At 46.8% G+C, this 63,038-nt stretch overlaps 3 protein-coding genes and 5 pseudogenes across 4 annotated transcripts; all 8 read left to right on the forward strand.

Moving 5' to 3' along the window:
• Positions 1 to 792: 792 nt before the first annotated feature.
• On the forward strand, positions 793 to 1,420 carry LOC130542669 (carbonyl reductase [NADPH] 1-like). The gene has a single exon (XM_057306838.1). It carries the CDS (start codon positions 838 to 840, stop codon positions 1,249 to 1,251), a length of 414 nt encoding a protein of 137 aa, XP_057162821.1. The 5' UTR covers positions 793 to 837; the 3' UTR covers positions 1,252 to 1,420.
• Positions 1,421 to 2,368: 948 nt separating this feature from the next.
• Positions 2,369 to 7,992, forward strand: LOC130542673 (carbonyl reductase [NADPH] 1-like; annotated as a pseudogene).
• Positions 7,993 to 10,485: 2,493 nt separating this feature from the next.
• On the forward strand, positions 10,486 to 14,644 carry LOC130542628 (carbonyl reductase [NADPH] 1-like; annotated as a pseudogene).
• Positions 14,645 to 16,263: 1,619 nt separating this feature from the next.
• On the forward strand, positions 16,264 to 21,140 carry LOC130542666 (carbonyl reductase [NADPH] 1-like). The gene is made up of 3 exons (XM_057306834.1): positions 16,264 to 16,711; positions 17,265 to 17,372; positions 20,557 to 21,140. The coding sequence occupies exons 1-3, from the start codon at positions 16,423 to 16,425 to the stop codon at positions 21,051 to 21,053; spliced, it is 894 nt and encodes a 297-aa protein (XP_057162817.1). The 5' UTR covers positions 16,264 to 16,422; the 3' UTR covers positions 21,054 to 21,140.
• A 1,002-nt stretch (positions 21,141 to 22,142) lies between these two features.
• LOC130542672 (carbonyl reductase [NADPH] 1-like) lies at positions 22,143 to 31,117 on the forward strand (annotated as a pseudogene).
• Positions 31,118 to 41,414: 10,297 nt separating this feature from the next.
• Positions 41,415 to 42,913, forward strand: LOC125281497 (carbonyl reductase [NADPH] 1-like; annotated as a pseudogene).
• Positions 42,914 to 43,528: 615 nt separating this feature from the next.
• LOC130542667 (carbonyl reductase [NADPH] 1-like) lies at positions 43,529 to 49,674 on the forward strand. Of its 2 annotated transcripts, XM_057306835.1 has the most exons (3): positions 43,529 to 44,000; positions 44,552 to 44,659; positions 48,726 to 49,674. In XM_057306835.1, exons 1-3 carry the CDS (start codon positions 43,712 to 43,714, stop codon positions 49,220 to 49,222), a joined length of 894 nt encoding a protein of 297 aa, XP_057162818.1. In that variant the 5' UTR covers positions 43,529 to 43,711; the 3' UTR covers positions 49,223 to 49,674. The 2 variants fall into 2 exon arrangements, with proteins under 2 accessions (XP_057162818.1, XP_057162819.1); XM_057306836.1 differs by lacking the exon at positions 44,552 to 44,659 and having other exon boundaries at positions 43,554 to 44,000.
• Positions 49,675 to 51,280: 1,606 nt separating this feature from the next.
• On the forward strand, positions 51,281 to 55,982 carry LOC125281474 (carbonyl reductase [NADPH] 1-like; annotated as a pseudogene).
• The last annotated feature ends 7,056 nt before the right edge of the window (positions 55,983 to 63,038 follow it).

The raw sequence follows: 63,038 nt of genomic DNA on the forward strand, positions 1-63,038 counted from the left end.
CTCTGCATGCATTGCTCCAGCTCTCCCATTTCCACTCCTCTCACGGACTAGATGGCCACTTCATACAGGCACAACAGGATATCCACTTGCTGGTTCCACTCCCATTCCAGTCTTGTGAAGGGTTCTTCCGAGGGGCACTGACATGTCCAGCTTTAATCTGCCCCCTGAATTGCCCCACTGACTTCCATAAGCCCATGCCCCTACACAGATCTCTTTCAGTCCCCTGGTTTTCCACTGCCTCTCTCCATGACTGTATTCTCAGGCCATAACACACTCCCAAGTTCATAAAATCCCCATCATAGACTCATCACCATGCAAGTCAGACCAGGCTAATAATCTGTCCTTACCATCCTCAAACAGAATAGCAGCCTTCCAAACCAGATGGAACGGCCCTCCTTACACCATTCAGCTCTTTACTGGTCTGTACAGACCTGATTGTAGACGCCTCCCCACTGACCATAAGATCCTCAGGTGGTCCCAAAGGTGGCCTGAGGTAGAAAGAGGTCATCCACTCCTGAAAGCAGTGAATGTCTTCTTACATGCTCCTTAGCAGGTTCTTTACAGCGTTTCCATTTTCCCGCAGAACACCTGCTCAGTTCCTCCCCCTTAGAGTATTTCTCAGGCATCATCAGAGACTGTGGGTATGACAAGTTTCAAGACCGTATCATAGTCGTCACTCACACAGACAGTCCTCGTTAACGCTCATAGCAAATTAATGAAGTCTCAAGTGGAAATTTTCTCCAACAACATCTTAGCAAAATTGCTATTCGTCATTCCTGTGTCTTTCTACATGACATTTTGTGTTGTATTTTAGGCAGAGTGGTGAACGTGTCTAGCATGGTGAGTCTGAGAGCCCTTAAAAACTGCAGCCCAGAACTACAGCAGAAGTTTAGAAGCGAGACCATCACCGAGGAGGAGCTGGTGGGGCTCATGAACAAGTTCGTGGAAGACACAAAGAAAGGCGTGCACAGGAAAGAGGGCTGGCCTGACACCGCCTATGGAGTGACAAAAATCGGTGTCACTGTGCTGTCCAGAATCCATGCCAGGAACCTGAGTGAGCAGAGGAGAGGGGACAAGATCCTACTGAACGCCTGCTGCCCTGGGTGGGTGAGAACAGACATGGCAGGACCTAGAGCCACTAAAAGCCCAGAGGAAGGAGCGGAGACCCCTGTCTACTTGGCCCTTTTGCCCTCAGATGCTGAGGGGCCTCATGGGGAGTTTGTTATGGAGAAGAAAGTGGAAAAATGGTGAGCTTCATTCACGGATCCGTCCATGGATCCCTTATGATAGTCCCCTCCTTTGACCAAAAGGACTCTTCTACTGTCGATAATTTCCCTATCCTCAGAAAAAATATATATATATAAAATATCCCTGCTGAGTATTCAATTTGAGGAGCCTACTAACTCAGGGAAGATTTTTTTTTTTTTTTTCCGCTGTGATCAGGGACAAAATAAATAAAATCAGTGAAATAATGAACCCCGGGGATGAATAAATGTTCTCTATCCATGCCTATTTGTGCAGACTCTTTCTATGCTGAGCCAGCTGAGAAGTGCACTACACCTAATAAGACCAGGAGCAGTCGGAGTTTCACTCAAGGGTAAGCACACGTTACACAAGAGGCAGAGAGTAATATGTTTGGCTTCTCAGGCCACACGCTCCTGTCGATCTCCCCAGGTCTGCTGTTGTAGCACGAAAGTAACCACAGACAGTATACAAACCAAGAGCAAGGTTGGACGTGGCATGCAGCCCATTGTACAGGCCTCGAGTAGAGCATGGACGACACCATGAAGGGAAGACACCCCTGTGGTCTCTGATTATCAAACGCACTGGGAAGAAAAACAATTACCAAGTGTGAAATGGCAGAGGGAACATAGACACATCCACAGGGCCCTCTGAGACAACGGAGAAAACTGAGTATGGATTGTGTGTGGTGATGAGTGCCCGGGAGTGAGGCCCAAGACCCCAGTGTGACGAGAAGATTCTTACCGCCCCATCCATGCCAGGCTCCCGGTGGGCCTGACTGAACGTCCACCGCATGCCTCCCTTCACAGGAATATGCATGTTGGAAAGGTGCCTCTTCTATACTGATTATTTTTCACTCTACGCCAGGGGTTTTCAGCCTCACCCAAATGAAAGGTGAGAGACCCTGGAAGCAAGGGTAGGGTCCTTATTTTTCAAGTTTTTCATGTCAAAAACGCTGAAAACTTCCTCCCTGTTATTTTGCATTTAATTTTTCTCTTCTTTTCCTATTTGCGTTTCTAAACTGACAAATGAGGATTATTGATGTCAACAAGAACACACAGGATCTCCACTGCAAATTTGCAAAAATACTCTGAGGTCACATAGGTCTTTTTGCCTTGATATTTTAAAAAATAACACCTCAATATATAAAATACTTCTGAACTGTGAACCTCAACTAACCCATAAAGTAGGCACCTTAGACCAATGGGATTATGTAATCATTAAATCCAACATTCCTTTTTTTTTTAAAGATTTTATTTACTGATTGATTGACAGACAGACAGACAGCCAGAGAGGGAATACAGGAGGGGGAGTGGGAGAGGAAGAAGCAGGCTCCCAGCAGAGGACCCTGACGTGGGGCTTGATCCCATAACACAAGGATCACGCCTGGAGCCAAAGCTAGATGCTTAACGACTGAGCCTCCCAGGTGCCCCTAAATCCAACATTCCAATCAATACCTTGGCCCCCAGCGGCTTCATAAACATCCCCTCCCACCTGGAGATCCTCAGAATCACACAGAGGGAGAGCCCAGCCCACAGCCAAGTCTCAGCACAGGACTGATTCTCTATTTCTCCTCCTTGAGTTTCTCCTACGAAAGGAAGGGGACCTCTACCCTCAGAAGCACTTTCCCCACGCCAGAAATTTCAATGCACCTCGGAAAAACCCAAGCATTCCCATTCCGCAGAGAAAGGACACATTCCCGAGACAATGTCTCCACTCCTTTTTCCCTTTTGTGGTTTTCCCAAAATTATTTTAGGTCAACTACTGTGAATCCCTAGCCCCCTTATCCCATCACCAACCACCTTTCGCGAGCATTTCAGTCCAACCTGAGCCATTGTTTGCCTCAAAAGAGGGAACTTGAGAGGGTAGAATCTCGGCCGGGTTCAAGGTGCAGCTGATGGAGGGACACAACTGGAACATTTGGCCCCTCCTACAATGGAGGGACTGAGGCGGGGCCTTGGGCACTGGGAGCCACAGTGCTGGATCCTAGAGCACAGGTGCACTGGCATCTCTGTCCTTGTCAGCCTCTGCACCGCCAGCCCTCCGTGGGGCCCACAGCACCATCTGCTCAGCACACAGGGCAGTGCTTGCGCTGCACACCGCCATGGCGTCAGCCCCCCGAGTGGCGCTGGTGACCGGGGCCAACAAGGGCATCGGCTTCGCCATCGTGCAGCAGCTGTGCCGGCAGTTCACGGGGGACGTGGTGCTCACGGCGCGGGACGAGGCGCGGGGCCGGGCAGCTGTGCAGCAGCTCCAGGCCGAGGGCCTGAGTCCCCGCTTCCACCAGCTGGACATCGACGACCTGCAGAGCATCCGGGTCCTGCGCGACTTCCTGCGCAAGAGTTCGGGGGCCTGGATGTGCTGGTCAACAACGCGGGCATCGTATTCAAGAGTAAGGACCCGGGAAGACTTAGGGCTGGAGACTTCTCTCAGGGCACTTCCCGTGGGGGTTGGGCGTGGTCCCTGAATGCTGCTGGAGGGTCAGAGCTCCTATGGGGTCGAGAAGGGCCTCCCTAGGGAGAGAGGCTAGACTGCAGGCACAGGGAGAGAAGAAGCCTCTGGCGGTGGCAAGGTTTTAAGCCCAGAGCTCCGTGGCATTGCCGTGGATTAATCTCAGGGACCTGACGGAGATTTTTGCAAGTTTAATTCAGTTTGGATCAGAGCATTTCAGTGAATGTTTAAATTATTTTGTGATAAACGCGAACCGCCAACAGAGAGACACAGAAATCCCAACAGCACTTTCCGCTTAACTTCCTGGAATGATGCCAACTTGCCAAGCTACACGGCATTAAACCACACACGTCACATTGGGAAATTACAGCTCACTAGCCCAGAGATTAATGACAATGCACCAGGTTGCACGTCCAAGAACATGTAACTGTCACTCCTGGAATCCTCTCCCATGGCCTCTATTCATTAATCTATTCTCCCCTCACCTAACAGCTGCTGATCCCACACCCCTTCACATTCCAGCAGAAGTGACTATGAAAACAAACTTCTTTGGTACCCGAGCTGTGTGCACAGAACTGCTGCCTCTAATGAAAGCCCAAGGTGAGCCTCATCAGGGGCCCAAGCTGTGGTGTTTCTGGTATGATCTGCCCCTGCCTCTCTGTTCCGAATACAGACCCAGGCCCCTCTCCCTGCTCAGCCACACCAGCCTGACTGCTGTGTCTCCACCTAGACAGGTGCCATCTGCCTCAGGACTCTTACACACTCGTCCTGCAGTCACCAGCGCCCTCTGAACCCCTGATCCTCACAACTGGCTCTGTCCTTTCCTCAAGTCCTCATTGAAATCTCTCCTCAGAGAGGCTTTTTTTGACTCCATGCCACTCACAGGGGAAATTCCCTGAGGATTCTTTCTCGACCCATTCTCCTCCCTCTGCCTGTCTCCCAGAAATTTTATTCAGACTAGTGGACTCCTCCCTCTCCAAACTCCTCAGGCCCCCCTAACATCGGTCACCGGCGTAGAACATTCTCAGAGCTCCAGACACACATCGTTCTCTTCCTGCTTCTCCTTCTCCTCAGGGTGCCCTCTACCCCCTCCCCAAATCCCACCCTTCCAGCCCCCAACCTACACCCCCATGTAAACATCTACACTACCTAATGACACTCACCATTACCCAAAACCACCCTCATCACAGACCCCACCATCCCACTCACCACGAATAATGAGGTCACCATGTCCAGCACTTGATTAGGGACCAGGTCCTAGGAGATGCCCTATGGCCTTTATCCCCACGCCTCTCCTCCATCCCAGCTCTACAACACACACTCGCCTTTCATTTCTGTATCCTTGCCACCCTCCTAGACACGTGGCTTCTTCAGTCTCTTCCTCTCGGGGCATTCTCTCTGCTCTCTGAGGGCTTGCTTACTCCCAAAAGTCCTTCCGGGTCAAAGCCCAAGCCCTGGGCATCACCTGTAGGCATCTCTGTCATCAGACCTGCCAAACTCCAGGCCCATCCGCTCCCTTCCCCTTCTATACTCTGCACAAAACAAACTCCTGAATTCCTTGCTTGTCAACTACTGTAATACTTCCCCACGAGAACGTGATGCAGGGAACCACCACCCTTTTACTACACTCATTAAGACAAGCTGATGATTTTAGAAAGATTAAGATCTCTAGCATGAACCGACGACATGCAGGTACACTTGACTCTGTTCTGCCCCTGATTCCTCTTCTGTCCTGGAAATTTCTACAACTTCTTTGAACACTGGCTTCACTGGTATCCAAAGGACAGCTCTCTCAGATATCACCGACTCCTTCACTCATCACAACACTTGAGTGGGATGGAGTTCCTTGTGCCACCACCACACATCCTACAGGTATTCCCTTAGGAGGCAAAAATGACTTCTGGCCGAGAAATTTTCCTCACTGACTGAACAGTGTTGGTCCATGCTGTGTGTTGGCCTTGGACCAGAAAGAGGAGTGAGTGCTCCCCTGCATTTGCTAAGGCAGGTTCTCATCAAACAATTCATCTTGCCTCAGGGAAACTAGACTTTATGGACATGGAAATGCAGGCTGTCTTCTCAGTGGAAAAGCAGGGTTTTCTTGCCTTTTGACATAGGAGAGTTCTTCCATTACTTGAGGGGATGGCAGCCACTGCGGCCATGTTACCAGGACTTTCCCTTTAGGGAGACTATCTGGGAGAAATCATAACTAGCACAACAAAAGCCAATACCGTCCCTCCTCTCCCATACTTCACAACCTAAGACAGAAAGAAAATCCTGAATGACTTCGTCAGTTCTCTGTGGGGGCAGAACACATTCCAAGGCCCGTGTTTGCTCTGGTTTTTGGCATGGAAGGAGAAAACAAGACAACTGTGAGCCTAAGGACAATGAGGGATAGCAGATGTTGATTCTTCATTAAATCGTTTCTTCATAATAGAGTTTTACTGAATTAATGAGCCACAAAAAAAAAAAAAAAAAAAAGCAAGAATCTACAACCACCAGGTGCCCCCATTGTCTTCACCAGGCAGTCAGTATCTCGGCCATGTATGTCCTTTCCCACATTCCATGGCATTCCCCCCATCCCCCTAAATTCATATTCTCGAATTAAAGGATACACTCTCTAAAGTGATAAACACTTCTCCTTCTCTTTCTCTTTAATTACACTATGCATTTATTTTGAAAAAGATATTAAGAAAATACTCATTTCAATATAAAAACTGTAAACAATTACTCATGTCAATATAAGTACAGTGTTATAAATAAGAACTATACTTTCAAAAACGACTTATTGGGAACTCTGTAATGTTTACACTTTTAACAGCTTTATTGAGATACAGTTCACATATCGGACGCTTCCCCCATCAGATATCCAACTCCGCGGAGTTTAGTAATGGACAGAGTTATGCAACCACCACTGCTTCTAGATTAGCACACTGTCCAGAGCCCAGGGAGATCCGGTGCCCTTAGCTACCAGCCCTCTGTTCCCCCATCCCCCCTGCCCCAAGCAACCACCAATCTACACTCTCTCCCTCCATTTCCTTTTCCGGACATCCCATGTATGGAGCATCACACCATGAGCGGTCTTTTGTGACTGGCTTTTTAATTTTGAATAACGCTCTTAGGGGTCATCCATGTTTTAGCACCAACATCATTTCTCTTAAAAGCATCCATTTAACAGATTCGTTTTCCACAGCTCCTTTCCATGACCATACTGCCAGGACATTAGTCACTCCTTCTGAGCCAATAACAACCCCAAAAGGAGAAAACCCTTGCAGTTCAGCCCACTGAGGAGACTTGTTTTTCCTACCGAGAGCACGGTGACAATCTACCAGACCCGATGCAGTCTGCTCACCTTCAAGAGGCCCTCAGTTAAGTGATCAGCTCTTTGTGGTTCCGTAGACACCTATTTATACAACACTGCCCGAGTGGCCACAAGATCTCCATGTGGTCCCAAAGGGGGCTTATGAGGAAAAGCGGCTCTCTACTCATGACGTCAGGGAGTGCCTCCTATCACTCTGCTTAGCACGTTCCTGTATAAGGCACGATCTTCTCTTTATGGGACAGCTGGTCACTGCCCAGACCGATTGAGATCATTTGTCTCACATCCTCTGAGACATTATGGGTAAGACAAGGTTCAAGACTGTATCATGTCCGTCACTTACAGAGGCAGTGTTCACTAACACTCAGCCAACTGGGAATTTGTCCCAAATGGACAAATGCTAGCAGTTTCGGTATTCATCATCCTCGTGCATACCATGCTACATGACTCTCTCTGTTGTATTTTAGGCAGAGTAGTGAATGTGTCTAGCGTAATAAGCTTCGCAGCCCTTAAATCATGCAGCCCAGAACTGCAGCAGAAATTTATGAATGAGACCATCACAGAGGAGGAGCTGGTGGGGCTCATGATCCAGTTTGTGGAAGACACAAAGAAAGGAGTACAGCAGAAGGAGGGCTGGCCTGATATACAACTAGTCCCATAGGCAGTGTCCAAGATGGGTGTCACGGTCCTGTCCAGAATCCATGCCAGGAACCTGAGTGAGCAGAGGAGAGGGGACAAGATCCTCCTGAATGCCTGCTGTCCTGGGTGGGTAAGAACAGCCCTGGGTGGACCAACAGTCATCAAAAGCCCAGAAGAAGGAGCAGAGACCCCTGTCTACTTGGCCCTTTTGCCCTCGGATGCTGAGAGGCCACATGCGGAGTTTGTTATGGAGAAGAAAGTGGAACGATGGGCACTCCTCTGTCAGTTACCTTCCTGGCTCCCACCTCTACTCTACCCATGACTGACCAAAACAATGTTATACTGTCAACAATATCCTTATCAAAAAAAAAAAAAAAAAATATATATATATATATATAAAGAATCACTATCCCTACCGAGTACCCACATTGAATTAGCTACTAATTCTATAAGGTTTCTTGTGATTTCCTCTGTGATATAAGAGGAGAAAAATTGGCATCAATGATAATAATGAATGGAAGAAAGAGAAGAAATAAAAAATTCTAAGTAAATATCCATGTGTGCAGACTGTTTCATGGCAACGAATCCAAGTATCACCATCATTTAGTACACTAAGTACTAAGGACCACCCTAAGGAAGGTCAAGAAAAGGGACAGATTAAATGAGCGCTTGGTAAACATTAGTGAAAGGTCCAGAGAGTAAGTATTTTGGCCTTTAAAGGCCAATCGTCTCTGTTGGACCTACTCAAATCTCCTGTTTTAGTTTGAAAGTCACCACAGGCCATATAGTAACCATGAATGGGGCTGGATTTCACTGGCGAGCATACCCGCTGAGCCTCTACTATGACATGGGAAACCCCACGAGAGATAGACATCCTCTGTGGTCTCGTTAAATATCAAATTCACTGGGGGAGAAACAACTGCGAGGTGTGAAACGGGAGTGGGCGCTTCAGATACATCTCTAGGACCAGCTGAGACGAGGGGAAAGTGAATGTGGATGGGTATCAATGGATATGAAAGAATGATTGTCAAATCTCCCCAAGGTGAATGTGTTATTCACGTAGGGATAAAGGGTCACCGGGTTTGTAACATTAACGCGGGTCAGCAAAATACCAACAGAAGGGGAACACGTAACGACAGTGAAACATTCGTCATTGTTGCGGCTAGTCTGGTGAAGACATGGCTGTCCACAATACTATTCTTTCCACTGTCCTCTTTGAAAGCTCTCAACACAAACAGCAGGACACTAAAAGGTCCTGGCTCTGCCACCTAACCAGGTGACCTTAAGCAAAATCCTGCATGTTGCTCTTTGTCAGTGTCCTCAGGTGAACAAGGGGGCGTACGTCATAGCACTGCTGTGAAGAGGAAGTGAACTGATACAGGTGGACAGGCTGAAAACAATGGCCAGGCAAAGTGTCCTCCATCATGAGCCCCTGTAGTGGGGCCTGACACATCCATGACCCTGAGCGGAAGTTCCTACTGCCCCACATCCAGCCTGGCTCCCCGTGGGCTCCGTGAATGCCCACCACGTCCCTCCCCTCACAGAAGTATCCATGTGCTACAGACCCGTCTCCTCTCATGATTACTTTTCACTCTTCACCGGGGATTTTCAGGCTAACAGAAAAGAAAACCGAAGGCCCATGCAAGCAAGCTTAAGTCTTTTATTTTGAAAGTGAGGTTTCCTTTGGGGCCCCTGGCTGGCTCAAATGGTTTAGCTCGGCACTCTTCATCTTAAAGTTGTAAGTTTGAGCGAACCCAAGTTGGGTGCAGAGATTACTTAAACATAAAATCTTTTAAAAAATAAAATAAAATAAAAAATAAGTACCCTGTTTCCTTTAGTTTTCCCTTCAGCAAGGCTGTTGATTTCCTTCCTGTTAGCTTGTATTTCTTTTCTTTTTTTTTATAATAATATTTTTTTATGTTATTCACCATACAGTACTGTATGGTAGCTTCTATTTCTAAACTGACCCATGAGGAAAATCAAAGTCTAGGTCAAGACAATAGAATCTCTACTGCTAGTTTGGAAATGTAACCTGGTATCACAAAGACCTTTTCTCCTCGATACTTTAAAAATAATCCAAACTATCTACACTGCTTATTAAGTGTGAGGTTGGACTACAAGCAGGCATTGTAACAATCATATGCACATGTACCCATGGAATAAAACATTCCAATCACTGGCCTGTCTCACACTAATTTTCAAAAACATCCCCTCGCGCTGGGGCCCCCTGGAATCACACAGAGGAAGGAGCCCTGCCCACAGCCAAGTCTCAGCACAGGACTGATTTCTCCCTCTTGATTTTCCCTTAAGAAAGCAAGGGGATCTGTATCCTGAGAAGCAGTTTCCCTGGACAGACAACTTCACTGTATTTTAGAGGAAAGCAACCATTCCCATTTTGCGGAGGAAGGACACATTCCCAAGACAATTACTCTGCTCTCTTCTTTTCCCTCTGAGGTCTCCCAAAATAGTTCACTTGAATGCTATCAATCTCTAGTGCTCTATTAACCCGTCACCCACCACCTTTGTTGTGGGGAGCACACCAGTACTCCCTGAACCACTGCTTGGCTCAGAGTTGAGATCCTAAGAGGAAGGAGTCCTCATTGGGCTCAGAGTGCAACCCTGGAAGGGATGGATCTGGTATAGGCTCACTAGGGAACCTTCTGGAACATTTGGTCTCTCCTTTGATGGCGAGACTGAGGAAGGGCCTTGTGCTGAAGGAGGCACAGCACTGGAATCTACAACACACTTCCATTGGTATCTCTGACTGTCTACACCACGAGCCCTCAGTATGGCCTACAACACAATCCACTCACCACACAGGGCCTTGCTTGACCTTGATGACCCTGTCATCAACCGCTCCCCTGCTGCTGGTGACTGGAGCCAACAAGGGCCTCAGCTTCGTGCTCCACCTGTGCCAGCAGTTCTCGGGGGACATGCTGCTCACGGTGAGGGACGAGGTGCAGGCTGTGTGGCCACTTCCACCTGCTAGACATCAACGCACAGCAGCTGCGCCATATCCGACTCTCTGAGCAAGGAGTACGGGGGCCTGGACGTGCTGGTCAACAACGCAGGCATCGCCTTCAAGAGCAAGAACATGGGAACACTTAGGGTAGGTCCCCTCCCTTAGGGGACCCACCCAGGGTGGGTTGGGGATGATGCCTAAACCGCTACTGTGGGACCCAAGCTCCTATGGGATCTAGAAGGGCCTTCCTAGGGAAGGAGGTCAGACTGGAGGCACAAGGAGAGCAGAAGCCTCCGGGACTTGCACGCCTTTCCAGCCAGAGCCTCTTGGCATTGCCATGGATCAGATCATCGGGTAACTCACCAGATTTTGCAAGTTTCTCTCTGATTGGATGTGAGCCATTTGGTGAATGTTTAACTTATTTTGTAATAAACAACAAATTACAAACACAGATACCCAGAGATCCCATTGTGCTCCCTTCCCTTGCCCTCACCCGATGGCGTCAACCAACAAAGCCACGCAGCGGCAATGCACCAGATAGATCACACTGGGACAATACCGTTCACTAACACAGACATTCCCGAGAATTCACCAGATGGTACATGCAAAACTATGTTGTTGTCACGACATGGAATCTTCCCTGATGGATACTGCTTATTAATCTATCCTCCTTCTCAAAATAAAATAAGACGAAATCAGAGAGGGAGAGAAGCCATAAGAGACTCTTAATTATAGATAACAAACTGAGGGTTGCTGGAGAGGAGGTGTGCGGGGGGATGGGGTAACTGGGTGAGGGGCATTAAGGAGGGCACTTGATGTGATGACGACTGGGTGTTATATGCGACTGATGATGAATCACGAACTCCACTTTGAAATTAATAACACACTACACGTAAATTAATTGAGTGTAACTAAAATACAATTTTAAAAAAATCTATTCTCCACCTCTAACAGCTGCTGATCCCACACCCCTTCACATTCCAGCAGAAGTGACCATGAAAACAAACTTCTTTGGTACCCGAGCTGTGTGCACAGAACTGCTGCCTCTAATGAAAGCCCAAGGTGAGCCTCATCAGGGGCCTAAGCTGTGGTGTTTCTGGCATGATCTGCCCCTGCCTTTCTGGCCTCATCTACAGACCCCTGGCCCCTCTCCCTGCTCAGCCACACCGGCCTGATTCCTGTGTCTCCACCTGGACAGGTGCCCCGCTGCCTCAGGACACTTACACTCGTCCTACAGTCAGCAGCGCCCTTTTTCCCACTGGTCCTTCACTACTGCCTCTGCCTGACCCGTCAAGTCATCATTCACATCTCTCCTCACAGAGGCCTTTTACTCACTCCATGCTACTCACAGGTGCAGAACCCTGATCATTCCTTCCTGGACCCTTTCTGTTCCCTCACTCTCTCTCCCACGGATTTTACTCACACTAGGTCACCTGCCTAGAACATTCCCAGACCTCCAGACACACATCCTTCTCTTCCTGCCACTCACGCTCCTCAGGATGTCTTCCCAGACCTGTCCAGCCTGGGGGAAGACCCCTCCTCATGGTCGCCAGGAGGCCTGCACACTCACATGTGGCCCGAGTTGCTGACAGCCTCACACCAGTGGTACATTTCCACATGGATGGGGCACCTGTACTGCCCCCCACCCCGGGCTGTAATATTGGATGTCTCTTGTTGCATAACCCCCTGTTCATGCATTATCCTCATTCCTCCTCCTCCCACCTCCCTCTTCCACCTGACATCCCCATTCACCTTTCAAAGGGACATCAAGTTCAGCCTCTGTGCTGGTCCTGATTACCTGCAATGATACTAGTCGAAGGAGTGCCTTCCCTCCAGTCCACTCCCATTACTATAGGAAAAGGCTGCATAAGTCTAGAATGAGTGGATTGTTTTAACCACAGCTATGTTCACTGTCATCCAGGTTTCCCAGGTGGGGGAAGAGACAATTCGCTCCATTATTCCCTTAGGAATTCCCACATAAAGACTTAAAGCTATAGTTATACAGTTTCTTCTTTCAAAATTATCCCTGCTTCCCATTTCCACAATTGCAGCCCTGGTCCTGGGACCACGGTAAGAGTGGGAAGAAAAGGAAGTTGAGATAATGTAGGGAAGAACTATAAGGTCAAGTTAGCATCTTCCCCCACACCCTCTCCCCAGAGTCCCCAGCGAAGCAGAGGAATCTGTCCAGTGGGATGGTCCCTTGGCACCCACCCCACTCATGCTGAGTGTGAATACGTGCAGTGAATGTGTCTAAGCCCCACGTACCTTTATCTCGTGTTTGAGACAACCGGGGATCCAGAGGCCTGTTCCACTTCTCTGTGGAAACACTTGTCTGCAGAAGAGAACGTGTTGCTTGGCCTGCAGAAATGTAACACCTTAGTCCAAAAAGTTGCAGCATCTTCTGTTCTCATCCCGCTATACTGCTTGAACACTGGCATCTTCTTCTGGGTTTAACCAAAGCTTGGTCCATAATAGTGCCTTGACTCGTCCGGACCCATCTGGAGCCTCTCAAGCTACTACCTTCCACCCAACTTGCCAGCTCTGTGCAGGACCTTCCCCTTGGGCCATCTCTCCCATAACCATCTCCAGGCTTTGTCTCTTTTGCTGAGAAACACAAGAGTCATTAGCATTTTTTGCCTCACAGGGTGCACGAGTCCATGTCAACAATTACCCCAGCTCTGCATGCATTGCTCCAGCTCTCCCATTTCCACTCCTCTCACGGACTAGATGGCCACTTCATACAGGCACAACAGGATATCCACTTGCTGGTTCCACTCCCATTCCAGTCTTGTGAAGGGTTCTTCCGAGGGGCACTGACATGTCCAGCTTTAATCTGCCCCCTGAATTGCCCCACTGACTTCCATAAGCCCATGCCCCTACACAGATCTCTTTCAGTCCCCTGGTTTTCCACTGCCTCTCTCCATGACTGTATTCTCAGGCCATAACACACTCCCAAGTTCATAAAATCCCCATCATAGACTCATCACCATGCAAGTCAGACCAGGCTAATAATCTGTCCTTACCATCCTCAAACAGAATAGCAGCCTTCCAAACCAGATGGAACGGCCCTCCTTACACCATTCAGCTCTTTACTGGTCTGTACAGACCTGATTGTAGATGCCTCCCCACTGACCATAAGATCCTCAGGTGGTCCCAAAGGTGGCCTGAGGTAGAAAGAGGTCATCCACTCCTGAAAGCAGTGAATGTCTTCTTACATGCTCCTTAGCAGGTTCTTCACAGCGTTTCCATTTTCCCGCAGAACACCTGCTCAGTGCCTCCTCCTTAGAGTATTTCTCAGGCATCATCAGAGACTTTGTGGGTATGACAAGTTTCAAGACCATATCATTGTCGTCACTCACACAGACAGTCCTCGTTAACGCTCATAGCAAATTAATGAAGTCTCAAGTGGAAATTTTCTCCAACAACATCTTAGCAAAATTGCTATTCGTCATTCCTGTGTCTTTCTACATGACACTTTGTGTTGTATTTTAGGCAGACTGGTGAACGTGTCTAGCATGGTGAGTCTGAGAGCCCTTAAAAACTGCAGCCCAGAACTACAGCAGAAGTTTAGAAGCGAGACCATCACCGAGGAGGAGCTGGTGGGGCTCATGAACAAGTTCGTGGAAGACACAAAGAAAGGCGTGCACAGGAAAGAGGGCTGGCCTGACACCGCCTATGGAGTGACAAAAATTGGTGTCACCATCCTGTCCAGAATCCATACCAGGAACCTAGTGAGCAGAGGAGAGGGGACAAGATCCTTCTGAACGCCTGCTGCTCTGGGTGGGTGAGAACAGACATGGCAGGACCTAGAGCCACTAAAAGCCCAGAGGAAGGAGCGGAGACCCCTGTCTACTTGGCCCTTTTGCCCTCAGATGCTGAGGGGCCTCATGGGGAGTTTGTTATGGAGAAGAAAGTGGAAAAATGGTGAGCTTCATTCACGGATCCGTCCATGGATCCCTTATGATAGTCCCCTCCTTTGACCAAAAGGACTCTTCTACTGTCGATAATTTCCCTATCCTCAGAAAAAATATATATATATATATATAAAATATCCCTGCTGAGTATTCAATGTGAGGAGCCTACTAACTCAGGGAAGATTTTTTTTTTTTTTCCGCTGTGATCAGGGACAAAATAAATAAAATCAGTGAAATAATGAACCCCGGAGATGAATAAATGTTCTCTATCCATGCCTATTTGTGCAGACTCTTTCTATGCTGAGCCAGCTGAGAAGTGCACTACACCTAATAAGACCAGGAGCAGTCGGAGTTTCACTCAAGGGTAAGCACACGTTACACAAGAGGCAGAGAGTAATATGTTTGGCTTCTCAGGCCACACGCTCCTGTCGATCTCCCCAGGTCTGCTGTTGTAGCACGAAAGTAACCACAGACAGTATACAAACCAAGAGCAAGGTTGGACATGGCATGCAGCCCATTGTACAGGCCTCGAGTAGAGCATGGACGACACCATGAAGGGAAGACACCCCTGTGGTCTCTGATTATCAAACACACTGGGAAGAAAAACAATTACCAAGTGTGAAATGGCAGAGGGAACATAGACACATCCACAGGGCCCTCTGAGACAACGGAGAAAACTGAGGATGGTCTGCGTGTGGTGATGAGTGCCCGGGAGTGAGGCTCAAGACCCCAGTGTGACGAGAAGATTCTTACTGCCCCATCCACGCCAGGCTCCCGGTGGGCCTGACTGAACGTCCACCGCATGCCTCCCTTCACAGGAATATGCATGTTGGAAAGGTGCCTCTTCTATACTGATTATTTTTCACTCTATGCCAGGGGTTTTCAGACTCACCCAAATGAAAGGTGAGAGACCCTGGAAGCAAGGGTAGAGTCCTTATTTTTCAAGTTTTTCATGTGAAAAAGGCTGAAAATTTCCTCCCTATATTTTGCATTTAATCTTTTCTCTTTTTTTTTTTCTTACTTACATTTCTAAACTGACAAATGAGGACTATCGATGTCTACAAGAACACACAGGATCTCCACTGCAAATTTGCAAAAACACTCTGAGGTCACATAGGTCTTTTTGCCTTATTTTAAAACAACATCTCAATATATAAAATACTTCTGAACTGTGACCTTCAACTAACCCATAAAGTAGGCACTTTAGGCCAATGGGATTATGTAATCATGAAATCCAACATTCCAATCAATACCTTGGCCCCCAGCGGCTTCATAAACATCCCCTCCCACCTGGAGATCCTCAGAATCACACAGAGCGAGAGCCCAGCCCACAGCCAAGTCTCAGCACAGGACTGATTCTCTGTTTCTCCTTGAGTTTCTCCTACGAAAGGAAGGGGACCTGTATCCTCAGAAGCACTTTTCCCACGCCAGAAATTTCACTGCACCTCAGAAGAACCCAATTCCCAGTCTGCACAGAAAGGACCATTCCCGAGACAATGTCTCCACTCCTTTTTCCCTTTTGTGGTTTTCCCAAAATTATTTTAGGTCAACTACCGTCAATCCCTAGCCCCCTTATCCCATCACCAACCACCTATCATTTCGCGAGCATTTCAATCCAACCTGAGCCATTGTTTGCCTCAAAAGAGGGACCTTAAGAGGGTAGAGTCTCGGCCGGGTTCAAGGTGCAGCTGCTGGAGGGACAGAACTGGAACATTTGGTCCCTCCTACAATGGAGGGACTGAGGCGGGGCCTTGGGCACTGGGAGCCACAGTGCTGGATCCTAGAGCACAGGTGCACTGGCATCTCTGTCCTTGTCAGCCTCTGCACCGCCAGCCCTCCGTGGGGCCCACAGCACCATCTGCTCAGCACACAGGGCAGTGCTTGCGCTGTACACCGCCATGGCGTCAGCCCCCCAAGTGGCGCTGGTGACCGGGGCCAACAAGGGCATCGGTTTCGCCATCGTGCAGCAGCTGTGCCGGCAGTTCCCGGGGGACGTGGTGCTCACAGCGCGGGACGAGGCGCGGGGCCGGGCAGCTGTGCAGCAGCTCCAGGCCGAGGGCCTGAGTCCCCGCTTCCACCAGCTGGACATCGACGACCTGCAGAGCATCCGGGTCCTGCGCGACTTCCTGCGCAAGGAGTACGGGGGTCTGGACGTGCTGGTCAACAACGCGGCCATCGTATTCAAGAGTAAGGACCCGGGAAGCCTTAGGGCTGGAGACCTCTCTCAGGGCACTTCCCGTGGGGGTTGGGCGTGGTCCCTGAATGCTGCTGGAGGGTCAGAGCTCCTAATGGGTCAAGAAGGGCCTCCCTAGGGACAGATGCTAGACTGCAGGCACAGGGAGAGAAGAAGCCTCTGGCGGTAGCAACCCTTTAAGCCCAGAGCTCCGTGGCATTGCCGTGGATTAATCTCAGGGACCTGACGGAGATTTTTGCAAGATTAATTTGGTTTGGATCAGAGCATTTCAGTGAATGTTTAACCTATTTTGTAATAAACACAACTACAAACAGAGAGATACAGAAATCCCAACGGCACAGTCCGGTTAACCTCCTGAAATGATGCCAACTTGCCAAGCTACCTGGCATTAACAAACCACACACATCACATTGGGAAATTACAGGTCACTAGCCCAGAGATTAATGACAATGCACCAGGTTGCACATCCAAGAACATGTAACTGTCACTCCTGGAATCCTCTCCCATGGCTACTATTCATTAATCTATTCTCCCCTCACCTAACAGCTGCTGATCCCACACCCCTTCATATTCAAGCAGAAGTGACCATGAAAACAAACTTCTTTGGTACCCGAGCTGTGTGCACAGAACTGCTGCCTCTAATGAAAGCCCAAGGTGAGCCTCATCAGGGGCCCAAGCTGTGGTGTTTCTGGCATGATCTGCCCCTGCCTCTCTGTCCCATCTACAGACTCCGACCCCTCTCCCTGCTCAGCCTCACCAGCCTGACTGCTGTGTCTCCACCTGGACAGGTGCCTCTCTGCCTCAGGACTCTTACACACTCGTCCTGAAGGCACCAGCGCCCTCTGAACCCCTGATCCCTCACAACTGGCTCTGTCCTTTCCTGTAGTCTTCATTTAAATCTCTCCTCAGAGAGGCCTTTACTGACTGCATGCCACTCACAGGGGAAATTCCCTGAGGATTCTTTGTCGACCCATTCTCCTCTCTCTGCCTGTCTCCCAGGAATTTTATTCAGACTAGTGGACTCCTCCCTCTCCAAACTTCTCAGGCCCCCCTAACATCGGTCACCTGCCTAAAACATTCCCAGAGTTCCAGACACACATCGTTCTCTTCCTGCTTCTCCTTCTCCTCAGGGTGCCCTCTACCCCCTCCCCAAATCACACCCCTCCAGCCCCAACTTACACCGCCATCTAAACATCTACACTACCTAATGACACTCACCATTACCCAAAATCACCCTCATCACAGACCCCACCATCCCACTAACCATGAATAATAAGGTCACCATGCCCAGCACTTGATTAGGGACCAGGTCCTACGAGTTGTCCTATGGGCTTTGTCCCCACGCCTCTCCTCCATCCCAGCTCTACAACACACACTCGCCTTTCATTTCTGTATCCTTGCCACCCTCCTAAGACACGTGGCTTCTTCAGTCCCTTCCTCTCGGGGCATTCTCTCTGCTTTCTGAGAGCTCACTTACTCTCAAAAGTCCTTCAGGAGCAAAGCCCAAGCCCTGGGCATCACCTGTAGGCATCTCTGTCATCAGAACTGCCAAACTCCAGGCCCATCCGCTCCCTTCCCCTTCTATGCTCTGCACAAAACACACTCCCAAATTCCTTGCTTGTCAACTACTATAATACTTCCCCACGAGAACGTGATGCGGGGAATCACCACCCTTTTACTACACTCATTAAGACAAGCTGATGATTTTAGAAAGATTAAGATCTCTAGCATGAACCGACGACATGCAGGGACTTGACTCTCTGTCCTGCCCCGGATTCCTCTACTGTCCTTGAAATTTCTATGACTTCTTCGAACACTGGCTTCACTGGCATCCAAAGGACAGCTCTCAGATGTCACCGACTCCTTCACTCACCACAACACTTGAGTGGGATGGATTCCTTGTGCCACCACCACACATCCTACAGGTATTCCCTTAGGAGGCAAAAATGACTTCTGGCCGAGAAATTTTCCTCACTGACTGAACAGTGTTGGTCCATGCTGTGTGTTGGCCTTGGACCAGAAAGAGGAGTGAGTGGTCTCCTGCATTTGCTAAGGCAGGTTCTCATCAAACAATTCATCTTGCCTCAGGGAAACTAGACTTCCTGGATATGGAAATGCAGGCTGTCTTCTCAGTGGGAAAGCAGGGTTTTCTTGCCTTTTGACATAGGAGAGTTCTTCCATTACTTGAGGGGATGGCAGCCACTGCGGCCATGTTACCAGGACTTTCCCTCTTTGGGGAGACTATCTGGGAGAAATCATAACTAGCACAACAAAAACCAATACCGTCCCTCCTCTCCCATACTTCACAACCTAAGACACAAAGACTGTCCTGAATGACTTCGCCAGTTCTCTGTGGGGGCAGAACACATTCCAAGGCCCGTGTTTGCTCTGGTTTTTGGCATGGAAAGAGAAAACAAGACAACTGTGAGCCTAAGGACAATGAGGGATAGCAGATGTTGATTCTTCATTAAATCGTTCTTCAAAATAGAGTTTTACTGAATTAATTGAGCCACAAAAAAAAAAAAAGGCAAGAATCTACAACCACCAGGTGCCCCCCACCGTCTTCACCAGGCAGTCAGTATCTCGGCCATGTATGTCCTTTCCCACATTCCATGGCATTCCCCCCATCCCCCTAAATTCATATTCTCGAATTAAAGGATACACTCTCTAAAGTGATAAACACTTGTCCTTCTATTTCTCTTTAAATTAAAGTTTGCATTTCTTTTGAAAAAGATATTAAGAAAATAGAAACTCATTTCAATATAAAAACTGTAAACAATTACTCATTTCAATATAAATACATTGTTATAAATAAGAACTATACTTTCAAAAAGACTTAGTGAGAACTCTGTCAATGTTTACACTTTTAACAGCTTTATTGAGATACAGTTCACATATCGGAAGCTTCCCCCATCAGGTATCCAACTCCGCGGAGTTTAGTAATGGACAGAGTTATGCAACCACCACTGCTTCTAGATTAGCACACTGTCCAGTGCCCAGGGAGATCCGGTGCCCTTAGCTACCAGCCCTCTGTTCCCCCATCCCCCCTGCCCCAAGCAACCACCAATCTACACTCTCTCCCTCCATTTCCTTTTCCGGACATCCCATGTATGGAGCATCACACCATGAGCAGTCTTTTGTGACTGGCTTTTTAATTTTGAATAACGCTCTTAGGGGTCATCCATGTTTTAGCACCAACATCATTTCTCTTAATAGCATCCATTTAACAGATTCGTTTTCCAAAGCTCCTTTCCATGACCATACTGCCAGGACATTACTCACTCCTTCTGAGCCAATAACAACCCCAAAAGGAGAAAACCCTTGCAGTTCAGCCCACTGAGGAGACTTGTTTTTCCTACTGAGAGCACGGTGACAGTCTACCAGACCCGATGCAGTCTGCTCACCTTCAAGAGGCCCTCAGTTAAGTGATCAGCTCTTTGTGGTTCCGTAGACACCTATTTATACAACACTGCCCGAGTGGCCACAAGATCTCCATGTGGTCCCAAAGGGGGCTTATGAGGAAAAGCGGCTCTCTACTCATGACGTCAGGGAGTGCCTCCTATCACTCTGCTTAGCACGTTCCTGTATAAGGCACGATCTTCTCTTTATGGAACAGCTGGTCACTGCCCAGACCGATTGAGATCATTTGTCTCACATCCTCTGAGACATTATGGGTAAGACAAGGTTCAAGACTGTATCATGTCCGTCACTTACAGAGGAGGTCTTCACTAACACTCAGCCAACTGGGAATTTGTCCCAAATGGACAAATACTAGCAGTTTTGGTATTCATCATCCTAGTGCATGCCATGCTACATGACTCTCTCTGTTGCATTTTAGGCAGAGTGGTGAATATGTCTAGCATAATAACCCTCATAGCCCTTAAGAAGTGCAGCCCAGACCTGCAGCAGAAGTTTATAAGCAAGACCATCACAGAGGAGGAGCTGGTGGGGCTCATGAACAAGTTTGTGGAAGACACAAAGAAAGGAGTACAGCAGAAGGAGGGCTGGCCTGATATACAACTAGTCCCATATGCAGTGTCCAAGATGGGTGTCACGGTCCTGTCCAGAATCCATGCCAGGAACCTGAGTGAGCAGAGGAGAGGGGACAAGATCCTCCTGAATGCCTGCTGCCCTGGGTGGGTGAGAACAGACATGGGTGGACCAACAGCCATCAAAAGCCCAGAAGGAGGAGCAGAGACCCCTGTCTACTTGGCTCTTTTGCCCTCGGATGCTGAGAGGCCTCATGGAGACTTTCTTATGGAGAAGAAAGTTGAACAATGGGGACCCTTCTGTCAGTTACCTTCCTGGGCCCATTTTGATCCCATCATCATCTGACCAAAACAACTCTTATTATCAATAATATCCTTACATAAAGAATGAAAGAAAGAAAGAAAGAAAGAAAGAAAGAAAGAAAGAAAGAAAGAAGGGGAGGGGAGGGGAGGGGGGAAGAGGGGAGGAAGGAAGGAAGGAAGGAAGGAAGGAAGAAAGGAGAGAAAAGAAAAGAAAAAGAATCACTATCCCTATGGAGTAATCACATTGAATTGCCAACAAATTCTTTGAAGTCACCTCTAATTTCTTCTCTAATATAGAATAAAAGTGCAATTGATGACATAATGAATGGAAATGTCCTCCACTGTCAATAATATCCCTATCCACAGAAAAAAAGAAAGTGTAAAATATCCCTGCTGAATATTCAATTTGAGGAGGCTACTAACTCAGGGGAGGTTTTTCTTATTTCCTCTGTGATACAGGGACAGAATAAATGAAATCAGTGAAATAATGAACCCCGGGGATGAATAAATGTTCTCTATCCATGCCTATTTGTGCAGACTCTTTCTATGCTGAACCAGCTGAGAAGTGCACTACACCTAATAAGACCAGGAGCAGTCGGAGTTTCACTCAAGGGTAAGCACACGTTACACAAGAGGCAGAGAGTAATATGTTTGGCTTCTCAGGCCACACGCTCCTGTCGATCTCCCCAGGTCTGCTGTTGTAGCACGAAAGTAACCACAGACAGTATACAAACCAAGAGCAAGGTCGGGCGTGGCTTACAGCCCATTGTACAGGCCTCAAATAGAGCATGGTCGACACCATGAAGGGAAGACACCCCTGTGGTCTCTGATTATCAAACGCACTGGGAAAAAAAACAATTACCAAGTGTGAAATGGCAGAGGGAACATAGACACATCCACAGGGCCCTCTGAGACAACGGAGAAAACTGAGGATGGATTGTGTGTGGTGATGAGTGCCCGGGAGTGAGGCCCAAGACCCCAGTGTGACGAGAAGATTCTTACCGCCCCATCCATGCCAGGCTCCCGGTGGGCCTGACTGAACGTCCACCGCATGCCTCCCTTCACAGGAATATGCATGTTGGAAAGGTGCCTCTTCTATACTGATTATTTTTCACTCTACGCCAGGGGTTTTCAGCCTCACCCAAATGAAAGGTGAGAGACCCTGGAAGCAAGGGTAGGGTCCTTATTTTTCAAGTTTTTCATGTCAAAAACGCTGAAAACTTCCTCCCTGTTGTTTTGCATTTAATTTTTTCTCTTTCTTTTTTTTTCTTACTTGCATTTCTACACTGACAAATGAGGACTATCGATGTCTACTAGAATACACAGGATCTCCACTGCAAATTTGCAAAAACACTCTGAGGTCACATAGGTCTTTTTGCCTTATTTTAAAACAACATCTCAATATATAAAATACTTCTGAACTGTGACCTTCAACTAACCCATAAAGTAGGCACTTTAGGCCAATGGGATTATGTAATCATGAAATCCAACATTCCAATCAATACCTTGGCCCCCAGCGGCTTATAAACATCCCCTCCCACCTGGAGATCCTCAGAATCACACAGAGCGAGAGCCCTGCCCACAGCCAAGTCTCAGCACAGGACTGATTCTCTGTTTTTCCTTGTTGAGTTTCTCCTACGAAAGGAAGGGGACCTGTATCCTCAGAAGCACTTTCCCCACGCCAGAAATTTCACTGCACCTCGGAAGAACCCAATTCCCAGTCTGCACAGAAAGGACCATTCCCGAGACAATGTCTCCACTCCTTTTTCCCTTTTGTGGTTTTCCCAAAATTATTTTAGGTCAACTACCATGAATCTCTACCCCCTATAACCCATCACCAACCACCTATCATTTCGCGAGCATTTCAGTCCAACCTGAACCATTGTTTGCCTCAAAAGAGGGACCTTAAGAGGGTAGAGTCTCGGCCGGGTTCAAGGTGCGGCTGCTGGAGGGACAGAACTAGAACATTTGGCCCGTCCTACAATGGAGGGACTGAGGCGGGGCCTTGGGCACTGGGAGCCTCACTGCTGAATCCTAGAGCACGGTTGCACTGGCATCTCCTACTGTGGCACAACGCAGCACCACAAAACCATCTCCGTGTGCCCCAAGGCACATTCGCTCACCACACAGGGCAGCGCTTGCTCTCCACACAGCCATGTCATTGGCTCTGCGAGTGTCACTGGTGACAGGGACCAACAAGGGCATCAGCTTCGCCAATGAGCACGACCTGTGCCAACAGTTCTCAGGGGACCTGCTGTTCACGGCACCTGGTGCTCACGGCACGGGACAAGGCGCGGGGCCAGGCGGCCGTGCAGCAGCTCCAGGCTGAGGGACTGAGTCCCCGCTTCCACCTGATGGACACCAGTGACATCCAGAGCATCCAGGTCCTGCGGGACTTCCTGCGCAAGGAGTACAGGGGCCTGGACGTGCTGGTCAACAACGCGGGCATCGCATTCAAGCATAAGGACCCGGGAAGACTTAGGGCAGGAACTTCCCTTATGGGACCACTGAGGATGGGTTGGCACTAGTGCCTCAACCACTACTGTGGGGCCCACAGTTCCAGTAGGATCTAGAAGGCCTCCCTTTGGAAGGAGGTCGGACTGGAGACACAGGTAGAGTGAAAGCCTCTGGGGGGTGCACGAATTTCCAGGGAAAGTACTTTGGCATTGCCATGAATTAATCTCAGGGAACCAACAGAGATGTTTTTATCTTTCATTCAGTTTGGATCAGAGCCATTAAGTTAATGCTTAACCTAAAGGCAATACACAATAAATTGCAAAGAGAGACACACAGAAATCTCATTGTGGACACTTCTCTTAGCCTCCCCTCAATGGTGCCAACTTACAAAGCTACACATCATCGACACACCAGGAAAATCACATTGGGACGATACCGTTCACTAACTCCAACGTTGCTCAGGTTTCAGCAGACTGCAAATGGAAAGAACATGTTATTATCATCCGATGGAATCTTCTACGACGGCTACTATTTATTAATCTATTCTCTTCCTCCTCTAACAGCTGCTGATCCCACACCCCTTCACATTCCAGCAGAAGTGACCATGAAAACAAACTTCTTTGGTACCCGAGCTGTGTGCACAGAACTGCTGCCTCTAATGAAAGCCCAAGGTGAGCCTCATCAGGGGCCCAAGCTGTGGTGTTTCTGGCATGATCTGCCCCTGCCTCTCTGTCCCATCTACAGACTCCGGCCCGTCTCCCTGCTCAGCCTCACCGGCCTGATTGCTGTGTCTCCACCTGGACAGGTGCCTCTCTGCCTCAGGACTCTTACACACTCGTCCTGAAGTCAGCAGCGCCCTCTGACCCGCTGGTCCCTCACAACTGGCTCTGTCCTTTCCTTCAAGTCTTCATTCAAATCTCTCCTCAGAGAGGCCTTTACTGACTGCATGCCACTCACAGGGGAAATTCCCTGAGGATTCCTTCCCGGACCCTTTCTTCTCCTCCTGCCTGTCTCCCAGGGATTTTATTCAGACTAGTGGACTCCTCCCTCTCCAAACTTCTCAGGACCAGCTAACAACTGTAGCCTACCTAAAACATTCCCAAATTCCAGACACACATAGGTCTCTTCCTGTTTCTTCATCTCCTCAGGATGCCCTCCACCCCCTCCCCAAATCCCACCCCTCCAGCCCCCAACCTACACCCCCATCTAAACATCTACATTTCTAAAACAATTATCATTTCCACATGCACCCTGGTCACAGACCCCACCATCCACTCACCATGAATAATGAGGTCACCATGCCAAGAGCCTGATTATAGGGACCAGGTCCTACGAGTTGTCCTATGGGCTTTGTCCCCACGCCTCTCCTCCATCCCAGCTCTACAACACACACACTCGCCTGTCATTTCTGGATCATCGCAACCCTCCTAAGACACGCTGCTTCTTCAGTCTCTTCCTCTCGGGGCATTCTCTCTGCTCTCTGAGGGCTTGCTTATTCCCAAAAGTCCTTCAGGGGCAAAGCCCAAGCCCTGGGCATCACCTGTAGGCATCTCTGTCATCAGACCTGCCAAACTCCAGGCCCATCCACTCCCTTCCCCTTCTATGCTCTGCACAAAACAACTCCCAGAATTCCTTGCTTGTCAACTACTGTAATACTTCCCCACGAGAACGTGATGCGGGGAACCACCACCCTTTTACTACACTCATTAAGACAAGCTGATGATTTTTTTTTAAGATTTTTTATTTATTTATTTGACAGAGATAGCCAGCGAAAGAGGGAACACAAGCAGGGGGAGAGGGAGAGGAAGAAGCAGGCTCCCAGCAGAGAAGCCCGATGTGAGACTCCATCCCCGGAACGTCGGGATCACGCCCTGAGCCAAAGACAGACGCCTAACGACTGCGCTACCCAGGCGCCCCAAGCTGATGATTTTAGAAAGATTAAGGTCTCTGGCTTGAACCAACAACATGCAGGTACACTTGATTCTCTGTTCTGCCCCCGATTCCTCTTCTGTCCTGGAAAGTTCTACGACTTCTTCGAACACTGGCTTCACTGGCATCCAAAGGACAGCTCTCAGATGTCACCGACTCCTTCACTCACCACAACACTTGAGTGGGATGGAGTTCCTTGTGCCACCACCACACATCCTACAGGTATTCCCTTAGGAGGCAAAAATGACTTCTGGCCGAGAAATTTTCCTCACTGACTGAACAGTGTTGGTCCATGCTGTGTGTTGGCCTTGGACCAGAAAGAGGAGTGAGTGGTCTCCTGCATTTGCTAAGGCAGGTTCTCATCAAACAATTCATCTTGCCTCAGGGAAACTAGACTTCCTGAACACGGAAATGCAGGCCATCTTCTCAGTGAGAAAGCAGAGTTTTCTTGCCTTTTGAAATAGGAGAGTTCTTCCATTAGTTGTGGCTCCTTTTGAAATAGGAGTGTTCTTCCATCCATTGCGGCCATGTTACCAGACTTTACCCTCTTTGGGGAAACTATCTGGGAGAAATCCTACCTAGGATAATCCAAAGCCAATACTGTCACTCCTCTCCCATACTTCACAACCTAAGACACAAAAAGCAATCTGAATGACTTCACCAGCTCTCTGTGGGTGCAGAACACATTCCAGAGGCCCAAGTTTGCTCTGTTTATTGGCATGGAAGGACAAAACAAAAGACAATTGGAGCCTAAGGACAAGGAGGGATAGCAGATGCTGATTCTTCTTCTTTTTAAATCCTTTCTTCAAAAAAGATTCTTTCTTTTTTTTTTAAAAGATTTTATTTATTTATTCGACAGAGATAGAGACAGCCAGCAAGAGAGGGAACACAAGCAGGGGGAGTGGGAGAGGAAGAAGCAGTCTCACAGTGGAAGAGCCTGATGTGGGGCTTGATCCCATAACGCCGGGATCACGCCCTGAGCCGAAGGCAGATGCTTAAGGACTGCACCACCCAGGCGCCCCTCCCTTTTCTCTTTAAATTATACCATGCTCTTATTTGAAAAAGATATTTAGGTATACTCATGTCTAAGGAATCGAGCAAACATTTGAAATCTGAATACTCTTGTTCATCATATATGAGCTAAAGTACTAGGAGGAAATACAGACTTGTTAAGGCTACACTTACGAAGGAAGCTTAAAGAAGATGTTCTCCATCTTCATTTGAGAAGGTCCTGCTTTGCTACATCCTGTACTCAGAAAAACCACTAGACGGCTTGGATGGGAAAATTACAGTACTAAAGGTATCTCTCTCTCTCTCTCTCTCTCACACACACACACACACACACACACACACACACACTGCCATATTGTGGTTCTAGAAAGGATAGGTGGCTGGACATTTCTAGATGTCATGTGCTAGGCATTTAATATTTTGTCCCCATTCAGAATGTGGAGGAACAATGCATCTCAAGGTTGTCGACTGAGGTCATGTGGCATCCAAATTAATGATTCTTCCCACTACTCAAGATCCTCAAGTATCTTTCACTCGAATGAAATCTTATCCAATCAGGCAAGAGAAACAGAAAATAAAAGGACACAGCTTGACTGGGGCCAATGTCTTCCTCATTGCAGGGTCCTCAGGCACCTCAGGGAAAACCACAAGAAGTACTTTTTAAAACCCTGAAGTGTTTTGTGAAAATCCCTTGTCATCCAGACACTTAACAACTGCTACCCTTGATATTAGAAAAGATGAACCTTCCAGGGAAGGTGATTAATGTTGAATCATCAAAGGTCTTGAGAAGCAGCTGTGGACTTACTGCCTGTGAATGGCCTTGAGAATCAAGTAATGCACTTGAAGTTGTGACCCCTGAGGAGATGATGTCTAAAATATCCAGATCACTGTTGCTGTGCTTTAGAACAGTGAGATTTGGAGACTGAGAGATTTCCTAAAAAATACATCCCTGGCCACATACAAAGTAATGGTCTGGATAAACTGTAAGCCCGACACACACCCCAGCCCCACCAGTGCAAGGGTCCTTTTTAACTTGGGGGATGTGCTTTCCACAGTGACTATGAAAGGGCAACGGTTTTACACCCTACCTCACACACAGTGTCACACACTCAGAGTCACTCACACTCACATACAGTCTCTGTCTCTCTTACACACTCACATGCCCTCACACACCCTTAGCACAAGGTCATCGGGATGGCCCATACGGTTCTTAGCACATAGGTCACATACCTTCCAAGTCAGAGTCTCTGAAATAACCCTTGAACCATGAATACACCTGAGCCAAAATGTCTGGATCAGAGTCTTTGCTATGGAAGCTCCACAAGTTGTTCCTGCTTCCTGCACCTGTGTTTCCTGTCCTGAGCTGTCAGTCCAGAAGGGTCTACAGTCTCACCCAGTTCTAAGAAGGAGCCCCAGGTGGCCACCCTGCCCTCTTGGGGATGTGGTCCCTGGGTGGGACAGGCTTGGGGAAGAAGGACTGGTTGCAGCATCCACATCTAGGAATTCACCTAAAAAAACCCATCAGACTTCCCTCATATACACGGGTCAATACTTTCACAGCTGATTCTAGACTTCCTGAGATAGACAATTCAGAATAGAAAAGAAGTCATCACTTCATTACAAACAGTCTACAGAAAGTTAGTAGACTTTCTCCATCTACTGTCTCCACTACAAGTACTTAAGAACATGGTCCCAAGCCCCTGTGAGTAAAGGCAGCTGCCTTTCTGGGATACCAGTGACCCAGTGTGGGTCCCTCTGTCCCATCTTGTTTTACTTCACACACATCTGTGTTTTGTACTTTTGAATCATGAATATGTATTTTTCCTATTGTGAGACAGGCAGACAATATTTTTGAAAAATAAATCTAACTAATGGTAGGTAATATATATTTGAGAAGTACTCACTAAAACACTTTTTAATTTAAATTCAAGTTAGTGAATATATACTGTAGTATTGGTTTGAGGAATAGAATTTAGTGATTCATCACTTACATACAACTTCAGTGCTCATCCCAACAAGTGCCCTCTTTAATGCCCTTCACCCATTTAGTCCATCTTCCGACCCACCTCCCCTCCAGCAACCCTCAGTTCTCTATATTTAAGAATCTCTTATGCTTAGCCTCCCACTCTGTTTTTATCTTATTTTATTTTTCCGTCTCTTCCCCTATGTTCATCTGGGTTTTTTTTTTTTTCATAAATTCCACATATGAGTGAAATCATATGACACTTGTCTTTCTCTGACTGACTTATTTGGCTTAGCATAATACGCTCTACTTCCATCCATGTTGTTACAGATGGCAAGATTTCATTCTTTCTGATGGCTGAGTAATATTCCATTCTATACATATACCACACCTTCTTTATCCATTCATCAACTGATGGACACTTGGGCTGTTTCCATAATTTGGCTATTGTTGATAGTGCTGCTATAAACATTGGGGTGCGTGTGCCCCTAGGAATCAGCATTTTTGTATCTTTTGGATAAATACCTAGTACTACAATTGCTGAATCATAGGGTAGTTCTTTTTTTAACTTTTTGAGATACCTCCAGACTGTTTTCCAGGGCATCTGCACCAGTTGCATTCCCACCAACAGTGCAAAAGTGTTCTCCACTCTCCCCATCCATGCCAACATTTGTTCTTTCCTCAGTGGATAATTTCAGCCATTCTGACAGGTATGAGGTGGTGTCTCATTGCAGTTTTGAGTTGTATTTCCCTGATGATGAGTAATGTTGAGCATCTTTTTATGTGTGTGTTAACCATCTAGATGTCTGCTTTGGAAAAGCATCTATTCATATCTTCTGCCCATTTCTTATGGGCATATTTATTTTTGGGGTGTTGAGTTTGATAAGTTCTTTATCAATTTTAGATACTAACCCTTTACCAGATATGCCACTTGCAAATATCTTCTCCCATTTCCTTGGTCACCTTTTCATTTTGTTGATTCTTTCCAGCTCTCTGCAGAAACTTTTTGCCTTGATGAGATCCCAATAGTTCATTTGTGCTTTTGCTTCCCTTGCTTTTGGAGATGTGTCTAGTAAGAATTTGCTGCGGCCGAGGTCAGAGAGGTTGCTCCCTGCTTTCTCCTCTAGGGTTTGGATAGTTTCCTGTCTTATGTTTAGGTCCTTCATCCATTTTGAATTTATTTTTGTGTATGGTGTAAGAAAATGTTCCAGTGTCATTCTTCCGCATGTGGCTGTCCAGTTTTCTCAACACCATTTGTTGAAGAGACTCCCTTATTTCCACTGGATATTCTTTCCTGGTTTGTTAAAGATCAGTTGACCATACAGTTGTGAGTCCATTTCTGGGTTCTCTATTCTGTTCCAATGACCTATAAGTCTGGTTTTGTGATGGTACATACTGTTGATGACTACAGCTTTGTAATATAGCTTGAAGTCCAGAATTGTGATGCCTCCCACTTTGCTTTGCTTTTTCAATACTCCTTTGACTATTTGGGGTCTTCTCTGGTTCCACATAAATTTTAGAATGTTTGTTCTAGCCCTCTGAAAAAGCTGATGTTATTTTCATAGCGATTGCATTGAATTTGTAGAGTGCTTGAATAGTACAGACATTTTAACAATCTATGTTATTCCAATCCATGAACATGAAATATTTTTCCTTTTCTTTCTGTCTTCTTCAATCTCATCCATAGGTGTTCCATAGTTTGCAGCAGTACTCATTCAAACATTTGAGAAATAGGTTCCATTAACCTCACACTTAACATGTTGTAGATGAAACAAAGGCCTGGAGTAAGGGACCCCTTTCTAAAAGATGTTCATCTTAGAAGACTGTTACGTTAAGACAGTTTCTATACTTCATTTTAATTCTCTCTAAACACCACTTCATGAGAGTCAGAGTGCCATACATTATCTTTTCCATTTAACTTTTCTGGTACTGCCATTCCTTAGTGGGAGGGAGCTTAGAGTTCAGTGACAATGACTCTCTTTCCTGGATATTTACATTAAAAAGGAGAGTTCTCTGATTTTCTTCAATCTCTGTTCATATGATCTCATGACCTTTCTCTATTTTTTAATTTTATTTATTTATTTGTCAGAGAGAGAGCACAAGCAGCGGGAGCAGCAGGCAGAGGGAGAAGGCTTCCCACTGAGCAAGGAGCCCAACGTGGGGCTTGATCCCAGGACCCTGGGATCATGACCTGAGCTGAAGGCAGACGCTTAACTGACTGAGCAAGCCCGGCGTTCCAACTCATGACCTTTCTATAATGCTAAAAATACTCATTTAAACATAAAAACAGGTATACCTGGGTGGCTCAGTGGGTTAAGCAGCCAACTCTTAGTATCATCAGCTCAGGTCATGATCTCAGGGTTGTGGAATCGAGCCCTGGGTCAGGCTCTGCACTCTGCAGGGACTCTTCTTGGGATTCTCTCTCTCCATCTTCCTCTGCCCCCCCCCCACCGGCTATGCCAACGCTCTCTCTCACTCACGCTCTCCCTAAAAAAAGAAATAAATCTTTAAATAATTAAAAAAATATAAAAATAGTAGACTATTTACTTATACATGTCAATACAAGTTCATTGTTACAATTACTAATGATATTTTCAAAAAAGACTTAGTGAGTCAAACCAGGGATGTACTGTATGGTGACTAACATAATATAATAAAAAAATGTTATTGTAATAAAAAAATAAACTGCAAATTTCAAATACACTGTAAAATAAATAAATAATTAAAAAAATTTTAAAAACAAAAAAGACTTAGTGAGAAATGTGTCATTGCTTCATACTTTTAACAGCTTTATTCAAATACAATACACATATTGTACACTTCATCCATCTCAGATATCCAACTCAGTGGATTTTAGTAATGGACGGAGTTGTGGAACCATCACTGCTTCAAGATTAGCACACTGTCATCAGCCCAGGGAGATCCTGTGACCTTAACTACCAGCTCTTTCTTACCCCATTCCCCCTACACCAGGCAACCACCAGTCTACTCTCTCTCCCTACATTTCCTTTTCTGAAATTAGATAGATAGATGATAGATAGATAGATGATAGATAGATAGATAGATATACACACACATATACGTATACATGTATGTATATATGTGTCTGTGTATATATATACATATATACACACAGAGAGGATCATATAATGAATTGTCTTTTGTGACTGCCCTCTTTATTTCAGATAATATTATCAAGGTTCATTCATGTTCAGCATGGACTTCATTTCTTTTTATAACATCTCTTTAACACATCACTTTTCCACTGCCCCTTTCCGTGACCATATTGCTAGGCATTTTGTCACTGCTCCCGAGATATGTAATTCCAAACCTGGAGAAAAAGTCATGCAACTCAGCCCGCTGAGATGATTTGTTTTTACCTGGCCCCACCAGAGTGACAGCCTCCCTACCCCAATGCAGTCTGATAACGTTCAAATGCATCAATAAACTGATCGGTTGTCTCTTGACTGATAAACACTTGTTAATAATGGACTACACAAGTGACCAAAAATCTCCAGGTGGTCCCAAGGAGGACCTATAAGGAAAAGTGGCTCTCTACTCATGACGTCAGGGAGTGCCTCCTATCACTCTGCTTAGCATGTTCCTGTATAAGGCATGTTCCTTTCTTTATGGAACATCTGGACACTGCCCAGACCCATTAAGATCATCTCTCTGACATCCTCTGAGACATTGTGGATAAGACAAGGTTCAAGATTGTATCATGTCCGTCACTTACAGAGGCAGTCTTCACTAACACTCAGCCAACTGGGAATTTGTCCAAAATGGACAAATAGTAGCAGTTTCAGTATTTATCATCTTCGTGCATGCCATGCTACATGACTCTCTCTGTTGTATTTTAGGCAGAGTGGTGAATGTGTCTAGCATAATGAGCTTCAAAGCCCTTAAATCATGCAGCCCAGAACTGCAGCAGAAAAAAGGATAAAGAAAGGGGGGGTAATCAGAAGGGGGAATGAAGCATGAGAGACTATGGACTCTGAGAAACAAACTGAGGGCTTCAGAGGGGATGGGGGTGGGGAATGGGATAGGCTGGTGATGGGTAGTAAGGACAGCACGTATTGCATGGTGCACTGAGTGTTATACACGACTAATGAATCATCGAAATTTACATCAGAAAAAAAAGAAAGAAAGAAACTCAATTTTAGCATCCACAAATAAATTTTTATTGGAACACACACAAAAAAAAGAAAGAAATTTATGAATGAGACCATCACAGAGGAGGAGCTGGTGGGGTTCATGAACAAGTTTGTGGAAGACACAAAGAAAGGAGTACAGCAGAAGGAGGGCTGGCCTGATATACAACTAGTCCCATAGGCAGTGTCCAAGATGGGTGTCACGGTCCTGTCCAGAATCCATGCCAGGAACCTGAGTGAGCAGAGGAGAGGGGACAAGATCCTCCTGAATGCCTGCTGCCCTGGGTGGGTGAGAACAGACATGGGTGGACCAACAGCCATCAAAAGCCCAGAAGAAGGAGCAGAGACCCCTGTCTACTTGGCTCTTTTGCCCTCGGATGCTGAGAGGCCTCATGGAGACTTTCTTATGGAGAAGAAAGTTGAACAATGGGGACTCCTCTATCAGTTCCCTTCATGGGTCCCATTCTGATCCCATCATCATCTGACCAAAACAACTCTTACATTGTCAACAATATTCATAACAATAAAGAAGGAAGGAAGGAAGGAAGGAAGGAAGGAAGGAAGGAAGGAAAGAAGAAAGAAAGAAAGAAAGAAAGAAAGAAAGAAAGAAAGAAAAAAGAAAAAAAAAGAAAAGAAAAAGAATCACTATCCCTATGGAGTAATCACATTGAATTGGTGACAAATTCTTTGAAGTGACTTCTAATTTCAACTCTGATACAGGAGAAGAAAAAGTACAATTGATGACATAATGAATGGAAATCATAGATGAATAAACAATCTAAGTATGTGTCCATGTGCACAGACGGCTCCATGCCAACCAGCCCAAAACTCTAACAGACCCTACATCATGTCAAGAGAAGGGACAGTTTAAATCAGGACTTGGTAAACACTAGTGAAAGATCCAGAGAGTAAGTATTTTTGCCTTTGCAAGACCAGTGGCCTCTGTTGGACATACTCAAATCTGCTGTCGTAGCTTGAAAGTCACCACAGGCCATATAGTAACCATGAATGGGGCTGGATTTCACTGGCCAGCATACTTGATCAGCCTCTACGATGACACGGGCAAGCTCATGAAGGACAGACATCCTCTGTGGTCTCGTTAAATATCAAACTCACTGGGGGAAAAACAACTGCGAGGTGTGAAATGGGAGTGGGCGCTTAAGGTACATCCATAGGACAAGCTGAGACAAGGGGAAAAGTGAATGTGGATGGGTATCAATGGAAATGAAAGAATGATTGTCAAATCTCCCCAAGGTGAATGTGTTATTCACGTAGGGATAAAGGGTCACCGGGTTTGTAACATTAACAAGGGTCAGCAAAATACCAACAGAAGGGGAACACATAACGATAGTGAAACATTCGTCATTGTTGCGGCTAGTCTGGTGAAGACATGGCTGTCCACAATACTATTCTTTCCACTGTCCTCTTGAAAGCTCTCAACACAAACATCTGGACACTAAAAGGTCCTGGCTCTGCCACCTAACCGGGTGACCTTAAGCAAAATCCTGCATGTTGCTCTTTGTCAGTGTCCTCAGGTGAACAAGGGGGCGTACGTCATAGCACTGCTGTGAAGAGGAAGTGAACTGATACAGGTGGACAGGCTGAAAACAATGGCCAGGCAAAGTGTCCTCCATCATGAGCCCCTGTAGTGGGGCCTGACACATCCATGACCCTGAGCGGAAGTTCCTACTGCCCCACATCCAGCCTGGCTCCCCGTGGGTTCAGTGAATACCCACCACGTCCCTCCCCTCACAGAAGTATCCATGTGCTACAGACCCGTCTCCTCTCATGATTACTTTTCACTCTTCACCGGGGATTTTCAGGCTAACAGAAAAGAAAACTGAAGGCCCATGCAAGCAAGCTTAAGTCTTTTATTTTGAAAGTGAGGTTTCCTTTGGGGCCCCTGGCTGGCTCAAATGGTTTAGCTCGGCACTCTTCATCTTAAAGTTGTAAGTTTGAGCGAGCACAAGTTGGGTGCAGAGATTACTTAAAAATAAAATCTTTTAAAAAATGAAGAGGATGTGGAGAAAGGGGATCCCTCCTACATTGTTGGTGGGAATGCAAGTTGGTACAGCCACTCTGGAAAACAGTGTGCAGGTCCCTTAAAAAGTTAAAAATTGAGCTACCCTCTGATCCACCAATTGCACTACTGGGTATTTACCCCAAAGATACAGACGTAGTGAAGAGAAGGGCCATATGCACCCCAATGTTCATAGCAGCATTGTCCACAATAGCCAAACTGTGGAAGGAGCTGAGATGCCCTTCAACAGATGACTGGATTAAGAAGATGTGGTCCATATATACAATGGAATATTACTCAGCCATCAAAAAGAATGATTTCACAACATTTGCTGCAACATGGACAGTAGTGGAGGAGATAATACTAAGCGAAATAAGTCAAGCAGAGAAAGACAATTGTCATATGGTTTCACTCATTTATGCAACATAAGAAGTAGGAAGATCGGTAGGAGAAGAAAGAGAAGAAGAAAGGGGGGTAAACAGAAGGGGGAATGAACCATGAGAGACTATGGACTCTGGGAAACAAACTGAGGGCTTTGGGTGGGGGTGGAATGGGATAGACTGGTGATGGGTATTAAGGAGGGCACGTATTGCATGGTGCACTGGGTGTTATATGCAAGTAATGAATCATGGAACTTTACATCAAAAACTAGGGATGTACTGTGTGGAGACTAACATAATATAATAAAAAATATTATTATTAAAAAATAACTAAATAAATAAATAAAGTCCTTATTTGTGAAGTACTTCAAAAGCAGAAATAGGATGTAAATCTTTTTTGCAAGCTACTGATCATGTTTCTGAGAAGCCCCATTGCTTAATATGTTAACCCCCTATTTTACCAAAGAAGAAAAAAATAAAAGCAAAGCAGAGTGGTATGATTTAGGGATGTTATCGCTTACAAACTACATTTCCCAGAGAACTGTGGTCCAATTCTTATCTTCTTCCAGTACAGCTCTTATTACACGTGGAAGTATGACATTGATAATTTGCTGAACTTTGATAGAAGCTGCTATGCAACCACGTTGTAACAATTGAGACCTTCTGGACCTTTGCAATAACAAAAAACAAAAAAAAGAAGAAGAAGAAGAAAACTGGTTCTTCTGACTACAGTACTTACCAAGCAGTTGCAGATTAGGGGAGCATCCTGGACTGGGAGTTGTGGTCCCAACTACAAGCCATGTGACTCAAGGCCATACTTGACTCTCAGGGCAGAAGCCTGAGGTTCTACCTTTTTAAAGGTACGGGCAGGACCAGGTGAACTCTAAATTCCCCACCGGCTCTAAAATTTTGTGACTCTACATGGAGGCTGAAATTATTTTTAAATTAACTTAAAAATATTTTCCCACCTAGATATTACATGAGTATATTTTTCTTAGAAAAAGGAAATAAAGTACAGCATGACGGATGGAGCCAAAATGCCCTTTTGACTAATTTCTACCAAACCCAGGCCCCTCTTCTCTTCCTTCCCTGTCTCCTCACAGTTAACCACTATACTAAGTTTGGTGTGTACTTTCGAGATTTCAAGAAATATGTATACATAAAATTATATACCCACTGAAATTTCTAGTCTTGTGCTTCTTTTTCCTTTTTTTTTTTTTTTAAATATAAATGGTTTAGGGAACTAATTCAGTAGTCCCCAAGACCACCCCAAAGTTCAGTTATTCACTAGGAGCACTCATAGGATTCAGCATAGAACTGTATTCATCACTATGATTTATTATAGCAGAATACTAAACAGCAAAATTAGCAAAGAAAATAGTCACATGAACTGAAATCAGGACATCGGGCACAAGCGCCCAAAAGATCTCTTCCAGTGCAATCACACGGGATGTGCTTAATTCCTCCACAATGAATTGGGACACTTCTGAAATGTTGTCTGCTATAGCCCATTAAGACTCAGTGCTCAGGGTTTTTATATGGAGCTGGTCACAAAGGCACCCTCTAGCTGGCATATCCCCAAATTCCACACTCCCAGAAAGCAAGCAGGTGTTCAGCATAAACTGCATTGGTTGTACAGTTTAGGTTCAATGCATCATTCTTATCAAAGAATAGTGGGACTGCTCCTGAAATTCAAGTTCCTAGACACTAGCCATAGGCCAACCATACAAGAGTTCTTTCTAACGATAGCAGTTTCATTTTGCATTTTAACTCTTTCCTGCACATTAAATAACTTTCTGAAACTTGCTTTTTTCATTTAATAAAATGTTTTTGAGATTGAAAAAAAAAACTTAAATTAAAATAAATAAATAATAAAATAAAATAAATAAAATAAAATAAAATAAAAAAGAAGTACCCGGTTTCCTTTAAGGTTTTCCCTTCTGCAAGGCTGTTGATTTCCTTCCTGTTAGCTTGTATTTCTAAACTGACCCACGAGGAAAATCAATGTCTAGCTCAAGACGATAGAATCTCTACTGCTAGTTTGGAAACCTGGTATCACAACGACCTCTTTTCCTTGATACTTAAAAAAATAATCCAAACCGTCTATACTGCTTATTAAGTGTGAGGTTGGACTACAAGCAGGCATTCTAACAAGCACAGGCACGTGTACCCATGGAATAAAACATTCCAATCACTGGCCTGGCTCACACTAATTTTCAAAAACATCCCTTCACACTGGGGCCCCCTGGAATCACACAGAGGAAGGAGCCCTGCCCACAGCCAAGTCTCAGCACAGGACTGATTTCTCCCTCTTGATTTTCCCTTAAGAAAGCAAGGGGATCTGTATCCTGAGAAGCAGTTTCCCTAGACAGACAACTTCACTGTATTTTAGAGGAAAGCAACCATTCCCATTTTGCGGAGGAAGGACACATTCCCAAGACAATTACTCTGCTCTTTTGTTCTCCCTCTGAGGTCTCCCAAAATAGTTCACTTGAATGCTATCAATCTCTAGTGCTCTATTAACCCGTCACCCACCACCTTTGTTGTGGGGAGCACATCAGTACTCCCCGAACCACTGCTTGGCTCAGAGTTGAGATCCTAAGAGGAAGGAGTCCTCATTGGGCTCAGGGTGCAACCCTGGGAGGGGTGGATCTGGTATAGGCTCACTAGGGAACCTTCTGGAACATTTGGTCTCTCCTTTGATGGCGAGACTGAGGAAGGGCCTTGCGCTGAAGGAGGCACAGCACTGGAATCTACAACACACTTCCATTGGTATCTCTGACTGTCTACACCACGAGCCCTCAGTATGGCCTACAACACAATCCACTCACCACACAGGGCCTTGCTTGACCTGCACGCAGCGCTGTCATCAACCGCTCCCCTGCTGCTGGTGACTGGGGCCAACAAGGGCCTCAGCTTCGTGCTCCACCTGTGCCAGCAGTTCTCGGGGGACGTGCTGCTCACGGTGAGGGACGAGGTGCAGGCTGTGTTGCCACTTCCACCTGCTGGACATCAACGCAGAGCAGCTGCGCCATATCCGACTCTCTGAGCAAGGAGTACGGGGGCCTGGACGTGCTGGTCAACAACGCAGGCATCGCCTTCAAGAGCAAGAACATGGGAACACTTAGGGTAGGTCCCCTCCCTTAGGGGACCCACCCAGGGTGGGTTGGGGATGATGCCTAAACCGCTACTGTGGGACCCAAGCTCCTATGGGATCTAGAAGGGCCTTCCTAGGGAAGGAGGTCAGACTGGAGGCACAAGGAGAGCAGAAGCCTCCGGGACTTGCACGCCTTTCCAGCCAGAGCCTCTTGGCATTGCCATGGATCAGATCATCGGGTAACTCACCAGATTTTGCAAGTTTCTCTCTGATTGGATGTGAGCCATTTGGTGAATGTTTAACTTATTTTGTAATAAACAACAAATTACAAACACAGATACCCAGAGATCCCATTGTGCTCCCTTCCCTTGCCCTCACCCGATGGCGTCAACCAACAAAGCCACGCAGCGGCAATGCACCAGATAGATCACACTGGGACAATACCGTTCACTAACACAGACATTCCCAAGAATTCACCAGATGGTACATGCAAAACTATGTTGTTGTCACTACATGGAATCTTCCCTGATGGATACTGCTTATTAATCTATCCTCCTTCTCAAAATAAAATAAGACGAAATCAGAGAGGGAGAGAAGCCATAAGAGACTCTTAATTATAGATAACAAACTGAGGGTTGCTGGAGAGGAGGTGGGTGGGGGATGGGGTAACTGGGTGAGGGGCATTAAGGAGGGCACGTGATGTGATGACGACTGGGAGTTATATGCGACTGATGATAAATCACGACCTCCACTTTGAAATTAATAACACACTACACGTAAATTAATTGAGTGTAACTAAAATACAATTTTAAAAAAATCTATTCTCCTCCTCTAACAGCTGCTGATCCCACACCCCTTCACATTCCAGCAGAAGTGACCATGAAAACAAACTTCTTTGGTACCCGAGCTGTGTGCACAGAACTGCTGCCTCTAATGAAAGCCCAAGGTGAGCCTCATCAGGGGCCCAAGCTGTGGTGTTTCTGGAATGATCTGCCCCTGCCTCTCTGGCCTCATCTACAGAACCCTGGCCCCTCTCCCTGCTCAGCCTCACCGGCCTGATTGCTGTGTCTCCACCTGGACAGGTGCCCCGCTGCCTCAGGACTCTTACACACTCGTCCTTCAGTCAGCAGCGCCCTTTTTCCCACTGGTCCTTCACTACTGCCTCTGCCTGACCCGTCAAGTCATCATTCAAATCTCTCCTCACAGAGGCCTTTTACTCACTCCATGCTACTCACAGGTGCAGAACCCTGATCATTCCTTCCTGGACCCTTTCTGTTCCCTCACTCTCTCTCCCACGGATTTTACTCACACTAGGTCACCTGCCTAGAACATTCCCAGACCTCCAGACACACATCCTTCTCTTCCTGCCACTCACGCTCCTCAGGATGTCTTCCCAGACCTGTCCAGCCTGGGGGAAGACCCCTCCTCATGGTCGCCAGGAGGCCTGCACACTCACATGTGGCCAGAGTTGCTGACAGCCACACACCAGTGGTACATTTCCACATGGATGGGGCACCTGTACTGCCCCCCACCCCGGGCTGTAATATTGGATGTCTCTTGTTGCATAACCCCCTGTTCATGCATTATCCTCATTCCTCCTCCTCCCACCTCCCTCTTCCACCTGACATCCCCATTCACCTTTCAAAGGGACATCACGTTCAGCCTCTGAGCTGGTCCTGATTACCTGCAATGATACTAGTCGAAGGAGTGCCTTCCCTCCAGTCCACTCCCATTACTATAGGAAAAGGCTGCATAAATCTAGAATGAGTGGATTCTTTTAACCACAGCTATGTTCACTGTCATCCAGGTTTCCCAGGTGGGGGAAGAGACAATTCGCTCCATTATTCCCTTAGGAATTCCCACATAAGGACTTAAAGCTATAGTTATACAGTTTCTTCTTTCAAAATTATCCCTGCTTCCCATTTCCACAATTGCAGCCCTGGTCCTGGGACCACGGTAAGAGTGGGAAGAAAAGGAAGTTGAGATAATGTAGGGAAGAACTATAAGGTCAAGTTAGCATCTTCCCCCACACCCTCTCCCCAGAATCCCCAGCGAAGCAGAGGAATCTGTCCAGTGGGATGGTCCCTTGGCACCCACCCCACTCATGCTGAGTGTGAATACGTGCAGTGAATGTGTCTAAGCCCCACGTACCTTTATCTCGTGTTTGAGACAACCGGGGATCCAGAGGCCTGTTCCACTTCTCTGTGGAAACACTTGTCTGCAGAAGAGAACGTGTTGCTTGGCCTGCAGAAATGTAACACCTTAGTCCAAAAAGTTGCAGCATCTTCTGTTCTCATCCCGCTATACTGCTTGAACACTGGCATCTTCTGGGTTTAACCAAAGCTTGGTCCATAATAGTTCCTTGACTCGTCCGGACCCATTTGGAGCCTCTCAAGCTACTACCTTCCACCCAACTTGCCAGCTCTGTGCAGGACCTTCCCCTTGGGCCATCTCTCCCATAACCATCTCCAGGCTTTGACTCTTTTGCTGAGAAACACAAGAGTCATTAGCATTTTTTGCCTCACAGGGTGCACGAGTCCATGTCAACAATTACCCCAGCTCTGCATGCATTGCTCCAGCTCTCCCATTTCCACTCCTCTCACGGACTAGATGGCCACTTCATACAGGCACAACAAGATATCCACTTGCTGGTTCCACTCCCATTCCAGTCCTGGGAAGGGTTCTTCTGAGGGGCATTGACATGTCCAGCTTTAATCTGCCCCCTGAATTGTCCCACTGACTTCCATAAGGCCATGCCCCTACACAGATCTCTTTCAGTCCCCTGGTTTTCCACTGCCTCTCTCCATGACTGTATTCTCAGGCCATAACACACTCCCAAGTTCATAAAATCCCCATCATAGACTCATCACCATGCAAGTCAGACCAGGCTAATAATCTGTCCTTACCATCCTCAAACAGAATAGCAGCCTTCCAAACCAGATGGAACGGCCCTCCTTACACCATTCAGTTGTTTACTGGTCTGTACAGACCTGATTGTAGACGCCTCCCCACTGATCATAAGATCCTCAAGTGGTCCCAAAGGTGGCCTGAGGGAGAAAGAGGTCATCCACTCTTGAAAGTAGTGAATGTCTTCTTACATTCTCCTTAGCAGGTTCTTTACAGCGTTTCCATTTTCCCGCAGAACACCTGCTCAGTGCCTCCCCCTTAGAGTATTTCTCAGGCATCATCAGAGACTGTGGGTATGACAAGTTTCAAGACCGTATCGTAGTCGTCACTCACACAGACAGTCCTCCTTAACGCTCATAGCAAATTAATGAAGTCTCAAGTGGAAATTTTCTCCAACAATATCTTAGCAAAATTGCTATTCGTCATTCCTGTGTCTTTCTACATGACACTTTGTGCTGTATTTTAGGCAGAGTGGTGAACGTGTCTAGCATGGGGAGTCTGAGAGAACTGAAAAACTGCAGCCCAGAACTACAGCAGAAGTTTAGAAGCGAGACCATCACCGAGGAGGAGCTGGTGGGGCTCATGAACAAGTTCGTGGAAGACACAAAGAAAGGCGTGCACAGGAAAGAGGGCTGGCCTGACACCGCCTATGGAGTGACAAAAATCGGTGTCACCGTCCTGTCCAGAATCCACGCCAGGAACCTAGTGAGCAGAGGAGAGGGGACAAGATCCTTCTGAACGCCTGCTGCCCCGGGTGGGTGAGAACAGACATGGCAGGACCTAGAGCCACTAAAAGCCCAGAGGAAGGAGCAGAGACCCCTGTCTACTTGGCCCTTTTGCCCTCAGATGCTGAGGAGCCTCATGGGGAGTTTGTTATGGAGAAGAAAGTGGAAAAATGGTGAGCTTCATTCACGGATCCGTCCATGGATCCCTTATGATAGTCCCCTCCTTTGACCAAAAGGACTCTTCTACTGTCAATAATTTCCCTATCCTCAGAAAAAATACATATATAAAATATCCCTGCTGAGTATTCAATGTGAGGAGCCTACTAACTCAGGGAAGATTTTTTTTTTAATTTCTTCTGTGATACAGGGACAGAATAAATGAAATCAGTGAAATAATGAACCCCGGGGATGAATAAATGTTCTCTATCCATGCCTATTTGTGCAGACTCTTTCTATGCTGAGCCAGCTGAGAAGTGCACTACACCTAATAAGACCAGGAGCAGTCGGAGTTTCACTCAAGGGTAAGCACACGTTACACAAGAGGCAGAGAGTAATATGTTTGGCTTCTCAGGCCACACGCTCCTGTCGATCTCCCCAGGTCTGCTGTTGTAGCACGAAAGTAACCACAGACAGTATACAAACCAAGAGCAAGGTTGGACGTGGCATGCAGCCCATTGTACAGGCCTCGAGTAGAGCATGGACGACACCATGAAGGGAAGACACCCCTGTGGTCTCTGATTATCAAACGCACTGGGAAAAAAAACAATTACCAAGTGTGAAATGGCAGAGGGAACATAGACACATCCACAGGGCCCTCTGAGACAACGGAGAAAACTGAGGATGGATTGTGTGTGGTGATGAGTGCCCGGGAGTGAGGCCCAAGACCCCAGTGTGACGAGAAGATTCTTACCGCCCCATCCATGCCAGGCTCCCGGTGGGCCTGACTGAACGTCCACCGCATGCCTCCCTTCACAGGAATATGCATGTTGGAAAGGTGCCTCTTCTATACTGATTATTTTTCACTCTACGCCAGGGCTTTTCAGCCTCAGCCAAATGAAAGGTGAGAGACCCTGGAAGCAGGGGTAGGGTCCTTATTTTTCAAGTTTTTCATGTGAAAAAGGCTGAAAATTTCCTCCCTGTTGTTTTGCCCTTAATTTTTTCTCTTTCTTTTTTTGCTTACTTGCATTTCTACACTGACAAATGAGGACTATCGATGTCTACTAGAATACACAGGATCTCCACTGCAAATTTGCAATAATACTCTGAGGTCACATAGGTCTTTTTGCCTTATTTTAAAACAACACCTCATTATATAAAATACTTCTAAACTGTGACCTTCAACTAACCCATAAAGTAGGCACTTTAGGCCAATGGGATTATGTAATCATTAAATCCAACAATCCAATCAATACCTTGGCCCCCAGCGGCTTCATAAACATCCCCTCCCACCTGGAGATCCTCAGAATCACACAGAGCGAGAGCCCTGCCCACAGCCAAGTCTCAGCACAGGACTGATTCTCTGTTTCTCCTTGTTGAGTTTCTCCTACGAAAGGAAGGGGACCTGTATCCTCAGAAGCACTTTTCCCACGCCAGAAATTTCACTGCACCTCGGAAGAACCCAATTCCCAGTCTGCACAGAAAGGACACATTCCCGAGACAATGTCTCCACTCCTTTTTCCCTTTTGTGGTTTTCCCAAAATTATTTTAGGTCAACTACCGTCAATCCCTAGCCCCCTTATCCCATCACCAACCACCTATCATTTCGCGAGCATTTCAGTCCAACCTGAACCATTGTTTGCCTCAAAAGAGGGACCTTAAGAGGGTAGAATCTCGGCCGGGTTCAAGGTGCAGCTGATGGAGGGACACAACTGGAACATTTGGCCCCTCCTACAATGGAGGGACTGAGGCGGGGCCTTGGGCACTGGGAGCCACAGTGCTGGATCCTAGAGCACAGGTGCACTGGCATCTCTGTCCTTGTCAGCCTCTGCACCGCCAGCCCTCCGTGGGGCCCACAGCACCATCTGCTCAGCACACAGGGCAGTGCTTGCGCTGCACACCGCCATGGCGTCAGCCTCCCGAGTGGCGCTGGTGACCGGGGCCAACAAGGGCATCGGCTTCGCCATCGTGCAGCAGCTGTGCCGGCAGTTCCCGGGGGACGTGGTGCTCACGGCGCGGGACGAGGCGCGGGGCCGGGCAGCTGTGCAGCAGCTCCAGGCCGAGGGCCTGAGTCCCCGCTTCCACCAGCTGGACATCGACGACCTGCAGAGCATCCGGGTCCTGCGCGACTTCCTGCGCAAGGAGTACGGGGGCCTGGACGTGCTGGTCAACAACGCGGGCATCGTATTCAAGCGTAAGGACCCGGGAAGACTTAGGGCTGGAGACTTCTCTCAGGGCACTTCCCGTGGGGGTTGGGCGTGGTCCCTGAATGCTGCTGGAGGGTCAGAGCTCCTATGGGGTCGAGAAGGGCCTCCCTAGGGAGAGAGGCTAGACTGCAGGCACAGGGAGAGAAGAAGCCTCTGGCGGTAGCAACCCTTTAAGCCCAGAGCTCCGTGGCATTGCCGTGGATTAATCTCAGGGACCTGACGGAGATTTTTGCAAGATTAATTTGATTTGGATCAGAGCATTTCAGTGAATGTTTAACTTATTTTGTGATAAACGCAAACTGCAAACAGAGAGACACAGAAATCCCAACAGCACTTTCCGCTTAACTTCCTGGAATGATGCCAACATGCCAAGCTACACGGCATTAAACCACACACGTCACACTGGGAAATTACAGGTCACTAGCCCAGAGATTAATGACAATGCACCAGGTTGCACGTCCAAGAACATGTAACTGTCACTCCTGGAATCCTCTCCCATGGCTATTATTCATTAATCTATTCTCCCCTCACCTAACAGCTGCTGATCCCACACCCCTTCATATTCAAGCAGAAGTGACTATGAAAACAAACTTCTTTGGTACCCGAGCTGTGTGCACAGAACTGCTGCCTCTAATGAAAGCCCAAGGTGAGCCTCATCAGGGGCTCAAGCTGTGGTGTTTCTGGTATGATCTGCCCCTGCCTCTCTGTCCCATCTACAGACTCAGGCCCCTCTCCCTGCTCAGCCTCACCAGCCTGACTGCTGTGTCTCCTCCTGGACAGGTGCCCCTCTGCCTCAGGACTCTTACACACTGGTCCTGCAGTCGGCAGTGTCCTCTGACCCGCTGGTCCTTCACAACTGCCTCTGTGTTTCCTTCAAGTCTTCATTCATATCTCTCCTCAGAGAGGCCTTTACTGACTCCATGCCACTCACAGGGGAAATTCCCTGAGGATTCCTTCCTGGACCCTTTCTTCTCCCTCTGCCTGTCTCCCAGGGATTTTATTCAGACTAGTGGACTCCTCCCTCTCCAAACTTCTCAGGTCTCCTAACGCCAGTCACCTGCTTAGAACTTTCCCAGAGCTCTAAATACAAATGTTTTTTTCCTGCCTCTCCTCTTCCTCATGACCTCCCATGTCTCCCCAAATATCACCCCTTCAGATTCCCAACCTCATCCCCATCTAAACATCTAAAACATTTCCAGCTGACTCTTGTACTTTACCAAAATCATCGTGACCACAGACCCCACCATCCACTGACCATGAATAATGAGTTCACCATTCTCAGCTCTCCTCAGAGAGGCCGTTTACTGACTCCATGCCTCTCACAAGGGAAGTTCCCTGAGGATTCTTTTTGGAGTCTTTCTCTTCCCTCTGCCTGTCTCCCAGAGATTTTATTCATACTGGTGGACTCCTCCCACTCCAAACCTCTCAGGCCCCCCTAACATTGGTCACCTGCCTAGAACATTCCCAGAAGTTCAGACACACATCGTTCTCTTCCTGCTTCTACTTCTCCTCAGGATGCCCTCTACGCCCTCCCCAAATCCCACCCCTTCAGCCCCCAACCTACACCCCCATCTAAACATCTGCACTACCTAGTGACAGTCACCATCACCCAAAATCACCCTCATCACAGACCCCACCATCCCACTCACCATGAATAATGAGGTCACCATGCCCAGCGCCTGATTAGGGACCAGGTCCTACGAGTTGTCCTATGGGCTTTGTCCCCACGCTTCTCCTCCATCCCAGCTCTACAACACACACTCGCCTGTCATTTCTGGATCATTGCAACCTTCCTAAGACACGCGGCTTCTTCAGTCTCTTCCTCTCGGGGCATTCTCTGTGTTCTCCGAGGGCTTGCTTACTCCCAAAAGTACTTCAGGAGCAAAGACCAATCCCTGGGCATCACCTGTAGGCATCTCTGTCATCAGACCTGCCAAACTCCAGGCCCATCCACTCCCCTTCCCCTTGTTCAATGCTCTGCACAAAACAACTCCCAGGATTCCTTGCTTGTCAACTACTGTAATACTTCCCCCACGAGAACGTGATGCGGGGAACCACCACCCTTTTACTACACACATTAAGACAAGCAGATGCTTTTAGAAAGATTAAGATGTCAGGCTTGAACCAAGGACATGCAAGTACACTTGACTCTCTGTACTGCCCCCGATTCCTCTTCTGTCCTGGAAAGTTCTACGACTTCTTCGAACACTGGCTTCACTGGCATCCAAAGACATCTCTCAGATGTCACTGACTCCTTTGTGCACCACAACACTTGAGTGGGATGGAGTTCCTTGTGCCACCACCACACATCCTACAGGTATTCCCTTAGGAGGCAAAAATGACTTCTGGCCGAGAAATTTTTCTCACAGACTGAACAGTGTTGGTACTCGTTGTGTGTTGGCCTTGGACCAGAAAGACGAGTGAGTGCTCCCCTGCATTTGCTAAGGCAGGTTCTCATCAAACCATCTCACCCATGCGAAACTAGACTTCCTGGACATGGAAATGCAAGCTGTCTTTTCAGTGGGAAAGCAGAGTTTTCTTGCCTTTTGACATAGGAGAGTTCTTCCATTACTTGAGGGGATGGCAGCCACTGCGGCCATGTTACCAGGAGTTTTCCTCTTTGGGGAGACTATCTGGGAGAAATCCGAGCTAGGATAATCAAAAGCTAATACTGTCACTCCTCTCCCATACTTCACAACCTAAGACACAAAAAACAATCCTGAATGACTTCACCAGTTCTCTGTAGGTGCAGAACACATTCCAGAGGCCCGAGTTTGCTCTATTTTTTGGCATGGAAGGACAAAACAAGACAACTGGAGCCTAAGGACAATGAGGGATACCAGATGTTGATTCTTCTTCTTTTTAAATCCTTTCTTCAAGAAAGAGTTTAATTAAATAATTAAGCCACACGCACACACACAAAAGAAAAGTATCTACAAGCACAAGGTGCCCACCGCCTTCTTTTTTTTTAATTTGTTATTATGTTATGTTAGTCACCATACAGTACATCCTTAGTTTTTGATGTAGTGTTCCATGATTCATTGTTTGCGTGTAACACCCAGTGCTCCATGCAATACGTGCCCTCCTTAATACCCATCACCGGCCTATCCCAGTCCCCCACCCCCGCCCCTCTGAAGCCCTCCGTTTGTTTCCCAGAGTCCATAGTCTCTCATGGTTCATTCCGCCTTCTGTTTACCCCCCTTTCATTCTTCCCTTCCTTCTCCTACCGATCTCCCTGCTATTTCTTATGTTCTATAAATGAGTGAAACCATATGATAATTGTTTTTCTCTGCTTGACTTATTTCACTTAGCATTATCTCCTCCAATCCCGTCCATGTGGCTGCAAATGTTGGATAATCGTACTTTCTGATGGCTGAGTAATATTCCATTGTATATATGAAGCACAGCTTCTGTATCCATTCATCTGTTGAAGGGCATCTCGGCTCCTTCCACAATTTAGCTATTGTGGACAATGCCGCTGTGAACATTTACTGACCACCTTCTTAACCAGGCAGTCAGTATCTCAGGTACACTCTCTAAAGTGATAAAGACACATCCTTCTATTTCTCTTTAACTTACACTATGCATTTCTTTTGAAAAAGATATTAAGAAAATAGATACTCATTTCAATATAAAAACTGTAAACAATTACTCATACATGTCAATATAAGTTCATTGTTATAAATACTAAATATACTTTAAAAAACGAGTTAGTGAGAACTCTGTAATGTTTACACTGTTAACAGCTTTATTGAGATACAGTTCACATATCGGACGCTTCCCCCATCAGGTATCCAACTCCGCGGAGTTTAGTAATGGACAGAGTTATGCAACCACCACTGCTTCAAGATTAGCACACTGTCCAGAGCCCAGGGAGATCCGGTGCCCTTAGCTACCAGCCCTCTGTTCCCCCATCCCCCCTGCCCCAAGCAACCACCAATCTACACTCTCTCCCTCCATTTCCTTTTCCGGACATCCCATGTATGGAGCATCACACCATGAGCGGTCTTTTGTGACTGGCTTTTTAATTTTGAATAACGCTCTTAGGGGTCATCCACGTTGTAGCACCAACATCATTTCTCTTAAAAGCATCCATTTAACAGATTCGTTTTCCAAAGCTCCTTTCCATGACCATACTGCCAGGACATTAGTCACTCCTTCTGAGCCAATAACAAACCCAAAACGAGAAAACGCTTGCAGTTCAGCCCACTGAGGTGACTTGTTTTTCCCTACCAAGAGCACGGTGACAGTCTACCAGACCCGATGCAGTCTGCTCACCTTCAAGAGGCCCTCAGTTAAGTGATCAGCTCTTTGTGGTTCCATAGACACCTATTTATACAACACTGCCCGAGTGGCCACAAGATCTCCATGTGGTCCCAAAGGGGGCTTATGAGGAAAAGCGGCTCTCTACTCATGACGTCAGGGAGTGCCTCCTATCACTCTGCTTAGCACGTTCCTGTATAAGGCACGATCTTCTCTTTATTGAACAGCTGGTCACTGCCCAGACCGATTGAGATCATTTGTCTCACATCCTCTGAGACATTATGGGTAAGACAAGGTTCAAGACTGTATCATGTCCATCACTTACAGAGGCAGTCTTCACTAACACTCAGGCAACTGGGAATTTGTCCCAAATGGACAAATACTAGCAGTTTCGGTATTCATCATCCTAGTGCATGCCATGCTACATGACTCTCTCTGTTGTATTTTAGGCAGAGTGGTGAATGTGTCTAGCATAATGAGTTTCGCAGCCCTTAAATCATGCAGCCCAGAACTGCAGCAGAAATTTATGAATGAGACCATCACAGAGGAGGAGCTGGTGGGGCTCATGAACAAGTTTGTGGAAGACACAAAGAAAGGAGTACAGCAGAAGGAGGGATGGCCTGATGTAAACGTACTCCCATATGCAGTGTCCAAGATGGGTGTCACGGTCCTGTCCAGAATCCATGCCAGGAACCTGAGTGAGCAGAGGAGAGGGGACAAGATCCTCCTGAATGCCTGCTGCCCTGGGTGGGTGAGAACAGACATGGGTGGACCAAAAGGCATCAAAAGCCCAGAAGAAGGAGCAGAGACCCCTGTCTACTTGGCTCTTTTGCCCTCGGATGTTGAGAGGCCTCATGGAGACATTCTTATGGAGAAGAAAGTTCGACGATGGGGACCCATCTCTCAGTTACCTTCCTGGGCCCACTCTGATCCCGTCATCATCTGACCAAAACAACTCTTATATTGTCAACAGTATTCATAAGAAAGAAAGAAAGAAAGAAAGAAAGAAAGAAAGAAAGAAAGAAAGAAAGAAAGAAAGAAGGAAGGAAGAAGGAGGGAGGGGAAGGGAGAGGAGGGAGGGAGGGAGGAAAAAGAATAGAAAAAGAATCACTATCCCGAAGGAGTAATGACATTGAATTGACGACAAATTCTTTGAAGTCACTTCAAATTTCTTTTCCAATATAGGAATAGAAAAAGTACAATTGATGACATAATGAATGGAAATGTCTTCCACTGTCAATAATATCCCTATACACAGAAAAAAAGAAAGTGTAAAATATCCCTGCTGAATATTCAATTTGAGGAGCCTACTAACTCAGAGGAGGTTTTTTGATTTCTTCTGTAATAAAGGGACAGAATAAATGAAATCAGAAATAATGAATAAATGTTCTCTATCCATGCCTATTTGTGCAGACTCTTTCTATGCTGAGCCAGCTGAGAAGTGCACTACACCTAATAAGACCAGGAGCAGTCGGAGTTTCACTCAAGGGTAAGCACACGTTACACAAGAGGCAGAAAGTAATATGTTTGGCTTCTCAGGCCACACGCTCCTGTCGATCCTCCCAGGTCTGCTGTTGTAGCACGAAAGTAACCACAGACAGTATACAAACCAAGAGCAAGGTTGGACGTGGCATGCAGCCCATTGTACAGGCCTCGAGTAGAGCATGGACGACACCATGAAGGGAAGACACCCCTGTGGTCTCTGATTATCAAACGCACTGGGAAAAAAAAAATTACCAAGTGTGAAATGGCAGAGAGAACATAGACACATCCACAGGGCCCTCTGAGACAACGGAGAAAACTGAGGATGGTCTGCGTGTGGTGATGAGTGCCCGGGAGTGAGGCCCAAGACCCCAGTGTGACGAGAAGATTCTTACCGCCCCATCGACGCCAGGCTCCCGGTGGGCCTGACTGAACGTCCACCGCATGCCTCCCTTCACAGGAATATGCATGTTGGAAAGGTGCCTCTTCTATACTGATTATTTTTCACTCTACGCCAGGGCTTTTCAGCCTCAGCCAAATGAAAGGTGAGAGACCCTGGAAGCAGGGGTAGGGTCCTTATTTTTCAAGTTTTTCATGTGAAAAAGGCTGAAAATTTCCTCCCTGTTGTTTTGCCCTTAATTTTTTCTCTTTCTTTTTTTGCTTACTTGCATTTCTACACTGACAAATGAGGACTATCGATGTCTACTAGAATACACAGGATCTCCACTGCAAATTTGCAAAAATACTCTGAGGTCACATAGGGCTTTTTGCCTTATTTTAAAACAACATCTCAATATATAAAATACTTCTAAACTGTGACCTTCAACTAACCCATAAAGTAGGCACTTTAGGCCAATGGGATTATGTAATCATGAAATCCAACATTCCAATCAATACCTTGGCCCCCAGCGGCTTCATAAACATCTCCTCCACCTGGAGATCCTCAGAATCACACAGAGCGAGAGCCCTGCCCACAGCCAAGTCTCAGCACAGGACTGATTCTCTGTTTCTCCTTCTTGAGTTTCTCCTACGAAAGGAAGGGGACCTCTATCCTCAGAAGCACTTTCCCCACGCCAGAAATTTCACTGCACCTCGGAAGAACCCAATTCCCATTCTGCACAGAAAGGACCATTCCCGAGACAATGTCTCATTCCTTTTTCCCTTTTGTGGTTTTCCCAAAATTATTTTAGGTCAACTACCGTCAATCCCTAGCCCCCTTATCCCATCACCAACCACCTATCATTTCGCGAGCATTTCAGTCCAACCTGAACCATTGTTTGCCTCAAAAGAGGGACCTTAAGAGGGTAGAGTCTCGGCCGGGTTCAAGGTGCAGCTGCTGGAGGGACAGAACTGGAACATTTGGTCCCTCCTACAATGGAGGGACTGAGGTGGGGCCTTGGGCACTGGGAGCCACAGTGCTGGATCCTAGAGCACAAGTGCACTGGCATCTCTGTCCTTGTCAGCCTCTGCACCGCCAGCCCTCCGTGGGGCCCACAGCACCATCTGCTCAGCACACAGGGCAATGCTTGCTCTGCACGCGGCCATGGCGTCAGCCCCCCGTGTGGCTCTGGTGACCGGGGCCAACAAGGGCATCGGCTTCGCCATCGTGCAGCAGCTGTGCCGGCAGTTCACGGGGGACGTGGTGCTCACGGCGCGGGACGAGGCACGGGACCGGGCGGCCGTACAGCAGCTCAAGGCCGAGGGCCTGAGTCCCCACTTCCACCAGCTGGACATCGACGACCTGCAGAGCATCCGCACCCTGCGTGACTGCCTGCGCAAGGAGTACGGGGCCCTGAACGTGCTGGTCAACAACGCGGCCATCGCATTGAAGCATAAGGACCCGGGAAGACTTAGGGCTGGAGACCTCTCTCAGGGCACTTCCCGTGGGGGTTGGGCGTGGTCCCTGAATGCTGCTGGAGGGTCAGAGCTCCTATGGGGTCGAGAAGGGCCTCCCTAGGGAGAGAGGCTAGACTGCAGGCACAGGGAGAGAAGAAGCCTCTGGCGGTAGCAACCCTTTAAGCCCAGAGCTCCGTGGCATTGCGGTGGATTAATCTCAGGGATCTGACGGAGATTTTTGCAAGTTTAAATCGGTTTGGATCAGAGCATTTCAGTGAATGTTTAACGTATTTTGTAATAAACACAACTACAAACAGAGAGATACAGATCCCAACAGCACAGTCCGGTTAACCTCCTGAAATGATGCCAACATGCCAAGGTACACGGCATTAACAAACCACACACATCACATTGGGAAATTACAGGTCACTAGCCCAGAGATTAATGACAATGCACCAGGTTGCACATCCAAGAACATGTAACTGTCACTCCTGGAATCCTCTCCCATGGCTACTATTCATTAATCTATTCTCCCCTCACCTAACAGCTGCTGATCCCACACCCCTTCATATTCAGGCAGAAGTGACCATGAAAACAAACTTCTTTGGTACCCGAGCTGTGTGCACAGAACTGCTGCCTCTAATGAAAGCCCAAGGTGAGCCTCATCAGGGGCCCAAGCTGTGGTGTTTCTGGTATGTTCTGCCCCTGCCTCTCTGTCCCATCTACAGACTCAGGCCCCTCTCCCTGCTCAGCCTCACCAGCCTGACTGCTGTGTCTCCACCTGGACAGGTGCCTCTCTGCCTCAGGACTCTTACACACTCGTCCTGAAGTCACCATCGCCCTCTGAACCCCTGATCTCACAACTGGCTCTGTCCTTTCCTCAAGTCTTCATTCAAATCTCTCCTCAGAGAGGCCTTTAGTGACTGCATGCCACTCACAGGGGAAATTCCCTGAGGATTCTTTGTCGACCCTTTCTCCTCCCTCTGCCTGTCTCCCAGGAATTTTATTCAGACTAGTGGACTCCTCCCTCTCCAAACTTCTCAGGCCCCCCTAACATCGGTTACCTGCCTAAAACATTCCCAGAGCTCCAGACACACATCGTTCTCTTCCTGCTTCTCCTTCTCCTCAGGGTGCCCTCTACCCCCTCCCCAAATCCCACCCCTTCAGCCCCCAACTTATACCGCCATCTAAACATCTACACTACCTAATGACACTCACCATTACCCAAAATCACCCTCATCACAGACCCCACCATCCCACTAACCATGAATAATGAGGTCACCATGCCCAGCGCCTGATTAGGGACCAGGTCCTACGAGTTGTCCTATGGGCTTTGTCCCCATGCCTCTTCTCCATCCCAGCTCTACAACACACACTCGCCTGTCAATTCTGGATCATTGCACCACTCCTAAGATGCCCTGCTTCTTCAGTCTCTTCCTCTCAGGGCATTCTCTCTGCTCTCTGAGAGGCCACATACTCTCAAAAGTCCTTCAGGGGCAAAGCCCAAGCCCTGGGCATCACCTGTAGGCATCTCTGTCATCAGACCTGCCAAACTCCAGGCCCATCCGCTCCCTTCCCCTTCTATACTCTGCACAAAACAAACTCCCAGAATTCCTTGCTTGTCAACTACTGTAATACTTCCCCACGAGAACGTGATGCGGGGAACCACCACCCTTTTACTACACTCATTAAGACAAGCTGATGATTTTAGAAAGATTAAGATCTCTAGCATGAACCGACGACATGCAGGGACTTGACTCTCTGTCCTGCCCCGGATTCCTCTACTGTCCTTGAAATTTCTATGACTTCTTCGAACACTGGCTTCACTGGCATCCAAAGGACAGCTCTCAGATGTCACCGACTCCTTCACTCACCATAACACTTGAGTGGGATGGATTCCTTGTGCCACCACCACACATCCTACAGGTATTCCCTTAGGAAGCAAAAATGACTTCTGGCCGAGAAATTTTCCTCACTGACTGAACAGTGTTGGTCCATGCTGTGTGTTGGCCTTGGACCAGAAAGAGGAGTGAGTGGTCTCCTGCATTTGCTAAGGCAGGTTCTCATCAAACAATTCATCTTGCCTCAGGGAAACTGGACTTCCTGGACATGGAAATGCAGGTTGTCTTCTCAGTGAGAAAGCAGGGTTTTCTTGCCTTTTGACATAGGAGAGTTTTTCCATTACTTGAGGGGATGGCAGCCTTGCAGCCATGTTACCAGGACTTTCCCTCTTTGGGGAGACTATCTAGGAGAAATCATAACTAGCACAACAAAAACCAATACCGTCCCTCCTCTCCCATACTTCACAACCTGAGACACAAAGACAATCCTGAATGACTTCGCCAGTTCTCTGTGGGGGCAGAACACATTCCAAGGCCCGTGTTTGCTCTGGTTTTTGGCATGGAAGGAGAAAACAAGACAACTGTGAGCCTAAGGACAATGAGGGATAGCAGATGTTGATTCTTCATTTCAAATCGTTTCTTCAAAATAGAGTTTTACTGAATTAATTGAGCCACACGCACACAAAAAAACAAGAATCTACAACCACCAGGTGCCCCCCACCGTCTTCACCAGGCAGTCAGTATCTCGGCCATGTATGTCCTTTCCCACATTCCATGGCATTCCCCCCATCCCCCTAAATTCATATTCTCGAATTAAAGGATACACTCTCTAAAGTGATAAACACTTGTCCTTCTATTTCTCTTTAATTACGCTATGCATTTCTTTTGAAAAAGCTATTAAGAAAATAGATACTCATTTCAATATTAAAACTGTAAACAATTACTCATTTCAATATAAGTACACTGTTATAAATACAAACTATACTGTCAAAAACGAGTTAGTGAGAACTCTGTGAATGTTTACACTTTTAACAGCTTTATTGAGATACAGTTCACATATCGGACGCTTCCCCCATCAGGTATCCAACTCCGCGGAGTTTAGTAATGGACAGAGTTATGCAACCACCACTGCTTCTAGATTAGCACACTGTCCAGAGCCCAGGGAGATCCGGTGCCCTTAGCTACCAGCCCTCTGTTCCCCCATCCCCCCTGCCCCAAGCAACCACCAATCTACACTCTCTCCCTCCATTTCCTTTTCCGGACATCCCATGTATGGAGCATCACACCATGAGCGGTCTTTTGTGACTGGCTTTTTAATTTTGAATAATGCTCTTAGGGGTCATCCATGTTTTAGCACCAACATCATTTCTCTTAATAGCATCCATTTAACAGATTCGTTTTCCAAAGCTCCTTTCCATGACCATACTGCCAGGACATTAGTCACTCCTTCTGAGCCAATAACAACCCCAAAAGGAGAAAACCCTTGCAGTTCAGCCCACTGAGGAGACTTGTTTTTCCTACTGAGAGCACGGTGACAATCTACCAGACCCGATGCAGTCTGCTCACCTTCAAGAGGCCCTCAGTTAAGTGATCAGCTCTTTGTGGTTCCGTAGACACCTATTTATACAACACTGCCCGAGTGGCCACAAGATCTCCATGTGGTCCCAAAGGGGGCTTATGAGGAAAAGCGGCTCTCTACTCATGACGTCAGGGAGTGCCTCCTATCACTCTGCTTAGCACGTTCCTGTATAAGGCACGATCTTCTCTTTATGGAACAGCTGGTCACTGCCCAGACCGATTGAGATCATTTGTCTCACATCCTCTGAGACATTATGGGTAAGACAAGGTTCAAGACTGTATCATGTCCGTCACTTACAGAGGCAGTCTTCACTAACACTCAGCCAACTGGGAATTTGTCCCAAATGGACAAATACTAGCAGTTTCGGTATTCATCCTCCTAGTGCATGCCATGCTACATGACTCTCTCTGTTGCATTTTAGGCAGAGTGGTGAATATGTCTAGCATAATAACCCTCATAGCCCTTAAGAAGTGCAGCCCAGATCTGCAGCAGAAGTTTATAAGCAAGACCATCACAGAGGAGGAGCTGGTGGGGCTCATGAACTAGTTTGTGAAAGACACAAAGAAAGGAGTACAGCAGAAGGAGGGCTGGCCTGATATAAAAGTAGTCCCATATGCAGTGTCTAAGATGGGTGTCACAGTCCTGTCCAGAATCCATGCCAGGAACCTCAGTGAGCAGAGGAGAGGGGACAAGATCCTCCTGAATGCCTGCTGCTCTGGGGTGGGTGAGAACAGACATGGGTGGACCAACAGCCATCAAAAGCCCAGAAGAAGGAGCAGAGACCCCTGTCTACTTGGCTCTTTTGCCCTCGGATGCTGAGAGGCCTCATGGAGACTTTCTTATGGAGAAGAAAGTTGAACAATGGGGACCCCTCTGTCAGTTACCTTCCTGGGCCCATTCTGATCCCATTATCATCTGACCAAAACAACTCATACTGTCAATAATATCCTTACATGAAAGAAGAAAGAAAGAAAGAAAGAAAGAAAGAAAGAAAGAAGAAAGAAAGAGAGAGAGAGAGAGAAAGAAAGAAGAAAGAAAGAGAAGAAAAGAAAGAAGAGAGGGGAGGGGGGAAGAGGGGAGGAAGGAAGGAAGGAAGGAAGGGAGGGAGGGAGGGAGGGAGGGAGGGAGGGAGGGAGGAAGGAAGGAAGGAAGGAAGGAAGGAAGGAAGGAAGGAAGGAAAGAAGGAGAGAAAAGAAAAGAAAAAGAATCACTATCCCTATGGAGTAATCACATTGAATTGCCAACAAATTCTTTGAAGTCACCTCTAATTTCTTCTCTGATATAGAAGAAAACGTACAGTTGAAGACAAAATGAATGGAAATGTCCTCCACTGTCAATAATATCCCTATCCACAGAAAAAAAGAAAGTGTAAAATATCCCTGCTGAATATTCAATTTGAGGAGCCTACTAACTCAGGGGAGGTTTTTTTTATTTCCTCTGTGATACAGGGACAGAATAAATGTAATCAGTGAAATAATGAACCCCGGAGATGAATAAATGTTCTCTATCCATGCCTATTTGTGCAGACTCTTTCTATGCTGAGCCAGCTGAGAAGTGCACTACACCTAATAAGACCAGGAGCAGTCGGAGTTTCACTCAAGGGTAAGCACACGTTACACAAGAGGCAGAGAGTAATATGTTTGGCTTCTCAGGCCACACGCTCCTGTCGATCCTCCCAGGTCTGCTGTTGTAGCACGAAAGTAACCACAGACAGTATACAAACCAAGAGCAAGGTTGGACGTAGCATGCAGCCCATTGTACCAGCCTCGAGTAGAGCATGGATGACACCATGAAGGGAAGACACCCCTGTGGTCTCTGATTATCAAACGCACTGGGAAAAAAAACAATTACCAAGTGTGAAATGGCAGAGAGAACATAGACACATCCACAGGGCCCTCTGAGACAACGGAGAAAACTGAGTATGGATTGCGTATGGTGATGAGTGCCCGGGAGTGAGGCCCAAGACCCCAGTGTGACGAGAAGATTCTTACCGCCCCATCGACGCCAGGCTCCCGATGGGCCTGACTGAACGTCCACCGCATGCCTCCCTTCACAGGAATATGCATGTTGGAAAGGTGCCTCTTCTATACTGATTATTTTTCACTCTACGCCAGGGGTTTTCAGCTTCACCCAAATGAAAGGTGAGAGACCCTGGAAGCAAGGCCGGTGATGGGTAGTAAGGAGGGCACATATTGCATGGTGCACTGGGTGTTATACTTCATTTTAATTCTCTCTAAACACCACTTCATGAGAGTCAGAATGCCATACATTATCTTTTCCATTTAACTTTTCTGGTACTGCCATTCCTTAGTGGGAGGGAGCTTAGAGTTCAGTGACAATGACTCTCTTTCCTGGATATTTACATTAAAAAGGAGAGTTCTCTGATTTTCTTCAATCTCTGTTCATATGATCTCATGACCTTTCTCTATTTTTTTAATTTTATTTATTTATTTGTCAGAGAGAGAGCACAAGCAGCGGGAGCAGCAGGCAGAGGGAGAAGGCTTCCCACTGAGCAAGGAGCCCAACGTGGGGCTTGATCCCAGGACCCTGGGATCATGACCTGAGCTGAAGGCAGACGCTTAACTGACTGAGCAAGCCCGGCGTTCCAACTCATGACCTTTCTATAATGCTAAAAAATACTCATTTAAACATAAAAACAGGTATACCTGGGTGGCTCAGTGGGTTAAGCAGCCAACTCTTAGTATCATCAGCTCAGGTCATGATCTCAGGTTGTGGAATCGAGCCCTGGGTCAGGCTCTGCACTCTGCAGGGACTCTTCTTGGGATTCTCTCTCTCCATCTTCCTCTGCCCTCCCCCCCACCGGCTATGCCAACGCTCTCTCTCACTCACTCTCTCCCTAAAAAAAGAAATAAATCTTTAAATAATTAAAAAAATATAAAAATAGTAGACTATTTACTTATACATGTCAATACAAGTTCATTGTTACAATTACTAATGATATTTTCAAAAAAGACTTAGTGAGTCAAACCAGGGATGTACTGTATGGTGACTAACATAATATAATAAAAAAATGTTATTATAATAAAAAAAATAAACTGCAAATTTCAAATACACTGTAAAATAAATAAATAATAAAAAAAATTTTTAAAAACAAAAAAGACTTAGTGAGAAATGTGTCATTGCTTCATACTTTTAACAGCTTTATTCAAATACAATACACATATTGTACACTTCATCCATCTCAGATATCCAACTCAGTGGATTTTAGTAATGGACGGAGTTGTGGAACCATCACTGCTTCAAGATTAGCACACTGTCATCAGCCCAGGGAGATCCTGTGACCTTAACTACCAGCTCTTTCTTACCCCATTCCCCCTACACCAGGCAACCACCAGTCTACTCTCTCTCCCTACATTTCCTTTTCTGAAATTAGATAGATAGATAGATAGATAGATAGATAGATAGATAGATAGATATACACACACATATACGTATACATGTATGTATATATGTGTCTGTGTATATATATACATATATACACACAGAGAGGATCATATAATGAATTGTCTTTTGTCACTGCCCTCTTTATTTCAGATAATATTATCAAGGTTCATTCATGTTCAGCATGGACTTCATTTCTTTTTATAACATCTCTTTAACACATCACTTTTCCACTGCCCCTTTCCATGACCATATTGCTAGGCATTTTGTCACTGCTCCCGAGATATGTAATTCCAAACCTGGAGAAAAAGTCATGCAACTCAGCCCGCTGAGATGATTTGTTTTTACCTGGCCCCACCAGAGTGACAGCCTCCCTACCCCAATGCAGTCTGATAACGTTCAAATGCATCAATAAACTGATCGGTTGTCTCTTGACTGATAAACACTTGTTAATAATGGACTACACAAGTGACCAAAAATCTCCAGGTGGTCCCAAGGAGGACCTATAAGGAAAAGTGGCTCTCTACTCATGACGTCAGGGAGTGCCTCCTATCACTCTGCTTAGCATGTTCCTGTATAAGGCATGTTCCTTTCTTTATGGAACATCTGGACACTGCCCAGACCCATTAAGATCATCTCTCTGACATCCTCTGAGACATTGTGGATAAGACAAGGTTCAAGATTGTATCATGTCCGTCACTTACAGAGGCAGTCTTCACTAACACTCAGCCAACTGGGAATTTGTCCAAAATGGACAAATAGTAGCAGTTTCAGTATTTATCATCCTCGTGCATGCCATGCTACATGACTCTCTCTGTTGTATTTTAGGCAGAGTGGTGAATGTGTCTAGCATAATGAGCTTCGAAACCCTTAAATCATGCAGCCCAGAACTACAGCAGAAAAAAGGATAAAGAAAGGGGGGGTAATCAGAAGGGGGAATGAAGCATGAGAGACTATGGACTCTGAGAAACAAACTGAGGGCTTCAGAGGGGAGGGGGGTGGGGGAATGGGATAGGCTGGTGATGGGTAGTAAGGACGGCCCGTATTGCATGGTGCACTGAGTGATATACACGACTAATGAATCATCGAAATTTACATCAGAAAAAAAAGAAAGAAAGAAACTCAATTTTAGCATCCACAAATAAATTTTTATTGGAACACACACAAAAAAAAGAAAGAAATTTATGAATGAGACCATCACAGAGGAGGAGCTGGTGGGGTTCATGAACAAGTTTGTGGAAGACACAAAGAAAGGAGTACAGCAGAAGGAGGGCTGGCCTGATATACAACTAGTCCCATATGCAGTGTCCAAGATGGGTGTCACGGTCCTGTCCAGAATCCATGCCAGGAACCTGAGTGAGCAGAGGAGAGGGGAATTAATCCTCCTGAATGCCTGCTGCCCTGGGTGGGTGAGAACAGACATGGGTGGACCAACAGCCATCAAAAGCCCAGAAGGAGGAGCAGAGACCCCTGTCTACTTGGCTCTTTTGCCCTCGGATGCTGAGAGGCCTCATGGAGACTTTCTTATGGAGAAGAATGTTGAACAATGGGGACTCCTCTATCAGTTCCCTTCATGGGTCCCATTCTGATCCCATCATCATCTGACCAAAACAACTCTTACATTGTCAACAATATTCACAACAATAAGGAAGGAAGGAAGGAAGGAAGGAAGGAAGGAAGGAAGGAAGGAGAAAGAAAGAAAGAAAGAAAGAAAGAAAGAAAGAAAGAAAGAGAAAGAAGAAAAGAAAAAGAATCACTATCCCTATGGAGTAATCACATTGAATTGGTGACAAATTCTTTGAAGTGACTTCTAATTTCAACTCTGATACAGGAGAAGAAAAAGTACAATTGATGACGTAATGAATGGAAATCATAGATGAATAAACAATCTAAGTATGTGTCCATGTGCACAGACGGCTCCATGCCAACCAGCCCAAAACTCTAACAGACCCTACATCATGTCAAGAGAAGGGACAGTTTAAATCAGGACTTGGTAAACACTAGTGAAAGATCCAGAGAGTAAGTATTTTTGCCTTTGCAAGACCAGTGGCCTCTGTTGGACATACTCAAATCTGCTGTCGTAGCTTGAAAGTCACCACAGGCCATATAGTAACCATGAATGGGGCTGGATTTCACTGGCCAGCATACTCGATCAAGCCTCTACGATGACACGGGCAAGCTCATGAAGGACAGACATCCTCTGTGGTCTCGTTAAATATCAAACTCACTGGGGGAAAAACAACTGCAAGGTGTGAAATGGGAGTGGGCGCTTAAGGTACATCCATAGGACAAGCTGAGACAAGGGGAAAAGTGAATGTGGATGGGTATCAATGGATATGAAAGAATGATTGTCAAATCTCCCCAAGGTGAATGTGTTATTCATGTAGGGATAAAGGGTCACCGGGTTTGTAACATTAACACGGGTCAGCAAAATACCAACAGAAGGGGAACACATAACGATAGTGAAACATTCGTCATTGTTGCGGCTAGTCTGGTGAAGACATGGCTGTCCACAATACTATTCTTTCCACTGTCCTCTTGAAAGCTCTCAACACAAACATCTGGACACTAAAAGGTCCTGGCTCTGCCACCTAACCAGGTGACCTTAAGCAAAATCCTGCATGTTGTTCTTTGTCAGTGTCCTCAGGTGAACAAGGGGGCGTACGTCATAGCACTGCTGTGAAGAGGAAGTGAACTGATACAGGTGGACAGGCTGAAAACAATGGCCAGGCAAAGTGTCCTCCATCATGAGCCCCTGTAGTGGGGCCTGACACATCCATGACCCTGAGCGGAAGTTCCTACTGCCCCACATCCAGCCTGGCTCCCCGTGGGCTCCGTGAATGCCCACCACGTCCCTCCCCTCACAGAAGTATCCATGTGCTACAGACCCGTCTCCTCTCATGATTACTTTTCACTCTTCACCGGGGATTTTCAGGCTAACAGAAATGAAAACCGAAGGCCCATGCAAGCAAGCTTAAGTCTTTTATTTTGAAAGTGAGGTTTCCTTTGGGGCCCCTGGCTGGCTCAAATGGTTTAGCTCGGGACTCTTCATCTCAAGGTTGTAAATTTGAGCGAACCCAAGTTGGGTGCAGAGATTACTTAAACATAAAATCTTTTAAAAAATAAAATAAAATAAAAAATAAGTACCCTGTTTCCTTTAGTTTTCCCTTCAGCAAGGCTATTGATTTCCTTCCTGTTAGCTTGTATTTCTTTTCTTTTTTTTTTATAATAATATTTTTTATTATGTTATTCACCATACAATACTGTATGGTAGCTTCTATTTCTAAACTGACCCATGAGGAAAATCAAAGTCTAGGTCAAGACAATAGAATCTCTACTGCTAGTTTGGAAATGTAACCTGGTATCACAAAGACCTTTTCTCCTCGATACTTTAAAAATAATCCAAACTATCTACACTGCTTATTAAGTGTGAGGTTGGACTACAAGCAGGCATTGTAACAATCATATGCACATGTACCCATGGAATAAAACATTCCAATCACTGGCCTGTCTCACACTAATTTTCAAAAACATCCCCTCGCGCTGGGGCCCCCTGGAATCACACAGAGGAAGGAGCCCTGCCCACAGCCAAGTCTCAGCACAGGACTGATTTCTCCCTCTTGATTTTCCCTTAAGAAAGCAAGGGGATCTGTATCCTGAGAAGCAGTTTCCCTGGACAGACAACTTCATTGTATTTTAGAGGAAAGCAACCATTCCCATTTTGCGGAGGAAGGACACATTCCCAAGACAATTACTCTGCTCTCTTGTTCTCCCTCTGAGGTCTCCCAAAATAGTTCACTTGAATGCTATCAATCTCTAGTGCTCTATTAACCCGTCACCCACCACCTTTGTTGTGGGGAGCACATCAGTACTCCCTGAACCACTGCTTGGCTCAGAGTTGAGATCCTAAGAGGAAGGAGTCCTCATTGGGCTCAGGGTGCAACCCTGGGAGGGGTGGATCTGGTATAGGCTCACTAGGGAACCTTCTGGAACATTTGGTCTCTCCTTTGATGGCGAGACTGAGGAAGGGCCTTGCGCTGAAGGAGGCACAGCACTGGAATCTACAACACACTTCCATTGGTATCTCTGACTGTCTACACCACGAGCCCTCGGTATGGCCTACAACACAATCCACTCACCACACAGGGCCTTGCTTGACCTGCACGCAGCGCTGTCATCAACCGCTCCCCTGCTGCTGGTGACTGGGGCCAACAAGGGCCTCAGCTTCGTGCTCCACCTGTGCCAGCAGTTCTCGGGGGACGTGCTGCTCACGGTGAGGGACGAGGTGCAGGCTGTGTTGCCACTTCCACCTGCTGGACATCAACGCAGAGCAGCTGCGCCATATCCGACTCTCTGAGCAAGGAGTACGGGGGCCTGGACGTGCTGGTCAACAACGCAGGCATCGCCTTCAAGAGCAAGAACATGGGAACACTTAGGGTAGGTCCCCTCCCTTAGGGGACCCACCCAGGGTGGGTTGGGGATGATGCCTGAACCGCTACTGTGGGACCCAAGCTCCTATGGGATCTAGAAGGGCCTTCCTAGGGAAGGAGGTCAGACTGGAGGCACAAGGAGAGCAGAAGCCTCCGGGACTTGCATGCCTTTCCAGCCAGGGCCTCTTGGCA

This window comes from Ursus arctos, unplaced genomic scaffold (genome assembly GCF_023065955.2).
Source record: "Ursus arctos isolate Adak ecotype North America unplaced genomic scaffold, UrsArc2.0 scaffold_4, whole genome shotgun sequence".
NCBI classification, from domain to species: Eukaryota; Metazoa; Chordata; class Mammalia; order Carnivora; family Ursidae; genus Ursus; species Ursus arctos.

Bases quoted from the DNA above. Each gene is read 5' to 3' on its own strand.
- LOC130542669 (XM_057306838.1), top strand. From the start codon at position 838: ATGGTGAGTCTGAGAGCCCTTAAAAACTGCAGCCCAGAACTACAGCAG.
- LOC130542667 (XM_057306835.1), top strand. From the start codon at position 43,712: ATGGCGTCAGCCTCCCGAGTGGCGCTGGTGACCGGGGCCAACAAGGGC. The intron at 44,001-44,551 runs GTAAGGACCCGG...CTCACCTAACAG, and splicing joins CGCGGGCATCGTATTCAAGC to CTGCTGATCCCACACCCCTT. The intron at 44,660-48,725 runs GTGAGCCTCATC...GTTGTATTTTAG, and splicing joins GCCTCTAATGAAAGCCCAAG to GCAGAGTGGTGAATGTGTCT.
- LOC130542666 (XM_057306834.1), top strand. From the start codon at position 16,423: ATGGCGTCAGCCCCCCAAGTGGCGCTGGTGACCGGGGCCAACAAGGGC. The intron at 16,712-17,264 runs GTAAGGACCCGG...CTCACCTAACAG, and splicing joins CGCGGCCATCGTATTCAAGA to CTGCTGATCCCACACCCCTT. The intron at 17,373-20,556 runs GTGAGCCTCATC...GTTGCATTTTAG, and splicing joins GCCTCTAATGAAAGCCCAAG to GCAGAGTGGTGAATATGTCT.